General features: G+C 44.6%; 6 protein-coding genes across 7 annotated transcripts; 1 reads left to right on the top strand and 5 right to left on the bottom strand.

Annotated features, from left to right (window-relative positions):
• Nucleotides 1-8,795: 8,795 nt before the first annotated feature.
• Nucleotides 8,796-11,242, bottom strand: LOC133884561 (uncharacterized). Its single transcript, XM_062324015.1, has 2 exons — nucleotides 9,076-11,242; nucleotides 8,796-8,982 (listed from the first exon to the last, which is right to left on the bottom strand). Exon 1 carries the CDS (start codon nucleotides 10,787-10,789, stop codon nucleotides 9,131-9,133), a length of 1,659 nt encoding a protein of 552 aa, XP_062179999.1. The 5' UTR covers nucleotides 10,790-11,242; the 3' UTR covers nucleotides 8,796-8,982; nucleotides 9,076-9,130.
• Nucleotides 11,243-14,933: 3,691 nt separating this feature from the next.
• LOC133883860 (pyruvate decarboxylase 1) lies at nucleotides 14,934-17,567 on the bottom strand. Its single transcript, XM_062323243.1, has 6 exons — nucleotides 16,916-17,567; nucleotides 16,664-16,827; nucleotides 15,945-16,595; nucleotides 15,729-15,846; nucleotides 15,429-15,617; nucleotides 14,934-15,329 (listed from the first exon to the last, which is right to left on the bottom strand). The coding sequence occupies exons 1-6, from the start codon at nucleotides 17,447-17,449 to the stop codon at nucleotides 15,159-15,161; spliced, it is 1,827 nt and encodes a 608-aa protein (XP_062179227.1). The 5' UTR covers nucleotides 17,450-17,567; the 3' UTR covers nucleotides 14,934-15,158.
• A 17,313-nt stretch (nucleotides 17,568-34,880) lies between these two features.
• On the bottom strand, nucleotides 34,881-36,122 carry LOC133883971 (RING-H2 finger protein ATL66-like). Its single transcript, XM_062323383.1, has one exon. It carries the CDS (start codon nucleotides 35,843-35,845, stop codon nucleotides 35,306-35,308), a length of 540 nt encoding a protein of 179 aa, XP_062179367.1. The 5' UTR covers nucleotides 35,846-36,122; the 3' UTR covers nucleotides 34,881-35,305.
• Nucleotides 36,123-47,339: 11,217 nt separating this feature from the next.
• On the top strand, nucleotides 47,340-48,102 carry LOC133885543 (uncharacterized). The gene is made up of 2 exons (XM_062325272.1): nucleotides 47,340-47,845; nucleotides 47,919-48,102. Exons 1-2 carry the CDS (start codon nucleotides 47,423-47,425, stop codon nucleotides 47,991-47,993), a joined length of 498 nt encoding a protein of 165 aa, XP_062181256.1. The 5' UTR covers nucleotides 47,340-47,422; the 3' UTR covers nucleotides 47,994-48,102.
• Nucleotides 48,103-48,675: 573 nt separating this feature from the next.
• On the bottom strand, nucleotides 48,676-51,747 carry LOC133885023 (ammonium transporter 2 member 1-like). Its single transcript, XM_062324648.1, has 3 exons — nucleotides 50,982-51,747; nucleotides 49,926-50,211; nucleotides 48,676-49,391 (listed from the first exon to the last, which is right to left on the bottom strand). The coding sequence occupies exons 1-3, from the start codon at nucleotides 51,606-51,608 to the stop codon at nucleotides 48,841-48,843; spliced, it is 1,464 nt and encodes a 487-aa protein (XP_062180632.1). The 5' UTR covers nucleotides 51,609-51,747; the 3' UTR covers nucleotides 48,676-48,840.
• A 4,205-nt stretch (nucleotides 51,748-55,952) lies between these two features.
• LOC133884476 (UTP--glucose-1-phosphate uridylyltransferase 3, chloroplastic) lies at nucleotides 55,953-63,947 on the bottom strand. 2 transcript variants are annotated; one of them, XM_062323906.1, is made up of 17 exons: nucleotides 63,112-63,945; nucleotides 62,630-62,783; nucleotides 62,322-62,471; nucleotides 61,780-61,941; nucleotides 61,475-61,647; nucleotides 61,315-61,381; nucleotides 60,985-61,151; nucleotides 60,346-60,504; nucleotides 59,411-59,502; nucleotides 59,214-59,308; nucleotides 58,461-58,538; nucleotides 58,098-58,193; nucleotides 57,212-57,286; nucleotides 57,045-57,136; nucleotides 56,803-56,965; nucleotides 56,661-56,721; nucleotides 55,953-56,326 (listed from the first exon to the last, which is right to left on the bottom strand). In XM_062323906.1, the coding sequence occupies exons 1-17, from the start codon at nucleotides 63,807-63,809 to the stop codon at nucleotides 56,214-56,216; spliced, it is 2,595 nt and encodes an 864-aa protein (XP_062179890.1). In that variant the 5' UTR covers nucleotides 63,810-63,945; the 3' UTR covers nucleotides 55,953-56,213. The 2 variants fall into 2 exon arrangements, with proteins under 2 accessions (XP_062179890.1, XP_062179891.1); XM_062323907.1 differs by lacking the exon at nucleotides 61,780-61,941 and having other exon boundaries at nucleotides 63,112-63,947.
• Between the last annotated feature and the right edge of the window lie 6,459 nt (nucleotides 63,948-70,406).

Genomic DNA, 70,406 nt, shown 5'->3' with positions numbered 1-70,406 from the left:
AAAAAAAAGAGGCCTCTAAAAAAAACTACAAAAGATGCTTATTAGGCATGTTAAAAAAACCTCAAAAGATGCTAAGATCTGAAAACAACTCCAACCGAGCTCTTATTCAACCCCTACCTAATTTCTAGGAGGAAAAAAAAAATCATCTCCAACAGCCCTCTCATCCAGCCCATGTTCTTTGAGACACTCTCATTTATAGTTCATCAACCCCCCCCCATACACACACCCCCACATCTAGGAGGACACAGCAAGCCCCTATCTGAGGCACAGGCGCAACTATCAGGCCACCCGTGCTATCGCGGACTTCTCCTTCCCGTCAAGTACGCCCACCTACTTGTCCCCGCCACGCTACGCCTGTGCACGACCCCACACGGCCCGCTCCCTCACGCACGCACTCCCCTGCACCCATGTGGCCACACGCGCACGGCCCCACACCTGCCCGCTCGTGCCATCGACCCCCACCAAGCCCTCTTGCGTTGCCCCCCCCCCCCCCGCCTAGATCTAAGAGAGAATGGGGCAGCAGAGCAAGGAGGCGTGGAGAGAGAAAGCTCGGGGAGAGGGAGGTTGTCGTTCCCGAGTCCCGAGGCTAGGGCAGCGCAAGTGCCACATGGCGCCTTCCCTCGGGGCCCACCTCCCTGAGGACCCGAGGGAGGCATGGTCCGGGAGTGGGTGCTCGGGGTCAAGAACAAGTGGTCCTCGAGCACCCAGAGAGCCCTGAGGACCCGAGGGAAGTAAGGTCCGGGAGTGGGCGCTCGGGGTTAAGAGCAGTTGGTCCCCAAACAACTAGAGAGCCCCGAGGACCCGAGGGAAGCAAGGTCCGGGAGTGGACGCTCGGGGCCAAGATCAGTAGGTCCCCAAGCACCTAGAGAGCCCCGAGCACCCGGCAAGCCCCATGCCAGTGGACCCTGCAGGGACTCCACGATGAGGTATCGGTCGGTGGGAGGCCCGATGTTACATTTAATGGGGAGCATGGACGGTCACATCCAACCACTCCCCCCCCCCTCCACGCCTGCCGTACTAAATACACCAATCCCTACCGCCGCCTGGCAGGAAGGTGTGGGCGTAATTAATACGACGGGTCCCATCACATATCCCCTCGCGGGGCCCATAAAAAAGACGGCTTGAAGATATCTTTGATGGTCTTGAGGCTTATCGCTTATCGCCCTGTTATATCAGACCGTGTCAGACCTACTCTGACCAAACAGGCATGAGAGAGTACTCAGAAGCTGGTCGGTGGGCGCCCTTGCGCCTGCTAAAGCTGGAACGCGAAGACCGATGGAACCGTCTGAGGGATATATTTTCAACCCTCTGTAACATCAACTGTAGACCCATGATGGTCACTTTCCATTTATTGTTTACGGGAACTTGTGCTCTCGTTCTGGACATTTCCTGAAACCCCCCCCCCGGTAGATAAAAGGGGGGAGCACTTTGTAAGGGAGATCGAGACATCCGAAGAAGTGAGAGAGATACAGAGAAAGATAAGAAAGGAAAGGAGCATTGATAACATACTGGACACATAGGAGTAGGGTATTACGTCTCCGTACGGTCTGAACCTGTCTAAATTCTTAGTGCATTTATTACTACTAGTCGACGATGATCTATCCCACCTAAGTCCCACTCGCATTAATCTCACATACGAGGTAGTTCCAGGACTAGCCCCCCCCGGCCGAATCTCAAAGGGGGTCCCTCAGGATCCCTGCTCGCGGTGTTCATCCACCGACAGAGGTCAAGGAGAGAGAGAGGAACTCGGGTGGTAGGCTCTGGATGGGGTTGGGGTGGTTGTGCATTCTGGTTGGGGTCAGGTTGGTTAGCAGAGAGAAGGAAGAGAGGTGAAGTGCAGGGGAGAGAGAACTTGCATATGCTATTATTATTTTGAAATGCGGTCTTCATAGAGGGTGTGATTATCCAAATGGACAATTTGATTCATATATGTTGTGATCTTGCAATGCAGGTAGCTAAATGGATAGCTATATGAACTTGCTGAATGCAAATAATGCAGGTAACAGTGAGTTAGATTGGGATGACACTCAATTAGCAAGCCACCTAGGGAACAGGGTTTTGGAGAACAACCAATTGTCGAAGCTACTCCGCCCGTGAAAGGAAACAAGAGGAGATTAAAAAAATCTGTGTAAAGAAGGACAATTTGTTGGTGTCAACATGGCTAGAAATCAGCATGGATGCAATACAAGCCGATGAATAATCTCTTAGTACCTATTGACAGAGAATTTATGATTAGTACCACAAGCACAAGGACTTTGAATCTAATCGTAATTGCAATTCTCTCACTCACCATTGGGGTGTCATCCTAGAAAGTGTTAATAGATTTTGTGGATGGTATGCTCAAATTCAAAATATGAGGCAAAGTGGGGTGACAGAGCAAGATAAGGTATAAAGGCTTCTTCTTTGAATTTGTTGCAAATGTATAAATTGTGTGCATGGTTAATAACACATATTCACTTGTGTAGGTACTTCAATCCTATGAATTGTACGAGGAGAAAGATAAGAATGGGAAATCGTTTGCTTTCTTGCATTGTTGGAATATCTTGCAGCACGAGCAAAAGTGGAATGGTATGTGCTCTCAAAAAAAAATAGAAGACATCCTCCACTGCAAGTTTGGGGTCGTCTACTCCTGCAAACAATGAAAGTCATTATGGTGATGAAGGGGAGGATCTCACTCATACTTCAGAGCCAACCAATACAAGGCCAGATGATAAGAAGAAGGAGAAAGTATGATAACGTGGAGGTAAATATCTTGTCTCTTATGCAGAAAATCTTTACATGGAAGCATTGAAAAATATATGAGCTAAGAAGAAAGAGGCCAAAGAGTTGAAAGAGATTAAAAAAAGAGTGCAATGATGAGAGAATTGCACTAGAGAAGAAAATGCTCGAACTGAAGGAAAGAGATCTACAGTTAAATAAAGATGATTGAAGATGAAAAGTGATGAATATGGACCTTAGTGGTATGAGTGAGCGACAACAAATATTCTATAAGAATATGCAAGGTGAGATCATTGCTCGACGTTTTGATGCCGGCTCAGGTTTACATGAGAGCATTATGTGTGGAGCATCATGTTTATTTTGTGTTCTCTTTAGTATGTGTGGAGCTCAAGTTGTTTATTTTTTGGTCTACTTATTTTGGCAAGATCTTGTATGAACTATGTTGTTGAATGAACTATGGTTTATTAAGACAATACCGAGTACATGATTAAGAAAATATAGAGTACATGATTAAGAAAATACAGAGTACATAATTAATACATATCTCCATGAGGACCATGACGTTGCCAGAGGTGCTCGATTAGATCTTCTTAAAGTTGAGAGTGAATTTCTCTGCCTCTAATATTATGATGAACTTGAATGAAATCACGTAGTTCACGCGTATGAGCTTTCGAAGGTCTCATAAGTTGTTCAACACCCTCATCATAAAAGTCTTCATCCTCATTTCGCTATCTTCAATGATCATGTTATGCATGATAACACAAGTTATCGTGATTTCTATGATTGTGTCTTTATCCTAGAAACAGACTAGTCCATGAATAATGGCAAAACAAGATTGTAGAACTCTAAAGACTCGTTCCACATCCTTTCTAACTGCCTTATGTGCCTTGGCAAAATACTAACTGCCTTATGTGTCTTGGCAAAATATTTCCTCTTATTGCCTCGCGAAGATGATATGTTCTTCACAAATGCTGCCCATTGAGAATAGATGCTATTTGCAAGAAAATGCCCCATTGTATAATTATGTCCATTGACAGTATAATTAACTTCTAGAGCTTCCCCTTCGGCTAGCTTTGCAACAGATGCAAACAGTGAAGAACATTGATATCAATGTGAGATCCCGGTAAACCAAAGAAAGCATGCCAAATCTACAGATCTTTTGAAGCAACAACTTCTAGAGTGATTGTGGGCTCGTACACATGCCCGGTATACTGACCTTGCCATACAGCATGACAATTTTTTAGCTTTCAATGAATAAAATCTATGCTCCCAAGTATTCTAGAAAAACCTCTTCGCTCTCCAATTGCAAGTAATCTAGCCGTGTCATGCTCATTTAGATATCTGAGGTACTCATCTCCAAACACTTAGACAACAGCTCTAACAAATCTTCTACTCTTTATAACAATACTTTCACCAATACGAATATATTGATCAATAAAATCCGTTGGTACTCCATAACTTATCATCATGTATGTAGTAGTAATCTTCTGCAAACATGAAAACCCAATACATCCATTTCTATCTCTTTTGTGCACAAAATAATCATCATGTTGCTCTATAGCTTACACTATTCGAAGAAACAGAGAACGAGCCATTCTAAACCTGAGCGAAGAAACAAGAATAAGGAAACATGCGTGAAGAAAGAGGATGAGCAGAGAAGATGAACAAAAATAATGAATTAATTGCAAACCTACACCAAAAGAAAGTTGGTACGTAGGTTGGAGCATCTGACAAATAGTCGTTATAAAACCTCCGATGCCCGCCTTCTCTGTCGCGATGAATATATTGACGCCCAGTATAAAACTGCCCATCGTGGAGCATACTATCGGTGGATGAATACCGCAAGCGGGGATCCTGAGGGACCCCCTTTGAGATTCGGCCGAGGGGCTGGTCCTGGATCTACCTCGTACGTGGGGTTAATGCGTGTGTATGGGACTTAGGCGAGATGAATGATCATCGGCTAGTAGGAGTAAATGCACCAAGGATTTAGACAAGTTCAGGCCGCAGGAGGCGTAATACCTTACTCATGTGTGTCTAGTGTGTTATTAATGCTCTTGGAATGTCTTTCTCTAGATCTCTAGCACTCTCGTCTTTCTCTGTGTTACAAGGAGCTGTTGTTTCTATCGGCTGTGTTTTTCCCTTCTAGGTCAGGTCTGGTCTCTCTACGAAGTGCTCCACCCCCTCCCCCCCCCCTTTATCTACCGGGGGGAGGCCCTCCAGGGAGTGCCCAGAATAAGGCGCAAGTTTCCGTAAACAATAAATGGAAAACAACTATTATAGGTCTACAGTTGATGTTACAGAGGGTTGAAAATGCATCCCTTAGACGGTCCCATCGGTCTTCACGTCTTAGCTTTAGCAGGCGCAAGGGCGCCCACCGGCCAGCCTCTGAGTGCTCTCTCATGCCCGTCAGGTCAGAGTAGGTCTGACACAGTCTGATGCAACGAGGCGACAGACGACAAGCCTCAGGCCCATCGAAGATATCTTCAAGCCGTCTTCCTTTATGGGCCCCACGAAGTGACATACGATGGGACCCGCCGTATTAATTGTTCCTACGCCTTCCTGTCAGGCGGTGGCAGGGACTGACGTACTCAGTACGACAGGCGTGGGGGAGAGTGGTTGGATGTGACCGTCCATGCTCCCCCTTAAATACAGCATCGGGCCTCCCACCGATGACACCTCATCGTGGAGTCCCTACGGGGTCCACCGGCATGAGGCTTCTTGGGCCCTCGGGGAACTCTGGGTGCTCGGGGACCAACTGTTCTTTGCCCTGAGCACCCCCTCCCGAACCTAGCTCTTCTCGGATCCTCGGGGAACTCTGGGTACTCGGAGACCAACTGTTCTTGGCCTCGAGCACCCCCTCCCGGATCTGGCTCTTCTCAGGTCCTCACGAGGCCCGGGGGCAGGTCGCGCGGCGCGTGGAGCGGCGGGAGCAGAGCCATGGATTGGGAGACTGGAACGAAAGGGCGGCTTAGGGCAAGAACGAGAGCGAGCGAAGGTTTATGCGGCAGCAGGAGCAGAGGATAGCAGAGTCAATGGGGACTCGAATGGTGGACGTCCGCGCGCTTATATTGGCGTCGAACTGCTCGTCGGAGATGGGGACCGATCCGATAGGGCCGTCAGATCTCGATCTATGTGTGATTTGGATGGCTGAGATCCACCTCTGGCTCTAGGTAATTTCGGCGCCAAGTCTGATCAATAGCGATCGCTAAACGAAGAGCTCGTTTGTTACCAAGTGTAAAGAACAAGCGTGCACGGCAGTCGCTTCCGCGACGAAAGAGGGTGGCGTTGTGCGGTGCCTTCGGCAAGCGCAGAGGTCCCCAAGGACCGGGTTGTAATTTTTTCTTTTTCTAAGACCCTCTGTGTGAGTAGGGTTGGATAGTAATCTTTTAGTTTGTACCTATATTCGAACTCGTCCATATATGTTTTCCTTACAGAGTAATACAGATACGCATTAAAAAAAGGTGTAAAGAACAAGCGTACACGGCGCTGTAGGAACTAGGAACTTGATTGCGACGGTCATTTTTGGAATTGTTTCCATGTAGACGACGGGTCACCATTGCCAACTTCGCGCGGAGTTCTCAGGAGGGATCAGACTCAGACGTCTTTCCGGCGAAGCATCCGCGCAGGCAGCGGCCACGTACCGACGTACTGTCTAACAGCCTATAGCGGCGGTGACGGACCGCCAGTTCTTTGAAGTGCATGTGTGCCACCAACGCCACAGCAGCCGCGTGGAGTGTCGTACGGCGGCGTGGTGTAGCGCTCCATCCAGGCTCCACGTGTGGCGAAGATGACGCCCGCCGCCTCGATCTCCACGCGAGATGATGAGTCCAGGGGAAGGCGTCAAAGGCGACGTTGGTAAGGCCGCCGCCGAGCGGGACGCCGAAGCGGTCGTACGTGTCGAGCCTCGTCGAGGCCGCCGCCCAGCTTGAGCCACGCCTTGGGTGTGCCGTCTTGCAGAGGAACCGGAGGTCGAGGTTCCTGGTGCGCGTTGCAAGTTTGACAAAACCGGTTTGTTCAGCACCATTTTCGCGAAGTTTGGCTGGTTTGAATTCATGCCATAGACTTGGCACACTAGTCCTCAAAGCCACAATTGCATACCAGTCGTCAGTCGTCACATCCCACAAGTATACCTTGTCACACCTAAATCACAGGCACTCATGCCCCTGGCACAGCGATCATCTCATCTCCTCCAGTAAATTCAACGGATCAATAAAAAATATCTGTTTGGGAAAACTCTTTTTTATACAAAATCTCTCAAGAAAATAATTCTCTATAAAAAAATGATTATGCGATTGAAATAGAGTAAATTTTATAGAAAAAATAATTCTATAAAAAGCAAATAAAAGGAAGTTGTTTTTTAGTTCTAGATAGTATCCAGCCAATTTCATTTTTTTTTTTACAATCGTCTTCTTGCACGGTCTACTTTAAAGACCTTTTGATATGCGGAACGAAAGTCTAAACTCTTACTGGCTCCCTCCACACATAGAGTTTTGCCAGTGGGCTCCAAGCCACATAACTAATTTATTTTAAATAATTACTCATACGAAATCACTTTAAAAACTAAGAACTATAAAATACTATTTAACAAAACTCCTATTAATTTCATTTTGAAAGCTATCCAAGCTATCCAAGAAATCTGACAAATAAATCCAAAGTCACTTACCAAACCACCGAACGAGAAACCAACCCTGAGAAAAGGCAAAAACGACACGCCACATTGTCCACAGTAGGGACGACCGCTGCACAGCAGTCCCAGCCCCACCAGAGCAATCGTGTGCCGTGCCAAGTTCAGCAGTCGGTTTGGTGGCGCTGCCTGCCATGCCGCCGGTGGCCGCGTAGTCCATGAGGACCATGACCCATAGGCCATAGCGGAAGCAAGCAGGACCACCCAAGCGCAAGCAAAAGCACCGCAGCGCCAGCAGAAAGGCGAGCGACGGGTGACAGATCGAAGACGATCTGCCTGGGTAACAGGTGGGATGGTTGGCAACAACGTGACCCATGTCATGTCAGGTGTGCCGCAGAAAGCACCATAGGATGATGAGAAGGATCATAGGATTATGCGCGAAATAGCACTTTGCAATTACATCTGGACACCCACTTCGTGAAGATTACATAAACGCATTCTAGGAATAGCAGACTGCGATGGGATAGGAAAACCTTATGTACGTGTTCGTAGCGAAATAACAATCAAATTACCGAAAACAAACTAGGCATGGCCATAGGACAAGCACAAATGGGATCAGGCAAAAAAAAGTGCCATGGAAAATTGAAAAGCTGTCTATAGGCTAAATTTTTCAAGGAAAAAAATATGGAGGTGGTGCTGTGTCACCAAACACACTCAAAGGGTGCTTCGACGAGGGGATTAGCCTAAGGAATTCTCGGGGCTTTATTTCAAATCTCAGCTGAATCCTAAGAATTTGAATTTACATACTTCGTTCTCTTGTAGATATTAACCCCAGGTTCATCCTCTTCTCCAACACTTAATGAAATACCCCAAATCTTAATAAAAAAGCAGGGGATCTATTCCCTTCTGTGGTCTCTAAGTTTTTTTAAAGATATTTCTAGGACCATTCAACAAAACTGAATATAAAACTCCAGGCCATCAGCCTTGAATATATGTGCACAACAATAGCAAGTGACATATTTTGTCCAGTGGTATGTAGTATGTACAGTCATAAGCCTTAACTACTACTGCATAATTTTGAGCAATGACCTTCCAAAACAGAGAAAACCCAGCAATAAAATGCTGCACAGCGGGCAGCATGCCAAATTTAAACACCCCTATGCCAATGTTGTGTACATAGCTAGAACTTGATATATCAGAGTGTAACAAAGACAGTCAGACAGATGACATGAAGTAACAATTCAACATACCAAATGTTGATCACGGCTCCATGAGAAAGAAAAACAGAATTTAGCTTTCATACCCCAAGATAACATTAGCATGAAACAGAAGGGAGCCAGAAGCAGCTGCAAATAGCAACCTGGCAAAAGTCTGTTTATGATCCATTGGACTCATATCAGCTTGATTTCAAATATTTGGTAGAATCAGAAGCTATCCACAAATGAGCCCCAGGTGTCAATGTGTTATTTATGACCTCAAGGTCAATTTCATTGAATACAGACAGATCTGCACATACAATTTACTGTCAAGGAAAATACATCTGATGACAAACCTCAGGATTCCTCAGTATACATGCCTTGAGCGATAGTATAAATTAAACAGGTCGGGAGGAACTAAGCTGGTAACCAACTCTGCACTACCTAGTAAATAAGTAGAAGAGAAAGAACTTCATACCACACCGAGCAGATATTACGTACCCAAAGAGGTAAAATGCTTAATTGATAACAGCATACCAAGCAAATTAGAACAGTGCTGCAACCTGCAAGCTTCATTTCAACTGTCTTAGCTTTAGTTCAGCCGCCTTCTCTTGTTCCGATGTAGGTCCCCACCATCTACATCCAAAGAATCCATGGCGTAGCTTCTTCTACTCCTCCTCAGGGATCTTGAAGAGCCTGCGTTACTCGGGTCCCCTGCACTTTCAGCAAAAGCAGCATCTTCCTGAATCACAGCCATGGTGCTAGAATTAGAAGCTTGATCTGCAGCCAGTGCAGCAGCAACATGAGTTCCATCAACCGGCTCGGGATTTGGTGGGTTCGATGAAGTCGATGCTCCGTATTGGCTTGGCCTGGCTATTCGCATGAGGTCACTCACGGCAGTTGCCAAACCTTCCGTGTCAGCAAGGGCAAGGCGTCGCAATATATCTATCCCATCTGAGGAAAATGGACTTGAAGCACGCCTGGGCAGATTGGATGTGTTGTTTCCAGGCAGTCCACTGTCCGGAGTAGAAGAAGCAATGGATGTAGGGTTTTCTGCTTCTCTTTGCAACCTCGCCCTCATCCTAGTAGTAATTCGGCCCAAACGGCTTGCATGTTGAGCAATTTCCTGGACAGTTGATTCTGGACGCCCTTCAAACCTATTCACACTATTCATAAGGTGCTGCTGATCAAGAATGCGCCTCCACGTAGACAAAATACCATGTGCCTCACCAAGCCTTCTAGATATGGGTCGCAAATGGTGGAACTGCTGCCGGAAGCTCTCGAGTCGATTCCCATGCGGCCTAGGTGGAATCTTGGGGCCAGATGTGTTCCCATCCTCTGCAACCTTCTTCTCCGTATCTGAACCTGAATTCCCTCTCCCATAGATAGGAGTAAGGTTCCCTTCAGTCACCTCCCCTTTGCAGACAGGGCACTCCTTATGACTGGAGTGAACATGCAACCACTGGTACAAACAAGGCCAGCAGAAGAGATGCCCGCAAGAAGTGACGACCGGCTCGGCAGCCATTTCAAAGCAGATATTACACTCGAACATCGCAGCACTCTTGCCACGGTCTGTTCCCTCGTCATCCGAGACACCCACAATGGCACCATCGGCAACCACCTTGTTCTCCTCCACCGTATCATGGACAGGTTCTTCCAGTTCCGGTGGTTGTAGCGATGCATCATCAATCTCTAGGCTAGGGGCCTCGGAGCTGAGAGGTGGAAGGTCTGACCGGAAACGTCTTGGCCGGAAGTAGCGAGACTGGCGGCCAGTCAAGCACATCAAGCGGCGGTAGCGCTCAGCACGCTCCGGGCGGAAGGAAGAGGAGGCTGTCGACGACGAAGGCCGGTCTGTCCGCCCGAGCAGACCCAGGTGCGCGTCGGAGAAACCAAACTCAAGTTCATCAGCGAGCACAGGTATCGCCCCTGGAACCGGCAGGGGCGGGAGCACGTAGGGCGGAGGCGGGGGCACCTCGGGAGCGGACGGGTAGTAGGGCTCGTGCGCCGGGGTCGGCGGGCGCACGAGGTCTGCCAGGGACGGGGAGTAGGGCGGGTGGAGCGGGTCCGTCTCCGGCGGCGGCGCGTCCGCGGAGGCGGCCGAGGAGGAGGGAGACGACGAAGAAAGCATCGGGGTGCCGAGCGCGAGGTCTGAGCCGAGATCGGGGCGGCGAGCGCGCGGGGCGCGGGGGAGGCCAAGGTAGAGGTTCAGATCCATCCGTCTGCTGCTCCGCGCGGCATCATCAGCGGCCATCCGGTGGGCGAGGCGCTCCTAGCCACGCGCTCCCAGGCCTCCCAGGCAGCTCCCGTCCGCCTCAGAAAAGCTTGCGCTTTCCCAGCTCCACCTCACCATGGCACGCCGCGGCGCTGCGCAGACGCGGGCCGCCCAAGGAGCGCGCGCGGGGGGGCACGGCTCGTCGCTGTGGCCGCGGTCGGTGGCGACGGCTTCGGATACGGTAGAGTAGGTGGTTGCGGTGGGGCGGCGGCGGCAGCGGCAAGGGGTGGGGAATTGAGAAATGGGGTGGGAGAGAGAGAGGGGAACGGGAACGGGACGGGAAGCACGCGGTGCGCGAGGTTTTGTTGTTGCCGGAACAGCCGCCACGTCAGCGCGCACCCGCCTCCACCGGTGAAAAGAAGCCGGTTCCGACGAGTCCACCGGCCGGGTGGCTCAGGCCGACTCAGCAGGTGCCTCCAAACACTGTGCTGTCACTCCTGTAGCGCGTTTGCCGATGGGAGCAGCAGAGCCTGCTAGACCTTCGGTAGATATTTAAAATTTTATCTTATCTAATTTTGTTATAGTATCTTTTAATATTAATATAATGTTTTTTATTTTTATCTTCAGCAATTATCACGTTTCCAACTTTCTATTATTTTTTTTCTTTTTTAATCACATGTCAATCTTCATATACAGTGTTGAGAGGAGAAGAGAGTAAATGGAATTTGACGAATCTCTCTTCTCCCCCATTCCTGTAGCACAATGTTGCTGATTATTTTTGCTGGTTATGTTGGAGTCGTCCTAAGAACGGGAGAGCTAGCTCAAATTTTGTATCTTAAATTTGAAATACTCTCTTCTCCCTTATCACTATTTACAAAGACTGACAAGTATGTTTAGAGGAAGGAGAAAAGTAATAGAAGTTAGAAAATATGATAATTGTAGGAGATAAAATAGGATGTTATAATAGTATTATAGATGATGAATTTTTAAGTATCTACTAGAATAACTTTAGGTCAACTTCAGCAAAGACGATATTCGGCACCCACATCACTGTTCAAGCACGGATGCCGTCTGTACTGACCTATTCTAGCTCCAACAGCTACCGCAACAGTGTTTATGGACGGGGAGGGTGCCCCGAATTTAAGGTATCTCTCCGTCTATTAATAATGTTCATAGAGATTGACTATAGGATTAAAAGAGGAGAAAAATAATAAAAAATAGTAAATAAGATAGCTGCTATAGATAAAAAAAACTATAATAATATTATGAGATACTGGATACTATAATAATATTGGAAGATATTGTATTAGTATTATAATAGATAAATTTTTAAAATATATAATAAAAATAACCTTACGATCCACTTAAAGAAATACTGAGATAGTGGTAGACTTTAGTGGTACCATATACGGTGGGTAGAAAGCTACGTATATGCTTGGTCGAATCTCTATGGGCTTTTAGGGATCCGGCCCATTTAAGGATCCATCTCGCTCGGTATTCAGCCCAGAAAGCCCCAGTTTACTGACCGAGCCTTACATTTGGACCACGGGCCACCTTGAATTGGATCGAAGATGTTGTTCGCGATCCGCCCTGTCTACCTAGGAACTGGATCGCAAGTATAGTCCGCAAACATTCGGCCCACTTGGGGAACGAATCGCAGAAATTGGATCGCTGGTTCGGCCAGCGGATCCGAGCAGTCCGCGCAATCGTTCGTTTTCGGAGAGACAGATTATAGCATTATCTATAATATTTTTTCGATTTTTTAATGATTATTTCAATAATATTTTGAATTTTAAGAGCAACAAGCAAGTGTCTTACGTTAATAAGGTGACTAGTCTTATTGTAATTTTTTATCATGATAATATTTAATTAACAATTAGTCTCTTTAATTTTTTATCGAGGTTAGTATCATTTACTTACAAATGCATAAAATTAGAAAAATAAATAAACTTGTATATATTTTTAAATTTGTATCCGAATCATATACACATATTAATTTGATTTGTATATATTTTAATCAACTATTAAAATCGTACGTCTAGTGTATACAACCTAACTAAAATCAGAATAATATTTTCTTACCTGCGTTGTGTCTTGCAAATTAGTATATGGTACTTCCTGATCAATTACCATGTATCTTGGTAAGAATTTTGATTTTATTATTATTATTATTATTATTATTATTATTATTATTATTATTATTATTATTATTATTATTATTATTATTATTATATATTGATTATTATTATTTTACATTAACTTTTTATTTAGTTATTTAATTTTTAAAGACAATATTGGATATGGATCCTTATTTTTTTCTATTCTAACCCCAAATTTAAATTTATTTTATTTTATTTTATTTGGACTCTTTATTTAGATATTTTGCTTCTCAAATCGTATGGAAATCGAAGTATTTTAACTTTTAATTTTGAATTTATGTATTTATTAATCATATTTGATAAGAACTCTTTAGTTTCCGAATTTTGTTATTTATTAATCGTATTTGATATGAGATCTTTGATTTAATCTAGACTGTTAGATGTTCGTAATAATGAGTGGTCTAGATTTTTTTTTTTATTAATGTGGTAATTTGTGACCATGAGTGCGAATGTGATGAGTCTTTTTCTTCTTAAATAATAATATAATAGATAGAACGTAGTTTTTTTATTTTTTAATATGTTGTCGTTTGGAAAGGTGACATCTTTATTTTTTAAAGAGTGAACTACATAAAACTACAAGTATTATGCTATTTGTAGCACAAAACTATAAATATTGTGACTAGTAACACAAAACCATAAGTATTGTGCGCCAATTTCACACCAAACTCGATTTTAATTGGATTCACCAAAAAATAGTCTTATATTTCTCCATAAATCCTAGAAATTGTACGAATACCATAATACATGTGCAACCTATTTAATTGAATTCACCCAAAGAAATCACGTGTAAAACTTAAACTAAAATTTTCAAAAAATGCTACTTTTGTAACTCGGGCTCAAATAAAATCCTAAAAATTTAAAAAAAAAATCACTAATATTCTTATTATATGATTAATTAATTTCTAAATTATTTTTATCCCTATGTTATATGGTGAAAAGATGATTTCTATTGCAACTCCCCGTTTATATGCTCCATTTATATACTTATAAAGAACTTACCTTTACACCTTATAATTTAGGGCTAGAAATAATTTATAAAGTAGTCCATCATATAAAAAAATATTAGTGAATTTTATCAGATTTTGGGGATTTTATTTGAGACGCTAACAATTGTTAGGAGTTATAAAAGTAACTTTTTGGAGAATTTTAGTTTAAATTTTGCGTATACGTTTTGGGTGAATCCTATTAAAATAGGTTGCATATGGATTTTTAGAACACGTAAAAAAGTTCTAATATTTTTAGAGAAATTTAAGACCATTTTTAAATTAATTCAATTAAAATCGAATTTTATATAAAATTAGTGTATAATACTTATAGTTTTATGTTACTAGGCGTAATAATTATAATTTTGTATTACAAATAGTATAATACTTATAGTTTTGTTCAATTCACTCTTTTTAAAACTATCGCATGTTAGAATGACACGACAATAGTCTATTTTTACAATTTTTTCAAATTAGACATCTAGTTTTGCATTTTTTTTATTTTTCAAATAAATAAAAAATTCGAATATCTAGCGGTGGCTGCCGAGCGGCTGCACCTTGCCCACAATCCACCATGTTACACGCGAAGCTGTTCATGGAGCGGCTCCATGGTGGAATTTGTTGTTCGTAGTTTTTCTCAAAAACAATTTTTATAAATAGATATTTCGAAAAATATTGTATAGAAATGGACCTTTTATATTGCGCCACAATATTTTACTTTGTTGGTCTGTTGGACTATCTCACCTGTGCACGAGGCAAGTGCACGTTGCCAAATTATGTGGCACCGTATGATGAACCAACAAAGTCAAATGTGGTTATACCGTACGAAAGGTTCATTTTTACCCAACGTTTTTTGAAGAATCCATTTATAAGAATTATTTTTTAAAAAAAACTAAAAAGTAAAAATTACACGCTCCATGCGAGACCGTGCGGCCGGGCCTGTCGCCGGGGGCAGCAGTACGCAACGTGGGGTACCAGCGAATTTTGGCATGCATGTTCTCAACATTCTGAACAAGTACAGTAGTACATACAGGTAGCTCAGGTGGAAAATTTTCCGTCCATGTTTATTTATTCAGCAGTGCACATTGCAAGTTCACAACCCAACCCAACCCCAAGCAACTGAATAGCAAACATCATCATAAGATATGTATCCCTGTCGACTTGGACAAACTCACGTATGGCCTGAAAAACGCTAATGGATGCATACGGATACAATAAACAGAAAAAACAAGAAATTTCAGACTTTGCAGAGCTGCCCAAGGCAGATCACTGGGGATTCGGTGGCCTGCTGTTCGCGGCCGAGACCCTGGAGCCCCACTCGAGAAGCTCCTTGCTCGTGTCATCCTTGTGCACGATCACCTCGATGAAGCAGAGGCAGTCTTTCTTGGCACCCGTCGCCGTCGCGATCGCTTCCTTGAGTTCCTCCTCTGTCCGAACCTGCAGAAAGACAACGGCGAAGGTTTGAGCGTCACAGTCGTCCAACAATCCAACGGTTCATCAGCACGTAGATGTATTTAGCATTCGTCGGGGCTCGACCTTCTTGGTCCAGCAGCTGCCGTCAGAGTTGTGGATGGCGTCGACCAGGGCCGTGTAGTCCCAGTTCTTGATGACGTTGTAGGGGCCGTCGTGGATCTCCACCTCGATCGTGTACCCTCCGTTGTTGATGAGGAAGATGACGCTGTTCTGCCCGCACCGCAGCATCGTCGACACGTCTTGCGCCGTCATCTGTCACACGCCGTGCAAACCATATATGAGCACAGGCGCGCCGTTGACAACTGACAAGAAACAGAGCAACCGCGCATGCAGGTAGCTACGGCTGTGCTGGCATGGAGGTACCTGAAAGCTTCCATCGCCGATGCACGCGATCACACGCTTGTCCTTGGCCGCCTGCGCGTACCCGAGCGTCGCGCCGACCGACCACCCGATTGAACCGTATTGCATCTGGAACTCATACCTGTTCAAAGTCATCACACTTGATTACTGATCTTCGATTAAGAACCCAAACATGTATGTTTCTTGGATATGAGAAGATGATCAGAGGATGAAACATACCCACAGCCCTCTGGGAGCTTGAGTTTCTGGCAGTTGAACCATGAGTCTCCAGTCTCGGCGATGACCGCGGTCTCACCGGACAGCATTTCCTTGATGTGCTTGAAGAGGATGTTCACCCTCAGGGGTTCGTTGGGTTTGCCGTTGAGCGGCTCGCGGTCGGGGATGAATATCCGGCGGTAGTTGTCGTACGCCGTCGTGTTGCACTTGAGCCGCTTGGCGAGCGCGGGGAGGAACTCGGACATGAGGATGCACCCAAACGCCGGACCGTTGCCGACGACCACGCGGTCGGGTTGCACGATGACGGCCTTCTCCTTCTTGAGCAGGAGTGAGTAGCCGACGGAGCTGTAGTCGTTGAAGATTGGTCCGGCGAAGAGGTACACGTCCGCGGACTCGACGATCTCGGCGCAGAACGTTGTGCTCACGGCGCCCCAGTACGTGCCGATGAACCGGGGGTGGTGCTCCGGCGCCAAGCCCTTGGCGGACGGCATCACGGCGAAAGGGTACCCGCTGGCGTCCGCGATGCTGGCGAACGCCTTCTTGGCCTTGGCCACCCGGATCTTCGGCCCGCCGACCATGACCGGCTTCACGGCCTTGTTCAAGAACTCGGCCGCGGCCTCAACGGCGTGCTCTAAGTTTGCCTTGTTGCTCAATCTGATGGAACACGAAATTAGAAATTAAATTCATCCTTTCACGATTAGTAATCAGTAGTTCAGTACTACCTTGGCGAGATGAACAGGGGCACTGGCTCGCGGCTAAACGTCGGATGAGAGAGGCCGGCGAGGTTGCAGCTCACGCTGATGTACACCGGCTTGCTCTCCCTTAGCGCCGTCGCGATGGCCGTGTCGATCTGCTCGTGCGCGTCGTCCAGGTTGTTCACGACGGCCTGTACATGCATACGCCGTTAACAATGCAGAATAGAGGTGTTCGACGAAATGAACACAGCGCAGAAAAGAAGCGTTCGGCGCGCGCACCTGGTAGCAAGTGATGGCCTGAAAGCACCGGAGCTCCTGGGAGAAGTCCGGGAGGCCGATGGTGTGGTGCAGGATGCGGTTGGTGCCGTAGTCGTTGGAGTTTGGCCCGCCGACGATGCAGATCACGGGGAGATTCTCGCTGTACGCTCCAGCGATGGCGTTGAGCACACTTAGTCCGCCGACGGTGAACGTGACGGCGCAGGCGCCGACGCCCCGCGCGCGCGCGTATCCGTCGGCCGCGTACCCGGCGTTGAGCTCGTTGCAGCAGCCGACCAGGGTGAGCCCCGGCTCGGCAATGAGGTAGTCGAGCAGTGTGAGGTTGAAGTCCCCGGGGACGGCGAAGACGTCGGTGGCGCCGATCTGCACGAGCCGGCGCGCCAGGTGCCGGCCGAGCGTGGCGCCCGCCGGGGCCACCGACATGGGCGCCGGCGTGGTGATGACGGCGTGTGAGATGGACACGGGTAGCGCGCCGACGCCGTTGCACGTCGGCTTCGCCATGCCATTCGCCGGGTTGCCGACCAGGGCCGTCTCCATCGCTTGCAGGTGAGCACGTATAAAGCGAGGAAGCAGTGAGGAACCGATGTCACTTGAGCACTTGTGTTGGACTCTTGTGATTTCGAGATGGTACAAGGTTGTAGTGATGACTTTCGAGTAGTGAGCATTGGAGGGGTTTATATAGCGCGGGAAAAAGCATAGTCCCGTTGGAGCAATGCTGGGCGGCCCAGGTGCATGTTGAAGGCAACTGGTATCCGTACGCGGTGCTTACCGTGCCGCCGTGGATTGGGATGACCAGTTGACTGCTAAAACCTTGGGCCTCGTGTAGCTTCCGGTGCTGTGGTTGAGCTGGTGGGGAGGGGGAAATTGCATTAGGCCATGCCGACGTATGTTTTATCAAGATCTTGTGTTAGAGTAGTATAAAAAAATTATAAAATAAGTAAGAGACTCAGTTGATGAATCGGTATCAGATGTTAGAAATGAATGATTGAGATAGAATATACGTACGTAAAGATATACGTTGTTGTATTTCTCAGCTGGTGTGTTGTGTTAATACTTCTCTAACATAGTGGATGGTCTAGAATTCTCCACTTACATATGTTCAAATCGTAAGGACTTTTGGTGACATTGAAACAACTGAGGTCCTGTTTAGAATTTAGAGTCCATGGTATTTTTTTGGAAGCTAGACTCTTTCCAGTAAAATTCATATGTTTCAAACTGAATCTGAAGAGGTGAAGTGAGAAAACGGAGAGGTCACCTAGACCAAGGCTAAAGGCACCATATAAAAGAGTTGGGTGGATGGTAAATAGCCGAAGGAATTGGCGAAAGTGAGGGAATGTAACGGTAAAAGAAAAGAGATAAAAAAAAACCGTAACACCTTTGGAAAGATCAATAACCAGTAATCTTCCTAAAATTTTATTAATTTACTCACATTTACTATCCATCTTGTCACCAAGTTTTCCCAGTTCATTACCCGCTACAGATATAACCAGCTTTAATAATAAAAATAAATAAAAAATTATGAGCGAAATTATCAGATAATCTTCATCTTATTTTTTAATCATCTAAAATTAAACTACAATATCACCCTCGATGTATTTATTTTATGATGTTCCCATGTTATATGCATATATCTATTTTTATACGAGGGCATTTAGCGGGTTATATTAAATATAGGTCATGTACTGTACATTCGTTTTGTGAACAGTGAACACTGAGAACCCGTTCCGACGGTACATGAGCCGCACCGGCCCGTGCGCCCCCGGACTCGCGCTACCATCCTCGGGTTTGAGTTTCCACCTCGGGCGCCGCTGCGCGTACACGGACCTGCGCCTGCGTCAGCGGCTACACTGCTCAGCGATTCGTTCCGCCCTGCCGAGCAGTTGCCTAGCGGCTGCCGACGGCAGGGACAGGCGACCCCTCACGTCAACTAGTCACTTCTGTCGCAGAACGCATGACGTAGATGCTGCATGCTGGACACCTTTTTCACCCGTTAATTAACTATTCGCTCCTGTTCCAAACACAAGTTCAATAGGACATCAGTATGATTCGACAATATCCTTAAAAAAAAGTACGATTCGACAATATGGAATTTTAGATAATAATATCTATAAAATTATATTGTTTTAAATAAAAAAGTGTTATATATTATAAATGTGTTTTTTCATGATTAATCTAGAAATCTCATGTTATCAATTAATGTGGGTTTTTAGATATTGGTGATCAAAGATAAAAAAAAATATCTAACTTAGAATAAACCTAAATAAACTTATATTTAAAATCAGATGGAGCAGTTGATTGCTGCCGCCTGCGAATTATCACAGCAAGGCAAGTGGGTTCTAAACTTTCAACGTTAACCCATTCAATGTACTGGTATCATTGTATGCGCAGGGTGAGGGGCCGAGGGGTGTCACTGTCGGTCGCCGCCACTCCATGCAAACTAAGCGTCTCGTAGCTTTCGGAAGTCCATAAACGTGCCTTGATTCTTGACGACTGAATACTTAATTTTTGCTTTCACGATTTCGTGTGCAAACTAACGTTGGATATCCTCAAGGATACACACAAGATTCTTCCAGTGAGTAACTTGGCTTCCACATCGTAAACACTCTTACCAAAAGGGCAAAGGGCCAAAACGGCGAGCTGCCGAGCTGGACAAGTCGAGTGTGTTGTGAACTAGGGATCCGGTTGCAGTTGGTTTCAGTTGCCCACGCTGCCCAGCCCAAGCCTGCCTTACAACTTGCAACGCAGGAAGGTACCCAAGCAGCGCAGCCTGTGCTCCGCTGATTACACAGACGATCAAACGCGGCAATCTATGCCAAATATATATATTAGATATACCGTGTACATATTTAATAATTCTGGTATTACAGAATTAAATATGTGGTATCTGGTACTTTCGAAATCTAGAATTTGTATACTAAGAAAGTCTCAATTGCTTACATAACTCGAGAACACTAGTATACTTAACAAATTTACAAATGGATAGGATGCTGCACATTACCCCAATGTAAGACGGGATCGGATCCACCAGGAGAGACTATTTTTTTCGACTACTCGAGATAAGTATCAGGGCCTTGACGCAGGAGTAACTCAACAACTTTAGCCCTATGTTAGATTAGATCCGATCTACTCTTATAATAAGTTGGTCACATTGTCTGTATTCAGGTGAATACATATATATAATAATCCACACAAGACATAAGATATTACTCTAACCAGAGGCCTGAACCTGTATACATCGCGTGTGCATGGCTTCTTGTTCAATCTCTGATCCACAAAGATAACCCCATTATTTTTCGGACACATTATTAGAGACAAATTCTCGATAGTTGGCGCGCCAGGTAGGTGTCTTCTTCCTTTTAGGATCGACTATATCTCGAGTGCACATTGGCACCAGATTCTCCGGCATCGGCTTCTACGACCAATTCGGGTCAACAACAATCACCCTCGAATCACCCCTAGCCGGGTCGGAGATCACGTTCGGAACTACGATCTTCCGCTAGGACCATTAAGTTGAACTGATCAACACCGGTATTATCGAGTCTGGACTATTGGACGCATACTGCGAGGTGGGACATCTCGAGTGGGATCCCAAGGAGTCCAATGTTCTCCAATGTATAGACACTGACAGCGATGAGGGTGGCAACGACTCCACTGCCAGCCAGAGCAGCCGAACAGATCGATTCGTGTTCATGGCTAGAGGAGCCGATACCCCACCTGCTGACCCAATAGTGGTGGATCCAAACGTTGTGGTAAACAATGGCATAAAAATCTCCGAGGATCTAGCTGTGGTAGCCGCCCCTCATGGTACCAGCGTTGCTGGCGATATGCTCTCGAAAACAACAATAGCTAGGGCCTTACGTGTCCTTGACACAACTCTCCATCGACGGACCACGGGAGGTCAGATACCTCCTGATCTTCAACGACAACTTTCAGTAAGAACACATCCACCGCCAGCATCAAGGGGCGAGCTCCCCCAAAATAGCAACTGCAGAGCAGCATCGTCTCGACCCCAGCCAAGTCTGGGCAACGATGTTTTCAGCACTCCGGATGTTAATGTCCAGGGAGCCCATCTGATTCTAAGATCTCTTCTGAAGTTGGATCCGACAAATCATTTAACCCCTATGGTTAACAAGTCAGGACCTTACTCGATGCAGCCCGAATCCAAGCTGCTCGTGCAAACAATCCCAGCAACTATAGGCGCCACTGCCGACAAGGCATCGACTCAATGAGCCACAGACGCGAGTAACCCAGAGTCGAGGGATCCCAGGTGGGAAGCTTAGCTGATCGAGCCCGAGCACCACTTTGCGGGACAAACTATAACTATCATATCCATATGCACAGGAACCAAGAAGACATGAGGAATCATATTCCTCACAATCATCATGATCTATGTATAGTGATAGACAGTCGTCATGAGGAACGCCGTGAGGACGACCGCCGTCATTACGATCACAGATCTCCATGACGAGATGATCGACGTGACTTCCCTGCTCGAAGGAACATGGGTTATAGTCCTCTCGCACCTCCTCCTGAATAATTTGATGGAGGCTGCGAAGCTTTCATACATGAGCTTTGGTCGATACGGTGGCCCGAGTAGTTCAAGGTGGGTATAATCCAGAAATATGATGAGAAGATCAACCCCAACGAGTGGTTACAGATCTATATCACGATTATTCGAGCTGTGGGTGGCGACAACAAGGTAATGACCAATTATCTGTTGGTCATGCTCGATGGACCTGACAGATCCTGATTGTTGAACCTACCTCCTAACTCAATCTGATCATGGGTCGAGTTCAAGGCTCAGTTTATAGCCAACTTCCAAAGCACATTCAAGCGTCTAGGAACGGAGAATGATCTTCATCAGCTAAACCAGAGTGAGGATGAGTCACTTCGAGATTTCATCCACTGGTTCAGCGACAAGCATAACACAAACCCATACATCTCTGGCGAGTTAGTCATCATCGCTTTCAAGCGAAGCATCCGAGACACGGATCTGCTTGGGAAGATGGCTACTTGAAAGATCCACACAGTCAAAGAGATTTTCGAGTTGGCCAACAAGTGTGCAAAGCGAGCGGAAGCCCATGTACGCACCAAAATCCTCAATCTGGGAAGGGCAAGTCCGAGTCCTCAAAAAATGAGGGAAAGAAGAACAAACTTAGTTACAAGCGCAAGGGTCCAGATACGATCATAGCTGCAGTTGACAGGAGCAAGTCACACAACTCGTGGGACAACAAAGGCCTGAGCCAAGGTTATATGAATACCATGTCATCAAAAAGAATATAGATGAAAATCTCAAGGGCGTTGTTACTGAGCATAACAAACAGACTAAGCCAAACATTAATAGTGGCAAGCCCAAATTTCACGACGCTGACCAAAGTCTAGCACAAATCTTCGGAGGATCTATTGCGTATGAATCTAAAATTTAGTATAAGATGGTCGAATGAGAGGTAAAGTTGGCTCTGACTGGGCCTACTTGATACCTCGAGTGGTCGCAGGTTTTGACCACATTCAATCAAGTGGATCATCCAACTGTAGTTCCACACCCTAGATGATACCCAGTTGTGATCCAACCAACTATCCTCAACATCAAAGTCGCTCGAACTTTGGTCGACGGGGGTAGTTCTCTTAACTTCATCTTCACTAAGACCTTAGACATTATGGGAGTTCAGAGCTCAGAGCTTAAGGCGGGAGTCGAGCCTTTCCATAGCATAATCCTCAACTTACTGACCATGCCCCAGGGCCAGATCAAGCTAACAATCACGTTTGGCACGCCTAACAACTTTCGTACAAAGAAGCTTACATTCGATGTTACGGACTTCAAGATAGCGTACAACGTGATTTTGGCCCGCCCAATGCTGCGCAAGTTTATGGTAGTGGTGCAATATGCATAATAATCGCTGAAGATCCTAGGTCCCAAAGGGGCCATAACTGTCAGGGGAGATCAACGCGCATTGGTCAAATACAACAAGCAGAGCCTCAATATGGCGAAACACCTCAGTCGAGCGACAACTACTTCTAAATGCGCGGTTTCCAAGCATCAAGTCATTATTGAGATCAAGGAATCTAAGTCTTGCTTACACCTCCAAGTCCAACGATGACGCCAAGGGTGAGACCAACGATGGAGCTGGCAACAAAAAGACTGATGCCCCTCGACCTGTCTGCACCAGCCAAGACAATTAAGGTTGGGGCTAATCTCGACCCAGAATAGGAATTTGACCTCATCACTTTCCTCTGGGCCAACTAAGACGTGTTCGCGTGGCAACCGTCCGACATGCCTGGAGTCCCTAGGGAGGTGATTGAGCATTGACTAGCTGTTAAGTCTGACTCCAAGCATGTGATGCAAAATTAGCAAAGATTTGCAAGGGATAGGAAGCAAGCCATCCAGGAGGAGGTCAACAAATTCCTTATGGTGGGCTTTATTCGAGAAGTTCGTCACCCCACATGGCTCGCAAATCACATCCTCATCAAGAAAGCTAATGGTAGATGGAGAATGTGCATCAACATCACTGACCTCAATAAAGCATGCACAAAAGATCCTTTTCCTGTTCCACGCATCGACCATATTGTTGACTCTACGACGGGTTGTATATTGCTGTATTTTCTAGATGCCTATTCGATATCACCAAGTTAGCATGGGAATAGAGGATGAGAAGAAAACTGCTTTTACTATTCCTTTTGGTGTATTTTGCTATGTAAAGGTGCCCTTCGGTTTAAGGAATGCTAGTGCTACTTATCAATGGTGTATTCAAAACTGTCTACAACCCCAAATTGGGCACAATGTGGAAGCTTATGTCGACGATATTGTAGTCAAGTCAAGAACCGAGGATGGTTTGAATGACGATCTTAAGGAAACGTTCGACAACCTCAAGAATTATCGTATGATGCTCAATTCGGAGAAGTGCACGTTCGGTATTTCGTCCGGCAAGCTTCTCGGCTTCCTGGTGTTGAGTCGAGGTATTGAGGCCAATCCACACAAAATCAAGGCTCTTGACCAGATGTGGTCACCTCGAACACTGAAGGAGGTTCAAAAATTAACATGATGTATTGCAGGTCTTAGTCGATTTATTTTTTTCAAGTTGCTGAAGAAGCATGACCGGTTTGAGTGGACAGAAGAAGCGGAGTGCGTCTTCTAGGACTTAAAAAGGTATTTATCGTCTCCGCTAATTCTTACACCGCCTAACGAAAAAGATGAGCTCTTTTTGTACATTGTAGCTACTCCATAAGTTGTAAGCACAGTTCTGGTGGTTAAATGGGAATATCCCGAGAAGAAGGCCAAATCCAGAGATCTGTTTACTATGTGAGTGAAGTCCTACATGACGCTAAGCTACGATACCCGCAAGTGCAGAAGTTGCTATATATAGTCTTGATATCTTCACAGAATCTATGACACTATTTCTAAGTGCACAGGATCACCGTCATGACAACGTACCCACAGAAGGATGTCATACACAATAGAGAGGCCATTGGACGAGTCATGCAATGGGCAGTCAAGCTCAATGAATTCAATGTCAGATATATACCACGCATAAGCGTGAAGTCAAGGATACCAGCAGAATTCATCGCTAAATGGATAAGTGTTGAAGAAACAAGGCCAAGTGTCGTTGAGGACCACTGGATGCTTTTCTTCGGTGGATCGCTCACACTTCAGAGCTTGGGGGTTGGCATTGTTTTCAAATCTCCAACGAGCGATGAACTCAGGTACGTTGTTTAATTAGATTTTAAAACTTTCAATGTTGCAAAATATGAAAGACTGGTAAACGAGCTCCATATAGCTGCATCACTTGGAATCAACGACTTCTCGTGAATGAGGACTCACAGCTAGTCGTAAATGAAGTTCAAAAACAGTACCAGTGCTCGAATGACAACATAGCGGCTTACCTGAGCGAGGTGCAAAAACTCGAGGTAAAGTTTGAAGGGCTATAAGTAATGCACATTACGATGAGTGACAACTCCAGTGCGGTTGAACTTGCTAGATTCGCTTCTTCCCGAGCTCCGGTACCCGTAGGAGTCTTCGTTGGGAAACTCATTAAACCATCTGTCCTGACAGTTCGGTGAACGGGTGCTGTCCAACTCGACTAGCAGTCTGGTCTAGCCAGCGAGGCAGGACCTGCAGACACGGATGCTACACTACTCGAACGCGAACTGACTTGGATGACTCCGTACCAAGCCTATCTCGAAGGTCGAGAAATCCCTAATGATGACACGTCTGCAGAGAAAATTACTCGTAAGTTCATGCTCTACACTTTGGTAAACGGCAAGCTCTACCGAAAGAGAAGTAACAAAATCATGATGAAGTGCATCACGCAGGAAGAGAGCAATAAAATATTGCTCGATATCCATGGATGCATGTGTCGTAATCATGCGTCTTACCACACGTTGGTCGAAAAAACATTTTCACCAATGATTTTATTGGCCGACTGCCCTCCAGGATGCTTCCGAGCTAGTCAAAAAATGCGAGAGCTACCAATTTTTCAGAAGGCAGATCATTCAACCAGCCCAAACTCTGTAAACAATTTCTCTTTCTTGATCTTTCTCCATCTAGAGCTTGGATATTCTGGGACCATTCCCGAGGGCATAAGGTGGTTATAAATTCCTATTCATGGCTATCAACATGTTCACTAAGTGGATCGAGGTTGAACCTGTGAGAAAGATAACCATAGAAGCGGCTAAGAAATTCACGAGGAGCATACTTACTCTATTCGGTATTCCATATCAGATAATTACATATAATGATTGCTAGTTAATAAGCGGGACCTTCACTGGATTCTGCGAAGAATTTAGCATTAAAACCCGTTTTGCCTCAGTAGCTCACCCTCAAAGTAATAGTCAGGTTGAGCAAGCCAATGGAATAATCTTGCAGGGTATCAAAACTCGGGTCTTCAACATGCTAAAGGATTACTCGAAATGTTGGGTAAAAAAGTTCCCTTGTTACTATGGGCCATTCGTACTTCGACTAATAGGGCCACTGGTGAAACTTCATTCTTCTTAATTTATGGAGAAGAGAAAGTGCTCCCGACTGAGTTCCAGTTCAGATCATCGCGAGTGGAAAGTTACTCGGAGGAGGGGTAAGAGCAGTTACGAACGAACGACATTAATTTACTCAAGGAGTATCACGATCGAGCGTCTATTCGAGCAGCTAAGTATCAGCAATCATTACGTAGACACCATAGTCAGAAAATTCAGCCTAGGTAACTCGTTGCTGGGGATCTTGTCCTACTAAAGGTGCAGAAATAGGCCTGACGCTATTAGTTATCATCTAAGTGGGAAGTACCCTATATAGTAATTGAAGTTACTTGACCAGAATCAGTACAATTATCTAGTTCAAACAGTGAGATACTTGAGCACTCGTGGAACATCGACTAACTCCGATAGTTTCATTAATAGAAAAGGTAAAATACAGGTAGCTCAATTACATTTGATTCAACTACACACTTTTTCTTTTTCTTCTAACCTGCGTAACTAGTGCAAAGTTAACGGAAAGGATTCACCTAGCTCTTGCAAACAGTGCAAGTTCTACTTCCCCTTAAACGAGTCGAGGGATCTTCTATACTCATCCCTCAGATGGCAGCTGATTGCACCGGGGACCGAGCACCGGCCAGCGTAAGGGCCAGTGAGAGTGGTCGAGGTGAAGACCCTGCTGGAGCTACTGACTGATGCGGATGATGCTGAATAGTCCTTCGCAGGATGCAAAGACGGTCTGGCAGTTGTCGACGGAGAAAGCGATTGCGTTCTCTCTACCACCAGAGGTTCGGAGACTTCATCACCGAAGACCTTGTTGATGATCTGGTCGATGATCTCATCAAGATCACCACCATCTTCATCTCCCTTCTGCATGACTCACGTTGACGGATCTTGTGTTGATCATTCAGTAGCATCGACATCAAGGAGGCGCCGGAGTTGGTGGGTAAAGGGTCAGTGACCTCCAATAGACATTATGCTCTTTCTCCTCTTAGGCCTCTCGATCGGTTCCTTCTTGTCGGAAGAAACAATGATGACTCCCGGATGAACCATGGCGAGGGGCCTTGGGTGAGAGATCCTATCTCTTCACTTTCTCTGGTTATCACACCATTCCGAGAGCCAAAAGTCACGTTGTGTGAATACTTATGCCCCATTTTATACTCGAATTCAGTCATTGAGTGAAGAGACAGGGGCCATGTTGAGTATATTTTGATGCTACGGCTTCACTCTCTGCTTTGATTATCACATCAAGCAGAGAGTCAGAGGCTACATCACATACTTTCGATGCTACAGCTTTACTCTTCACTCAATTCTATCATCAAGTAGATAGTCGAGAGCTATAACATCATATATCTTCAGTGATATATGTATATTATTTTTCTACTCTTAGATCGAGTAATCTTCTCCTCAATCATAAAGTCAGGAGCTACATAATAATACAATACTTTTCATAAATTTTTATATATATTTTTATAAAAGATTATCTGGCTTTGCATCGGCTGCTTTGGATAAGAGCCAGTAGAAGCATATGTCGGGTTGATGACAGACAACTACACCTAATAAAGCATAATAGCACAAGAGATTGTTAGACATATCACGCCTAACGGCTAAAAAAAGAGTCCGAAGTTCTAGTTAAGCACATGTGTGTCCTCTATCGAGTTCATGTCCAAACGCTGGTTAAACACGCAAGTTATTGAAAGTTTGTAGAAGACCGTCATGTTTTTCTGTTTCTAGTTTTACACTAGTCTTTTCATTATTATTACTGTCTCTTCGAGTAGTAACTAGAGAGCCATACATCTAACAATTTGTCTAATTGAGTTTTCAGATATCAATGGATATTCGATTAATAAGTTTTAAAGGTAATCTACACGCCTACGAATCAAGTTTGCATCTACTCATGCTAACTTTATTTCATCGATAAGGAAATAGTGATAATAGCATGTTAGATAGGCAAAATATTACCAATGTTTCATGGCAATCATCAGACAAAGGCGTACCAAAAAGCTTATTGCTCGACCAAGGAGAAAGTTTCCGTAATATCTATTTACAAGAACACCATTTGAAATTCCCCTTAAGGGTTTTTATGGTCCTAGAAACATTGCCATGATAAGAAACTTCGAGCACGTCATAATCGTCCCGATCGTAAAGTGAGTTCATTTGGCAAAAGCTGAGAATTCGATCAGAGTCGTATACTAAGAAGGCCTTGATTTCCTACCTAACTCGAGAAGACTAGTATCCATAGCAGATTTATCTAGTTAGGCGATAAGAAGGACTCCCTATCGATTACAGATGGATAGGAGGCGGTATATCACCGCTATATAAGGCGGGGACCCAGATCCCCTAGGAGAGGCTCTCTTTTTCGGCTACTCGAGACAAGCGTCAGGACCTTGACGTAGGAGAAACTCGATGACTTTAGCCCTATGTTATATTAGATGCGATATACTCTTTGTAATAGGTTAGCCACATTGTCTGTATTCAGGTGAATATATATACACAATCATCCACATAGGATGTAGTGTATTACTCATACCGGAGACCCGAGCATGTATACATCGCGCTGATCCACAAAGATAACCTCATTATTTTCCAGACACATTGTTAGGAATAAATTATCGACAATCCTGTACGTATTTTGAACAGGCTACCGTAAGTAGGCCATGAATCAGGACCGCTACAACCCATATGCAAGCTAAGTGGATGCAAGTTGAGCGGAGTCATATTTATTGAAAAGAAAAGTGTTTGATTGGGTGTATATGTCTGAATAGACTGAGCTAGGTTTCTATTTGGTTGAACGAATCTAATGCTGTATAAACGGATGTAAGAGTTAAAACTGCGATTAGTTCCTCGTATGAAGATTATTTTGTGACGCCGATAAATGAGCTTGCCTAGATCAGCGAAAGCAGAGCCTGCATCCATCGGGCAAGACTGTGGGCGTACATTTGCATCCACCGAGTTAGACTACAACAGTACATGCGAATAACTAGACACGTTTATATTTGAGATTATACATATCCGCCAAACCAGATTGCTCTCATGCAGGCAACCAATTACACTCTAGATTCTTGATCGGGCGGAAGGGCTGCATACGCTACTGCGGCTGTTTTTTCAGTTTGTTTTGGATCCCACAGGTGGCTAGAAGCTCCACGTTAGATTTTAAATTTATAAGTTGAAGTAAAGTGATCTAACTCTTTATATTTAATGTAAAATAAAAATAAAATTGCTCATTTAAATACTCTTAGTGCACTTATAATTTTAACTCTATAAAATTTTAAAATTAGAAATATTCAATATATAAATTATTAAATCTGAATCTCTGCCAAACCCTAGTTACATAGGATAGCCTCCGAATCCCATGTGTGCCAACAGTAACCATGCCATGGCTCGTCGCTCCTGCGTAGTCTGCGGGCGCCGGAACGAGCAAACCGGCAAACCGCGAGCGAGGCTGCGATATTGTGGATTCCGTGTCCGTAGTTTGAGGACACGGAATCGGCCCGAGAATCATCGAGGCTCCAAGCCGAAACATGACGGAGCAGCAGTCTTCGAGTCAAATTGATGGTGGCTTGCCTTTTGTGGAAGTCAGAACGTCAAAACTCGCGTGTGCCTGCCACCGGCATTGCCGACGACAAAAGTGGCGGCGTGGAGTCGGCTGGTTCTCATGACGAATCCACGACGAAGTGCGTCCTGAGCTAAAGTGAAAGGCGATAGGTGCCCAGATTACAATCAAGCATGCGGTAATTCTAGGTTTTAATTTTTAGACCAACCGAAGTATAATAGTTTGAACTTCCTTCAGGGAGTCGGTAGCGCAAAAAAGAGCGAGAAAGGAATCAGGAGCCGGAGACGGTGGTAAATGGGTGTTTGTGCAAGCTTTTCAATCTACCTATTATATTATTATTTAAAAGAATAAAGAGTTGTCTTGTTTGTTTCAATATTACGGAATTATCATATTATTCTTAAAAAAATTAAACCACTCATTATTATAAACATCTAACGATTGAGATTAAATTAAATATATCAAATACGATTAATAAATAGTTAAAATCGAAAACAAAAAATCATATCAAATACGATTAATAAATACATAAATTCGGAATTAAAAATTATAAAAAGTTAGCAGTTCGATTTACATATGGTGTGTGAAATAAAATATCTAAATAAATATTCAAAATAAAATAAAATAAAGAATAGTTAAAAGTAGGGTTAGAATAGAAAAAATAAGGATCAATATCAAATATAGACTTTAAAAAAATCAAATTATTATAAAAGTTAAATACCTAAATAAAAAGTCTATATAAAATATAATTAATAAACAGCTAAAATTCATAAAAAAAAATAAAAAAAATTCAAAATTTTACTAAGATAATAGATTAAGATGTACTATGTAGTTCAAGTTCGTCACATCAAGTAGGTAACATGTAAGACACAGTCTGCAGGTAAGATAAAACTATTCTAATTTTGGTTGGGCTGCCTACACGTGACGCACGATTTTGACCGTGGATCAAAATATATACGAATCATACTAATGCGTGTATACAATTCGAGTACAAGCTTAAAGTATAAATAATTTTCTTTTTTACTAACATAATTTTTAACTTCTTTTAATTTTATACGTTTTGTAACTAAATGATACTAATCTCATAAAAAGCTAAATGAACTAATTTTGAATTAAAAAATATCATGATAAAATATTATCGTGAGGCTAGCCACGCTATTAGTGCGAGCTAAGTTGCTAGTTTACTAAAACAAATCACTCTATTTGAACATACGAACTGAACTCTAATTCCTATACGAATACCAGAGTTGGAGCTCTCCCAGACAACCCCTTCCACGATTTAGAACAATTGGTTTTATTGCTCGGAACAATTGATTTCAATTGTGGAACCATTTGTTTTGAGGGATGAACCTCGCCGGAGTGCCTCACCACTCGCCAGCGTCGTCACGGACGCTGACGAGTGGCGTGGAGGCGGCGGGGCGCTGCAGCTGCGGTCTCAGGCCGTGGCGGGCCGATCCACGTGCATGGGCCAGGCTGCTCATTGCAGATTCCGTCTGCACATCACATGCTTCATCCTTACGGCCCGGCACGGAAGGCCTAATCAACAAATGGGACAGACTCGGGCTTCAGGAATCCAAGCCCAATGGGTCTGAGTCATCGCTAGGAAATTTCCCTGCTACGCAGGAGGAAGCCTAGCCGCCACGGGACTGGAGATTGGAGTTTTTTTTTAATATTTTCTAACTTAAAAAAATTAAATAAATAGCTCTCGAATGAAAAAAATTACAGAAATAGATGCCTAACATCCTCTCAAAGGGTTACAACCCTTTCAAAGAGCGGTAAGTATGTACCACGGTGGCAAGCGCAGGCCTTACTGCCCTCTTAAAGGGCGGTTTAGCCCTTGCAGCCAACTGAGAGCGCGGTTAGCTAATGTTCCCGCGGAGAACAGTACTCAGTGCTCAATTTTTCTCTTCATATCTCCTCTGTTCAAAATAGTGGTCTTCTATTTCTCTAAAAATCTTAAAATATTTTGTACATGTACATAATCTATGTGCAACTTATTTTAATTGTATTCACTTAAAAATCATGTGTATAATTTAAACTAAAATTCTCTAAAAAAGATATTTTTATAACTTCTAGAAATTTTTAGGGCATCAAATAAATTCTTAAAAATCTAGAAAAATTCACTAATATTCTTCTTATATGATGGAATAATTTCTAAAATTATTTTCAGTGCTAAGTTATATAGTGAAAAAGTGAGTTCCTTTGTAATGCTTCATTTATATGTATTTTTATAATTTCATGTGATATTCTTTTTTTAACTCCATTTGAATTCAAACATATAAAAACCTAGGGCTGAAAATAATTTTTGAAATTAGTCCATCATATAAGAAGAATATTAGTGGATTTTTATAGATTTTTGGGAATTTATTTGATGCCCAACAATTTCTAGAAGTTATAAAAGTACCTTTTTTTAAGATAATTTTAGTTTAAATTATACATATGATTTTTAAGTGAATCTAATTAAAATGGGTTGCACATGGATTATGAAACATGTCAAAAAAAAAGATTTTTGGAGCAACAAAAGATCACTATTTTGAATAGAGGAGATAGAAAGAGAAAATTGGGCGCTAAGTACTGTTCATTATGGGAACAATAACTAACCTCTCAGTTGGCTGTAAAGGTTAACCGTTCTTTGATAGTGTGTAAGGTCTGTATTTGTCATCGTGGTATCTCTATCATTTTCTGAAAGGGCTACAAACCTTTGAGAGGTAGGTAGCCGTCTATTTCTGTAAAAAAAATTCATCCGGAAGCTATTTATTTAATTTTTTAAGTTAGAAAATATAAAAATAAACAAATTCGGAGAAATTGTGCGTCAGCCTCGGGCCGCGCTCCCCACATAAGTTATACGCACGCGATAGCCCCCACATAAGTTACACGCACGCGATAGCCCCCACATAAGTTACACGCACGCGATAGCCACAGCAGGCCGATACGGGCTACAGAAGAATCAAACTGCCGCGTCTGCGTGGTGGCCAGTGCGCGTGCTATCCGGTTCTCCGCAGGCCGCGGGCACCTCGGCAACTTGCATCGTGCGCAATGGCATTCCGCATTTCGCTCCTCGGTCGATCTGAGCCAGCTAAAACGGCTGCTCCACCGTGCAACGAGTGGGGAGCGCATAGGCATGCAGAAGCGCGTGCAGGAACATGGCGATCGGGCGGCTCCGTCTTCCGGCCCCATGTCTCGAATAGTCCAAGTGCAATCACTCCTCACTTCCGAACCTAAGCTTCTTCTTGCTTGCGGAAAAGACAGGCATCGACTTCCACTATTATAATCACGGTTAAAAAACCGACAGTAATCGTTCAAAACTCATGATAACTGACTTTCTCAGTTCGATTCGGTTTCAGAAACCAAATGGTAACCGAATTTGAATTCAAAAAATTAGAAAAAAATAAAAAATAAAAAAATTCAAAAAAAAAATTCTTAAAAAAAACTAGACACAATTCTAAGACCTTCTGTGATTTTTTTTTTCAAAAATAATATTATTTGCATCATATTCTATAGGGAGGAAGTTTGAAAAAAATGAAAAAATTTGAAGCGAGCGGCTCAGTTATTAACTCATGTTAAGGAAAGTTTAACATGCAAACACATATTTTTCTTGTGTAAAACGTATTTTAAGAGAATCTTTAAAATTGATTTCACTTTATTTAGAGTTTTATTAATTTCTCTACGATTTTTACAAAGTTCACAAGCATAAAGTGAATATGTTAAGAAACAGCACTGTAATTAATTTTTTCATGTCTACTATTATTTTTCCTACGTAAATCATAGTATAAATAAGCTAATGAAAGTGGTTTCACTAATTTTGAGGTGTGATGAGTCAATTATGAATTAATATAGGCGCAACACGTTTACACAATCATGCATGTTACAATAACTAATTCATGAGTTCATGTATTTTTAAAAAATATAGGATCATGTAAGAAGACTAACAAAATTAGTTTCATAATTTTTGGATTAGCAAAGAGTAAACTATGCATTTAACTTGGTTTAACAAATACAATTTCTCGTAGAAAATTTTGAACTTTTTATTAGTATAAATACTTTTATCATGTAGATCATGTTACAAGGAAACCAACAATATTTGTTTCACTTGATTTGAAACTCAGATGAATTAGTTATTGATTTTACAAGATTGAGATAATTTTTGGATTTTTTGTTAAACTTCACTAAAAATCGAGAAAACCGCTCGATAAATCGAGAAAATCGAGCGGTTACCAAGAAAACTGAGCGGTTACCGACAATGAAAAAATTCGAGAAAACCGCTCGATAAATTGTAAAAACCGCTCGGTAACCGATCCGAACCAACCGGTTACCAACGGCTAAAATCACAAAAATTTTTCTCCAAATTTTAAATTTTACCAAATAAATTTTGTCTGAATTTTTTTAAATTTTCGACCGGTTACCACGATAACCACGAATTTTTAGTTACCATCGGAGTTAGGTAGCCGAGCCCGATCAGTAAGGTGAACCCTGATTACAATACCCCGGTTCTTCAAAGCAAGTAGTAGTGCACCTGCACCTGCACTGGAACCACTGGCTGATGATATGTTTAGCGATAACCCCATCCTGTCTGCTTGTCACCTTTTCAAATCTACTTGCCGAAGCTGGATTTAAATACTGCAAGTGCAGGGTGGGACAGACATGGAGCACACTGAACACCAGTTTTGTTACCTTTCATCTTTTGGTTAGCGAATATCGTCGGCCGATCGACTTGCTACTTCCTAGTTTGCTGCTGCTCTTCAATGTTCTGGATCATAACGAATGTCCCACTTGGGGTAAAGCGGGAAAAGACATCAGGAGTGCATGCGTGAAGACTAATCAAGCCTCTACCTTAAAATATTACACTCAGAGACGGATCTAGTCTAAAAATTAAACAGTGCATATCAGTTAATGAGCATTTAGAACTAAAAAAATCTAAGTCCAGTTACATCCATCCATTGGAAAACGATAATTTACAGGGGCTACAGTACACTACCCTAATACAAATTCAAGGCAGTCTGCGAGTCAACCAACTATATATTATAATTTAAAAAGAGAAGAATCAGTCAGATGTCACAATCATTGATCAACATCTCCTTCCCTCCTCCCCTTCGTATCCTTTTTACTCAAACCCACAACACACTGTGGCACACTACTAGGGAGCTCATACCTTGGAGACTCCGCGAGCCTCGAAACTAATCATAATCGCAAGCGAATCTTGATCTAGAGGAGGACTAATCATAACCGCAAGCCAACCTCGCCCTAAGGAGGACGACGCAACCATCAGGCACAAAACCCAATGCACATGAATTGCTAGAAATATGCCCCTTTTGCCCACAAATTTATACAGCCAGTATTTTTTAAGCTTGTACGATTGTGATCTTAGGGGAAAAAAAACATATTTACAAGATTGCACATTTATATATGGGCAGTGGAATCAATCAAGACAAAATTAAAGGGTCCAAACAGAGAGAACTAATCAAAGGCAACTTTGCACGTGGCAGTGCTGCAGTTAAGGTTTTTTTTTAAAGCCAATGCTACAGTTAACTAACATAGATTCCACTTGAACCACCACCGCATACATTACATTCTCTAGGGTTATAAATACTCAAAAGGTATGTACGGCCTACACCACCTTTCCCTTGGATTGGAGCCTTGAACAGAGAAGCCCGGCGAGGTGAGCCCACCCCGACCTCCAAAGAACGCCTGGGAGGGCACTTGGGGCAGCACAGGCACTGCATTTCCGACACACTTCGCCGAGCCATTGGCGATTATAGGCCCTAAAAAACCCCACTCACTACGAGAAAACCTGACGCGGCCAAGGCGGCCATGATTAAGTGGCGCGCTGATTTAAAAGGCCGGATCCGGCGGTGCCACAGGTGGGGCCTGCTTGACATGAGCGTCGTTCACACGGCGGAGTCGTTGCCGTTGACGTCGGGTTTGGCGGCGGCGGCGGCGAGGAGGAGGCACCGGCAGAGCGGGCAGCTGGCCTGCGACCGGAGCCACGCGTCGACGCAGTCCGGGTGGAAGCAGTGGCCGCACGGCGGGAGCGCCTTCACCTTCTCGCCGGCCACCAGCGCGCTGATGCATATCGAGCACAGCGCCGCCTGGTCGTCGACCTCGCCGGTGCCTTTCACGGCGAGGGGCGGCAGCGACGCTGGCGGCCGGTACAGCGTCACGGGCAGGCTGCGGATGGCGTCGGCGTCGAGGCCGGTCAACGACGTCGCCGTCGCCGACGACGAGGCCTCCGCTTCCCGGTGGGGCACGTAGCGGTGGCACCTCCAGCGGAAGTAGAGGCAGATCGCGACGAATATTATGACGGCGAGGAGCAGTCCCACGAGCAGCGGCACGTCGCGACCGTGCACCGCGAAGTTGCTGTCGCCCACGTCCCCGTAACGCCACCGCATCACATGGATTCCCCCCGCGGCGCTCTCCTGCGCTGCCATCTCTCGCCGTCGGCAACTCGCAGCAACGCGCACACTCACTATATGCGGATGTGGTGGAGGCGCATGGGAGACCGGGCGGCTTGTGGTCAAGCCCTCAAGGTAGGCGGGCGAGCCCTCAAAGTAGGCGGGCGGCGGCGCGGGCGATCAAGCCAGCGACGAAGCTTCGGCACGTTTGCGCGCAAGTGGCGCGGTGGCGTGTGGTGTGGCTTGGCCCGATCCGAGGAGGTGAGCTTGGCGACGAGCGCGGCGAGAGCGATCGGGAGTGTGAAATGCGATGGGTGTGGTTATAAATTTTTGAAAGAGGCCGACCGTCCCTTTTAAGGTTGGCAAAAGGGTACCGCGCCAGTAGTGGGCGTCAGCCGTCAGCCAGTGGAGCAACAAGGAATTTTTTTAGCCTTTTTTAATTAATATTTTATTAATAGCCCTTCGAAACTAGGTTTTCAGAAAGTAACAACTTTGATCACGCCAAGTTGTAAGGTGGCAGTAGCGAATAATAGGATTGCATTAGGAATCTTTAGAATTTGATTTAAATTTGAACTAAACCATGAATACTTGGATCAAAATCAAATCCGCTTTTGTTGAAACAAGCTCTTATATTGTACTGGAGTAATAGAGATCGATCTGCCGGTGAGTAAGATTCCGGGTCCGGGGCTATGTCGGCTCGAGATGTTCCGGTCGTTTTAGGGCTCATCTGACTCGTTCCCGCGCTTACTTGGAAAGATCCGGTCGCTCACTAGCGTCTGAACCTCATCAGTCGTGGTAGACTTGTAGGAGCTGTACTGTTGGGTCATGGACGACGGTCAATGCCGAGTTGTAACGTGCGACATGTATTCAGGCGAACAAAGTTGACTTGCATGTACAATGACTATTCAGCTATGAGTCGGGCAATTATTCGGTACACATATCATGCATGTGTAATTGTATATACTTGTGGACGGCCATTAGATCGAGGTCGCTGTCCATTCTGCCTACAAAATGGGAGCTGTCTAAGATGACGGGTTAAACACAGTCTAATACGACACGCAATACGCTGGATCGATCGGTGTGCACATGTGTCGTCGTCTGGCATGGTTCTGTCTTCCCGGAAAATATAATTCCACATACTTTATATACATACTATCTATCTCAGTTGTTTATCTATCTCATCTAATATTCATCTATATATTAATTTTTTTTATTATATGATTTTTTTACCTAAGAGCACGGGGATCCTGAAAAGACGTGCGTACCAACTGCTAGTGAAATTTTGTGTTCCGTTTTCTGTGGCGCGCACACACTAACACTTAGCAAAGCTCTGCAAGAGCCCTGCTGATACAAACTGTGTACATGTTGACGCATACGCATTTTCGGCAGAATCTACATGGACTGCTCGAAGAAAGCCTCAAACCAAAGCTGTACGCCTGTCATCCGTACGGCTATTAATCATGCATCTATCGATCTTGCTCCGTACTCAGCTTGGCAAATAATTCACCACAGATCGGTTGTTCAAAACAAAAAAGTGCATCTCACAAGTTGACACACATGGTGCGACGTTACGTGCAATCCACGGTCTCGCGGGCGATCCAGGTGAACGCTAGCTTAGCCCACTGCTCCCTTTGAGCTCGAGATAAGGCTGAGAGCCAGAAAAGGGCACCCGTGCATGGACCCCGGGCGAGACCTAAGAGCTCGATCATCATTCCATATCACCAGCTTGCTTCACTACACAAATCACCATCCTTTTCACAATCCTATCTCGTCGATTATTTATTGACACTAACAGCGACAGGGGCACGCGGCAAGCGGCTGAAAAGGGCAGGATTAAAAGCCGGGAACCGTGTGTCTAATCGCCCAAGGCACAGGCATCATGGTTTGTGAAAAATATCCTCGGCCGACAAGGCACGATAAGACGCCGCTTTCCGTGCTTCATCTCAATCTGTTGGCGTGAATGGTTCAATATATACCTTGACGCAAGTATTCCTCTGGGAGCCTACTCCTCCTCAACGCTCTTCGTCAGCCTTGGTGCCCGATTCCTCTGGGCTTATCCTTGCGTCGGTAGACTAGGCCAGAGAGTCTTTAGACGTCAGATCTGATTCTGTTAACGTGTTGATAGCTACGATGGTTAGCTCCTGTAAACCTGGTGTAAACTTCTATATAAGCAACTCACCTGCACAAGATCCAGCAGGGTTTGCATTCTATTGTCTCACAATCTGCTGCCTTTCCTGGGCATGTAGCTCAGTGCAGTCTTGATGAGTAGTGTAGCTTTTACTTGTGTAGGTCGGGTCGGGCGGTCGTTCGTGCGAGAGGAAAGGCGCATACGGGCCTGCCTAGGCTGCATCCGGCATGCATGAAATGATGAAATGTGCGACCTAGCTGTGGGAGAAGAGGAAGCCGGCGTTTCCAGCCGGGCAAAGTGCCATCTCTCGGCCAACACCGCGCACTACCCGGCCGGCCCTGGCGGCACGACCCTTCGTCCTTTTCGTGCAGTTTCCATCATGGCTACGATCTACTTGCTGTACGTGCGAGTGCAAGTAGGCAAAGGATCTCCTTCTGCAACAACAGAGATGCACATCGGCGTTGACGTGCGCGCACCGTATGAGATAGAACGTTGTGCGATTGGATGGATCGGTCCTTTGTTGAGTTGGCTTGTATCTGCTGACCATGACGAGATCCAGTTGATGTGGCAGATGTGCCCACTGGAAGGTGCGCGAAAGCGGTCCAGGTGGGAATGTGAGATGAATGGATCTTGATCGGGTAAATATCAAAAGATGCAACGGTGAGTGCATGTCTGATGCTAAAAGTTCGTGTGACCACTGTAGCACGATGATGGGATCGTTGAAGCTGGTCTGACGGATTGAATCAGTGCGGCGAGAGGATGGCAGGTGATGAGATGAGATGGACCAACGGAACTGTCGATCTATCGCCGCTACAGGATAAAACTTGTTCATGCACAACAAGCATAAGGCCCAAAGTGGTGAGGGCCTGTTGCATCTTTTAGCCGTGTTCTTCTGGTATGAAGTGACATGCATTATCGCTGTCATTCTGTCAAGTGATCGGGGAGGGATGTGTTGTGCTAGCGGCCCACCGCTACAGATGCAGATAAGCTGCCAATGCTGTGTCAATACAGCGTCATAATTGAGAACGAGCGGTAGCTTGTTTGGCAAGTCGTGAGGTGAGGTGGCATGTTGCCCACCAACATTTAATTCTAAGATCAGCGCGGATGTCTTATAGGAACTCGTCTCTAAATAGGTATGTATATATACACGTATTAAGTAGGGTGTGCGTGTATACACACCGAGAATATAGAGCTCTCTAATATGTCTCTAACGTGTATATGAACACACACGTGTGTGTATGGAGCATAGGTGTGTGGTGTGTGTGGGAGTCATATTTGTCCTAGTATGTACCTTTTAAAAATAAAGCGTCATAATTTGATTTTATAACGTGCTGGTAGTAGTCTAATAATATTTGTTTCCTTGCAAATTTTCCCTTTTTTAAGTAACTAGTATAAAAAAATTTAATTGTGTATGTACCAGCTTTATCATTAATTAATATTTTATCTTGCTATCACTCTTCTTTTCTGTCACTACCATGCCTGCTTCTTGATAGATATAATTTAAACTTGAGTCTATCATAACAATATTTTCATATATTCGGGTACTATATTATCATTTATTTGCTCTATTTTATGCATATTCTGCTATGTGGATATTTATTATTGTTCTTACTATTTCAATCGAATAACTTTTGTTTGATTGGAAGGTCACACTACATCGTATGCGTGGTCTACGAACGGTGCTTTTTCCTATCGCTTTCCCGTATCCTTTTATATCGTTTCACTCATGCGTCCTACTCTGCAGATCAATAGTTTTGTTCATGCCCATTGTTGCTGCTAGAAGTTATGGTTCCACCATTAATAATCAGCAGGCTACGTCTTGCTTTACCACTGGCTAATGCTACAACTTCAAGCTACATGGTCCATGTCCAGTGCAACAGCGCCTATATCCTACCCTATTGATCCTTGTCTTTATCCATGCCATTGGTCGTTCGGATCGCTTGGCTAATTTTTTTTTTCATTGCATCCATCTCATTCGTCCATCATAGATACATGGTTTGTGCTTGTCTCTTGGTTTAACACCACTACTGCACCTATCCCCTTTCAGTAATGTAAAGCGGGGAGTAACATCGGCCAGTCAAATTGCCAATCTATCTGTATCGTTTGGAGGGAGAGAGAATATGTTATATTGTTTTTTCTCTTTGCGTGGAAACTTGTTTTGAATAGACTGGTATTTCTTTTTACACCTCTCGTATTGAGCTATGCTTTTATTTTTTTCTATTATACTTTACATTGAAATATCATTTGAATTTGCAACTTTGAACTCTTAAATGCATGTAGTGTGCAATAAACTTATGCATTAATTAAATTACATCATCTTTTTTTCCTGACATTTGGCTTTATTTGTTTAGTAATGTCCGATGTGGGTAATAGAGAAGCAAATATAAGGGTATTTTGGGTTTACCTTTACGTAATGGCAGATAGATAATTTTTAAATATGTATATGGACACTTTACTTTCATTTTTTCTCTTATTAGCGTAGTAATATCTAGGCCTTCAGTGAGAAAGCGGATGCTTCGTTTGTTAGGCCCTGTTTATTTCGGATCGTAAAAGCTGGATTGTGATCAAAATCTAAAAACTGAAATAAATAGCTGGATTGTAAAAGTTGGATTGTGATCATAATCCAAAATCAATTCGTCTTCCACCAGATTGTAATAATTCATAATTCCAGATTTTACAATCCAGCTTTTTATAATCTACAATCTACAAGCTGCTTATCACAATCTTCAGGTAAATTACTAATATATAATATAATAGATAATACAACCGATATATTAATCAAATACCCCGCTGGCAAGCTTTGCGCTAATTCGATGTTCATCCTTCACATGAACCAAGAAACTACAGACTTGCCTCCCAAAAACACCGATGTGTTCTCTATAGTCTACCCCAACTCTGTTTGGTTCACGTCCCTCGTAATCCATGCCAAATTTTGGCATTACCAATTCGCAGGCAAGAAAATGGCATTTGGATTGCGGGCTTTAAAATTAGAGGGTAACACCATTATACCAGGACATTGGCCAACAAAAACTCTTTGGATTACCAAACCAATACCGTGCGTATGATATATGGAGCCCACATGTTACTGCTTTTTTATATCAAAACATATCCAACGTAAATCTTGATTTGTTGAAAATTGTAAGGAACCAATGGTACAAACGGATTGCAAATTAGGAAATATAATGAATAGAACATCTTGTATATCCACTCGGGAGTTGCCACATGGCCCATGGGAGGGGGACGGAGAGGGTGGGCAGCAGGAGCGTCAAATTTTGGCGAGTGTTTTTTTCGCCCGCGCTGTGCGAACGTTTTGACACGCAACTGTGTTGGATGTCACCAAATTTTGTTGGCAATGCTAAATCTTGGTGGAGAATCGAACGTTTGCCTAAGTCCGTGGGCATTTCTAAATTTTTGTAAGATTTGTGTGGGTAGTAAACCAAATAGCGTTGTTTTTCGTGGGAGAAATATTTAAATTTCTTTGTGTTTGACAAAATTAGTTACGAATGTGCCTGTCAGTGACATGGGAACCAAGGGTCTCTGAGTTCTGAGGTCAGGACAGCAAAAAACCATGTGGCGCCATCCCTCGTCTCCCCGAGGTCCGAGAAGACCGAGTTTCGGGAGGGGTGCTCGGGGTCATGAACAGTGGTCCTCGAGTACCCGAGTTCCCCGAGGACCCGAGAAGACACAGTTCTGGGAGAGGGCGTTCGGGGCCATGAACAGTGGTCCTCGAGTACCCGAGTTCCCCGAGGACCCGAGAAGACACAGTTCCGGGAGAGGGCGCTCGGGGCCATGAACAGTGGTCCCCGAGTACCCGAGTTCCCCGAGGACCCAAGAAGACACAGTTTCGGAAGAGGGCACTCGGGGCCATGAACAGTGGTCCTCGAGTACCCGAGTTCCCTGAGGACCCGAGAAGACACAGTTCCGGGAGAGGGCGCTCGGGGCCATAAACAGTGGTCCCCGAGTACCCGAGTTCCCCGAGGACCCGAGAAGACACAGTTCCGGGAGAGGGCACTCGGGGCCATGAATAGTGGTCCCCGAGTTCCCGAGTTCCCCGAGGACCGAGAAATGGCATATCCGGGAGAGGGTGCTCGGGGCAATGAACAGTAGTCCTCGAGCACCCGGAGTTCTCCGAGGACTTGAGAAGCTCCTTACCGGTGGACCCCACAAGGGCTCAGCGTTGAGGTGTCAGTTGTGAGAGGTCCGATATTGCATTTAAGAGGGAGCGTGGCCTGTCACTTCCAACCACTCCCCCCACGCATGCTGTCAGTCCCTGCCACTGCCTGGCGGGGAGGCGTGGGGACATTTAATGTAGCGGGTCCCATCACGCGTCATCCGGCGCGCTTTGGGATATCGTCGCTGGGCTCGAGGCTTATCGCCTGCCCCCCTGCTGTGTCAGGCCCGCTCTGACCAAGTGGGCGTGCGAGGTGGTTCGACGGCTGCCCGGTGGGCCCCCCTCCTGCAACGGCTAAAGCCGCACGTAATGGGTGACAAGACCGGCCGGGGATGCACTTTTCAAGCTCCCGTAACATCAAGCTGAAGCCCATGATGATTGCTTTCTATTTATAGCCCCTGAGGACTCGTGCCCTCCTTTCTGGGCACGCCAAGCCTCCCCGGTAGTATAAAGGGGGGGGGAGCACCCCGATGACAATGAGAAGCAAAAAACAGGCTTTACAAGACCCAGCCAAAGATAAGCTCATGAAGTTCAACAGACGCAGGCAAGCTAACGAAGGCAGGACACACGAAGCTCTAGACTTAGACAGAAATCCTTGTAACACAAGAGATCCACAAAGAGGTATTTCCAAAGCATTAAATAGCATACACACAGGAGTAGGGTGTTACACTCTATGCGGTCCGAACCTGTCTAAAATCCCCTGAGCATTTATTTCCTCTAGCATCCGATCATCCGTCCCACCTGTATCTCATTTACTCTCATTAATTCATGTACGAGGTAGATTCAGAATCATTCCATCGGCTGAATCTCAAGGGGGTCCCTCCGGATCCCCGCTTGAGGAGTTCATCCCCCGACAGTGCCAGTATACTATTGTATATAAATAATCAAATATAAAGATGCAGAGACAATGAAGTAGGTCAAGAACATAAGCGGCACTGATTTTACGTGGAAAATACTCATAGGAAAAAAACCACGGTTGCCCGAAGGCAATACTCACTATTCACTATATGAAGAGAGTTATCAGTGCAAAAAGGTTATCAGTGCCGGTTGAAAAACGGTTCCACCGTCGGTTTTTCAACTGGCACTCTTCACTCGGTACTGATAGTTAGCTACTATTAGTGCTGGTTGCCCACCCGACACTATTGATATTTTCAGACAATAAAGAAAGAGAAAATTCGTGTTTCGCGGATCTGAAACTCGCTGTTTTATGGATTCGAACTGCTGTATTGTATAATTGTATATGTATCGCGGAAGTACCAGTATACCAACGTATACGAAAGAACAGGAGACAAAATGTAATTGAAACATGTAACTTTATTCATTCATTATTGAAATCATCAAGTACAGTTTTATAGATACAATGTCTCACACATACACACATACGCACACGCCACCGACTATTTTTCTTCTGGCGGTTGCTGATTCTGGTTCCCGTGGTCTCGCAAGACCTCGGTTAATTACGTCCGGCTTTTTGGACAACCTCCGATTAAGCTGCTGCTGATCGTCATTTGGTCATCTCCGAGTCTGCAAGGCTGTAGATACACGCATCAAAGACAAAGCAGAGTGAGAGTTTTTATGGATTGATTATATATATCCCGAGTCATCATCGACCAAAGAGCCTCAGAATCTATGATCCCTCATCATCGGCCTTGACCTCAGGTACTACAAGGAAATAGAGAGAGAGAGAGTCTAGCTACACGGTAATTCACCAGCTATAACCTCGTGGGAGCCTAGCAAACTGCACAGCGTCACTACACTCCTATCTACCACCTCCTGACCTTAGCGGCATCCCATAGGCAACAACATCATCGTCATCGGCCATGTCCGCATGCAGCCAGCCACAAAGGCGACTCAACACATAGGCAAAAGGGTAAATAAAAGTGAGCCACAAAGACCATGAGCACAGTAACAATTGATAGCAAAGAGCCACCAAGCATCAACAACAGGTGATACAAGACCAACAATAACAGTTGATGATAATAACCTGTCAATAGCAGGAGCAAACAAGAACATGCCTCCCCAACTGATCATCAAAGCCAAAAGGGGATGATAACAGCAAGTCACAAAAGAGAACAATACCATCAGCCAGCACACTGCACACCAGTTAAATTATAAACTCACATAAGAGGACATGAACATGACCAACCATGCCACTAGCTCACAGATTAGTAAGATGCTCAGATAACCACAAGGTCGGCCATAATAAGCAGATGACCAACAACACAGGATCACAAAACATAGGACCCAAGCTTCTGCTATCAGCCCAGCAAGGAGAACATAATAACAGCTACCATCACCAAGCCACTGGGACAACAAAACTACCAATGCGGTAATAGGTAAAAGAAACCAACAACCTTCTCAGTCTAAGGGTCTCCTCAATATTAAGGCCACAACGAGATTGAACTAAAGGGAACAACATGATCAGTGATCCACCATAATAATCAGCCAATCATCAATGGCAACGACATTGTGAGCATAAACCAATTTATCCACAGCACTCATCAGCTATATCTACCTTGCGGTAAAGCTAACAGCTGGCCAATAGCTCAAAGCGATGACAGACCAAACGACGACCAATACATATATATACATACATATATGTATGTATATATGTATATGTATGTATATATGTATATATGTATATGTATGTATATATGTATATGTATGTATGTATGTATATGTATATATGTATGTATATATGTATATGTATGTATATATGTATATGTATGTATGTATGTATATGTATGTATAAACAGTATAGTTGCGATCTACCAGATAGATCAGTTACTATAAATATAAATGGTCGTAACTTGATACCTCTGTGCCCACCCTCAGTTACAATATAAAAGCAGTATAATTACGATACACAAGATACATCAGTTACTATAAATATATATGGTCGTAACTATAATATTTTCGGAGTCGCAACTAGACTGTTTTTGGGATCGTAACTGGTCGGGATCACAACTATACTGCTTTTGAGATCGTAACTGACCCAGTTACGATCCCAAAAGCCGTCTAGTTGCGATCCGCAATATAGTTACTATCTACAAAAATAATATTATGCTGTAACTATATAACGATTCTAAAACTTCATTAAAATATAGATTTTATGGATCTTATTTTGTTAAGCGTATTTTTTTTTCAAAATATACTTCAAACGGATCCAAAATCGAATATATGATTTTAGAGATCATGCATTTTAATGATTTGAATCAACAGAAAAATCTCCGTTGCATGCACTGGTGAGTAGAGTTCATGTGTGCGTGGCATCAACGAATTTACTCTCTTTATTTGTTGAGTCATGTAAGACTCAGCTGACTCGATCGACCGTATCACCATGAGAAATCTTGAGCTATCAGTATACCGCTATTGAGGTAACTTCTCTCACTTCCAACTTAATTATATCAGGCCCAAAAAAAATATCAGGGCAAATATTGTATAATAGATGAATAAACCTAACTTTTTATGAGGACGTGGCAAAATCCCATCTTACAAGTGTCATAGTCTAGACCGGACTTTTGGAGGAAATGCTAATCGTTTAACATTAACCAGATCAAGATCCGGTTAGCACTTGCCAAAAAGATCTTAGTTAGACGCAACTGGCAGGGTAAAGAATAATGCTATTTTTAGTAATAAAGAAACTATCGAATATTTGTTTTTTTGCTAATTTACCAAATTCGTATAGAGAACGGTTCAGATTGTCTGATATACAACCACCTACTTGTGTAGCTATTTTGTTTGGAAGTTGGCTGCATAATGTAGACTCAATATTAAGACCCTAAAGTTATGGTCGGAACAAGCACTTTATGTTGGATTATATAGTTGAGTAGAAATGATATTATTTTTATAAGGTAAGAACTTACATGCAGGTTATCTTCAGGAACTCACCGGATCCGATTTTGGTCATTGCTTAAAAAGGATATAGCATGAGAGAGGATGAATGGGCATGCCATATCCTAAAGACAACGATAATAGAGATATTCATCAAGCATGGGTGGCTGTTTATTAATAGGTTTTGTGCTTGATTTGGTTTTATTTCTATCATGATTGGTCATGTGACTTATTGCTATTTGTTGGCATTTCCTTTGCAGCCTGTGGCTAAAACTTATAATAATAGATGGTTTAGTGTATATCTTATGCAGAGACTGAAATAAAAATATTCATTTATCTAAAAAAGATTTGAAAGGGGCTACGTTAGAGGGTTGGGTTAGGGATGTGGGTTCACCATTACCGGTGACCTTCGAGGGAGCCTTGGGCGGTTTGTTGGCCCGGCGGTGGGAGGCATATGCGGCGGGGGGTGAGGGGTTATAGAAGTTAGCGGTGGTAGGATTGAGGTGACGGTTGTGACATCGCAGGCGGCGCGACGATGCAACGATTTTATCGTCGGCCATGGGGGTGGATGTTAGAGGCAGACGGCGACGGTGGGGGAGACGGCGTGGGTGCAGACGGAGCTCGCCGGAGTTGATGGAGGTCATCGAAAGCTCTGGAAGATGGTCACGTGGGGAGGAGAGGTCGTCAGGCGGGGCTATGGTAGGCAGTGGTTTGTGCAAAGCTCGTCGAAGCTAGGGGTTGCATGCAGCTGCTGCTGCAGGGGATGGACGGTCGTTGAGAACAAAGAGGAATGGAGTGAGTGGGGAAGAAGCGGGAGCAGTGGACAAGGTGCTAACCAAATCTCGTTCTGGTTCACATTAACCAGCTAGAGCCCCACTTTTGAACCTTAAACGGTGCTAGAAGGGCCGTGCCAAACCTAGCCCACGTATGTTGGCACCGGGCCAGCCCACTCGGACCGGTGCCGACGCTCATAAGCCAAGCCCAATTAGGTTCGAACCGGTTCATCAGGAGAAACACGGATACGGCCCAGCTAAAAGATTGGCGCTGGGAACAGAAAGTCAGAAATCCAAATCCGTCACCACTTTTCCAGAATTTCCTCCGCCCGGAAGGGCAATGGCGCGAGCGTCGAAGCTCGAAACATCTCGACGAAGCCGGACACATGAGCCCCATAAACCAATTCACTAGTGCTAATCGCTAATAGATGCTGGAACCTGTTTTTGCGCGAATCTTCTCATGGCCGGTCCCGCCTACTCCCGTCCGGAAAACACGACACGACTCCTGCCGCCGACACCACGTACTCCTGCCGCCGCCGCGCCACGCGTCCGCCGAACGCCACCCGCCAACGCCGCTGCCGTCCTCTATTAAACCCCACGTACGCGGCCCTCGTGGTCGTCGAGCTCGCAAGAACCAGCTTAGCTAGCTACTCTAGAACACTCGGCAAAAAGGACGCACACGCGGTGCGAAGGCAGAGCAGATCGCGATGGCGCAGGAGAGCTTGAGGCTGGTGTCGCACCCGATCGCGGCGCACGACGGGCGGCTGCCGCGGCAGTACACGATGGAGGGGCAGGGCGCGAAGAAGGACATGTCGCCGCCGCTGGAGTGGTACGGCGTCCCCGAGGGGACGCGGTCGCTGGCGCTGGTGGTGCAGGACATCGACGCGCCCGACCCGGAGGGCCCCATCGTGCCGTGGACGCACTGGGTCGTGGCCAACATCCCGCCCACGACAAAGGGCCTCCCCGAGGGGTTCTCCGGCGGCGGCTCCGGCCGCGAGTACGGCGGCTTGCAGGAGGGCATCAACGACTGGAAGCAGCCCGGGTGGCGCGGGCCCGTCCCGCCCTCCCGCGGCCACCGCATCCAGTTCAAGCTCTACGCGCTCGACGACGAGGTGCACCTTGGGAACAAGGTATGCGTACGTGTGAAAATGTTCCAATGGCTGCTCTGAAACAGAGGCGTCATTAATCTGCGATTAATTGCAGGTGACGAAGGATAAGCTCGTGGAGGCCATCGAGGGGCACGTGCTGGGAGAGGCCGAGCTGGTCGCCGTGTTCTAAGGAGTCGTTGCCACGTACTACCATGGTCTCTGACATCGTTGTTGGTGTACCCTGTATACATCTTCCAACCTTGTAATTTCGATCTAATAAAAGGGAACCTACCTATGCTTGTAGAGCGATATCTTTGCGGATTTGCAATTCAAACGCGATCATTTGCTGCCAATGCAAATTGGTTATCACTAATGTAAGTTGACGGGGGCTACTTGTGCCCAACTGCTAAATGCTACGTACGTACGATGAACTCGCGGTCCAGGCGTCCAGCTCGAACGTTGCGACATGGGCGCGCGTGCTCCGGTGCACGGCCGACGCGACGCGGACAGCACCTCGGCGAAGGCCACGGGCGGACAGCCGGGGCGACGCAGGATTTCAACAGCGACCAGTTTTCGGACCAAAAAGTGGCACGCCGATATTTAGCACGGTCCGTTCTCGGCCTGGCCCAAAATTGCGTTATAATGCGACTCGTTGTAGGCCCAAAACTAGTACGCGAGCTTGAAAAACGATCCGTCTTGGGCCTAAAGTTGGTACACGAATAACCTCGACCCGTTTTCCTTTCCAGAACTAGTTTGTGGACATGAACCAACCCATACCGGGCCAAATATGATACACGTAGAGATGCAAATAGGTAATAATGAGTATTTCTATGTCACTATTAAATTCATTTTTTAATTTTATTAGATGTGAATGAATCTTTAATTTATTTTTTGAGTTTTAAGTCGATCTAATGACTCAAAAATGCCGAACTTACATCCTAGATACACGGATCTGAAAAACAGTGAAGCACCAATCTGTTCTCACAAGAAATGCTAAAAATTCTCTTGTCCTTCCGACCTTCCGTGCGGTCGCGTGCCTACAGCTGGATGGTGACGCCCCTGGCTCCCATGCCGGCCAGCCGTTGTTCCACGGAGCCATCCCTCTCCATGCCGCCGCCGACCCTCGCCGTGTCGTGCCGCGTGGCGTCGAACTTCTCCCCGTCGCCCCACAGCGCGTAGGCCTCCTCCCCGTGCGCGGCGTCGTCGCCGATCATGAGCTGGTCGTCGGGCATCCGCAGCGGTATGACCAGGCCGATGGCGAGCAGGATAAGCGACGTGACCACGACGTTCCAGGCCACCACGAACGCCGCGCCAGCCAGCTGCTTGCCCAGCTGCCCGATCCCGCCGCCGTAGAACGCGCCGCGGAGGCCCGGCACGGGGGACTCGATCTCCAGGAGCTCCGGCGTGGCCAGCAGCCCCGTGAGGACGCCGCCGAGGAGGCCCGCGACAGCGTGGGTGTGGAAGACGGCGAGCGTGTCGTCCACCTTCATGAGCAGCGCTGACTTCTTGTGCAGGATCATCATGGTGAACCACGGCACGCTGCCCGCGAACACGCCCATGATCACGGCGGCCCATGTCTGCACCAGCCCTGCGCGTGCACACGAAAACCTGTTAATCGCGAACATAATTACACATTACAAAAACGAGGAAGTTAAAACGCGAAAACGTTTGCTACTGGATAATAATGCCACTGTCATGTTTTGTCAGCTATTTTTTCCAGCCTGCAAGGCGCCTTATCACGCCGAACTAAAGTATGGTGACTACTGACAAGTGAGGTGCGGCGCCAAGAATGTGGCTCTTGGAAAGCCACAGGTAGCACTATCGCTTGAAAAAACTTTGCTACGTCGTGAGGCGGATACGTTCTCGTCGAGCCTTGCCGCGGTTGGTTACCTGTTGCTTGTTTTCCAGCGTCCTCCTCTGACTATCTACTAGTTTTTGTCATCCATTCTGATTTTGTGACGACGTCGTTGAAGCCCGATATAGCCAAACGTCGAATGCTCTAACAACCCACACGGTCGAGCACAATCAGCAGCTACCATCTTAGCGTCGTACGCGACGCATGGAAGTCTCTGAAATGTACGGAGAAATTGACTGTTGAAAGTAGATAGGAGCGGTTAATTACCTGCGCCGGGGGTGATGCAGACGAGCCCCGTCATCATGCCCTGCACGGCGCCGATGACGGACGGCTTGCTGAAGAAGATGACGTCGAGGCAGGTCCAGGTGAGGAGGCTCGTGGCGGCGGAGACGTTGGTGTTGAGCACGGCCATCGACGCGGCGATGTTGGCGGTGTACGGTGCGCCGCCGTTGAACCCGGCCCAGCCCATCCACAGCAGCCCGCCGCCGACGATCATCAGCAGGATGTTGTTCGGGGAGAACCGCTCCCGGTCGCTCTTCAGCCTCGGGCCCACCTGTCAGACGCACGTGATGACAAGTCATGAGCACCCACCTAGTAGGGCAGTACACTGGCACCACATCTAGTAGGAGCACTCAATTTTGGAGCCTCACTCCGTTACCGATGCAAGTTTTGTTTTTTTATCATCGAGTCCACTTAAAACTCAAAAATTGAATTTAATATCCACTCTAACATAAATAAGTTAAAAAATAAACTAAGTAGTGGTCTAAAACTACTTATTAGGTACATACTTGTATCTCTATTTGCTATGAAATTGACTCTTTCTTGCTGTTGCCATTGCAAAATGACACAACGATTGATACCCAAAACATGAGCAAGTAGATTCGACCATGCAAAGTGACCATCCGTTGGCGGCTGCGGACCGTCACTAGCAAACGTTCACATGTTCCTTGGGTTGGGGTAAAGCTCCTAGCCTTTTCAGGGTGCAGCTATCAGCAACATACTCGTATCATGTGATTGTCAAAAACAGAAAGAAAAAAAACTGCAAGGGGACGCATTCATTTCCTCCAATATGACTTTGAATCTGTGATGCAGTGCGCACTGCGCACCCGTGGATTCCCACAGTAGCGTCCCCGCGAGGAATCCACACTGGCTGCAGGGTCAAACTAATACTGTAGTCTACACCTACCTAACACGTTAGCCAAACCCGAGCCGCCGGAACCGTGAACTCGCCGGCGGCTCGCAACAGAGTGACGTCACCATTCCGGCGACGACGTGGGATCATAAAGAAATGGGAGCTAGCGGCGCGGAGAGGAAGGTACGAACCCAGTAGGCGGCGGTGAAACCGGCGACGCCGGAGGAGAGGTGGATGACGTATCCGCCGGAGTAGTCGATGACGCCCCAGTGGTAGAGGAAGCCGCCGCCCCAGAGGCTGAAGGCGCCGACGGTGTAGGAGAAGAGCAGCCACAGCGGCGTGAAGGCCATCCACGCCTTGATGTTCATGCGGCCCAGCACGGAGCCGGCGAGGAGCACGAGCGTGATGGCGGCGAACTCGAACTGGAACAGCACCAGCGTCGCCTCCGGGTAGAAGGGCTCCGTGCGCGGCTTGTCGTCGTGCGCCGTGGCAGGGAGCGACGCGCGGCGGATAAGGTACCCCTGGGAGAGCGCCACGCCGGCCTTGCCCCAGAACGGCAGCAGCCGCTCGCCGAACGCCATGCGGAACGCCACCAGCACCCACACCAGCAGCGACGACGCGTACGCGTAGAGCGCCATGAAGGCCGAGTTCACGGCCCACTTCTTCTTCACGATGCTGCCGTACAGCACCACCAGCCCCGGCATGGACTGGATGCCCACGAACGTCGCCGCCGTCAGCTGCCACGCGTTGTCGCCCTTGTTCAGCCACTCCGGCACCGCCGGGAGGCTCGCCTCGTACGCGCCGGGCGCGGCCGCCATCTCGCGCTTGCGCACGGCACGAACGAATTGCTCACGTCGCTGGCAGTGCGTCTGCGCGCGCCGGTGCAGGATGGCAGCCGGGAGGAGGCGCGAACCACGAGCCGACGAAGGAGACGCCCGCGCGTTTTGTACGATGCGATGCAAGTGGGACTTTTATACGGGTGATTAACTTGTTCGTGGCTTCATGTACTGGTGCTTGGGTTGAGATTAAATGATTAATTATGCAGATTAACCAAGTGGATCATAATTATACGAGCTCGGAGGGGAGTTCGTGAGGGGCATGAAGCGACCAATAGATGACGAGAGGAACAGAGACCAGCTAGCAAGGTCAACCCGGCAGCCACGAATGGTACGCGGCGTGTTGCGTAGAGCACTTTTCCATCCTTAAATTTATGGGATCTCTTTGCCTGCTCCCTCTAGAATCTAGATGTGACGTCTCTAGTTTGTTTGCAGGAGAGAAAAACCGAGTAGCGCATGTTTGTTTCGGATTTTGAAAAATAACTCGTAGATTGTGGATCGTAAAAAGTTATATTGTAAAAAGTTGAACTTTGAAAAGCTTTTAATTATAGATTTAAATGTTTTTTTAGTAAAAAGAACTTTCACAATCTATGAAAAATTGAAAAAAAAACAGTTTATCAGATTCCTACAATTCAACAAGCGGATTATAAAAAACTATAACAAAAAGTTATCTGTTTGTTACAGCTTGAGATTGTAAAAGCTGAAAATCACAATCCGAAGCTGAAACAAACACGCCTTAGTATATGCCCGCTTTTGTCATTTTCATTGGTGTTAGTTGGAGAAATTCCTAAGTCAAACCTCAATTGGTTTGTCCGGAAGAAAATAGTAGAATCATATGTATTTATATCCAATGTCGCTATACGTCCTATGGAGAAAAGTTGGACGTATTGAGACATGAAGGAGAAAGAATTTGACGGTTCTTCCCACTCCCTTCTTCTCCACACGAAAACAGAATAACTCTACCCCGCTCCGTCTGCCTCATGCCGTCTTCGGTGGCTCTCTCACCGCCGAATCCACACCCACAATTGCACTAACCGCTCCGTTTTGAAGCTCCCCGCCCTGGCACCGGCCCATCCAGTGGTCCTCCGTCGCCTACAGCCGACAATATCCCCTCCACCTCACCGCTCTGCCCCTCCGCCCGCCTCCTCCGTCGGGCCATCTGGCCACTGACCTCCCTCTAAGTCTAGAGATGAAGAATCCTGCTGGAGAAAGCCTCCCCATTCCCTAGCCCCCGTCGGCACGCCATTCTTCATCGCTCTTCATCGCCTGAGCATTCGTCTTTTTCAGGCACCTAAGATTTAGAAAACGTGAAAGAATTTAGCTTTGTGATAAAGGCAATGCTTATCAAGATTTAAGAAACACATGAAATGCACTTAGGGTGTGTTTGGTTACCCGCATGTCCTCAGCTTGATTCGTATGAGTCATGCAGTCTGAGTTGAGACAGGCTGGAGAGATGCAGTAGAGTCTGTTTGGTTGGCTGCATGTGCTCAGCCTGACTGAGAAGAGATTGTGTTTGGTTACCCGTATGAGTATACGTTGCAATACAAAGGAACTCACTTTTTTACCAAATAAACTAGGGTTGAAAATATTTTTATAAATTATTACATCATATAATAAGAATATTAGTGATTTTTTTTATGATTTTTGAAGAATTTTAATTAAATATTAACTTAGGCTTTTTGGATCAAACTAATTAAAATGGGTTGCTAGTGAGCTCTAGTTCGCTCATGAAAATATTTAGAATTTTTAGACCACTCTTGCACCCTTAAATAAAATCGAGAGTTAAATAAAAAAATTCATATGTACAGTAAATTTGCACCGTTCCAAACAGGCCCCGTGGATACGGCCGAATTCCGCGTACGCACCGAGCCAGGCTGGAGCGATGCGCCTGCGCGGGCGGATGCAAGCGCGAGCCAGCGGTTCAGGTAACCAAACGTACATCTCACGCCAGTGACTGCATGCCTCGATGCTTGCACGAGCGGAACAGAGGAACCAAACACGCTCTTTACAGACGGATGATGAGCATCGCACCGATCTTCTCGGAATTTGCTGGTTCCCTATCTCGAGTCGCCATGGCCGGATTGCGTTGATCTACAAAACTGGAGAATGAACAAGTGCACGGTGTGGCAATGGCGGTTTCTTGGAAAGAGCCTATGCATGGCCGGGGTTGTGTCAGGTGGCTAAGAAGACCGTCAAAGTACTCGTACCAACTCATTTAAAAATAACGACTCCCGCCAATTTTCTACTATCTATTGGAACGGATAGCATCCAGGTGGGCAAACCCTACCGTTTTATTTCCTCAAGAAAAAAAGGGAAAAAGAACGGATAGCATCAGCAGCTCTAATGCGGTCGAATCGACTTCAAGGTCTGCCTCCTCCTTGAACCAGCTTAAATATATAAACCAAGATGCCCTCAGTGTGTGATCATCATATATAAATCATGTTCCCCAATCAGAATCAAAGCAATAGCACTAGTACAGTACCCCAGATCAGATGGGATGACACCATTCGAATTCTCGGGGTTTTTGGGCAAGGGACTGCACTGCAAGTTTACTGTTGTTACATAGTCCCAGCCCAGACCTCGGTCAACGAAGTGGAGTATTCGTTTTTTAAAATAAAAAAAATAGCATATCGTGTAAGGGGGTGACCGTGCGAACAACTTAGGTCGTCATTAATCCCAACTACTATGCTTAGCTACTAGTTTTCTAGTTTATAACCCCAGACAGTTTTCTAGCCCAACTTGAATTATCCAACGCCAAGTCGCTATAACTGCCTAACTGGTGAATCACATGAATGCATGTTGTGGCAAACAGCCACAGTGCAGAGCAACCAGTTTCAGAATAATGATATGAATTATCGTGGTACTAACATACGTGCAGCTTTTTTGTTTTGTTTTTGCGAACCTAATGTACGTGCAGCTATGTAAATGAAGATCCCACAAAGCGACCAGGTGCAGCGGAATGCCCACCGAGGCTCAAATGCTGGGAGACATGTCCAGCATCATGTAACATTGTTGAATAAATAATGAAGACACCAAGTTGAGATAAACTTCCTTCTGATACCACAATAAAGTAATCAATTTCAAGCTTGCCTCCTGGATCTGGTAAGGTGAATCTAGCGGACCTCATCTGTGCTTTACCCTTAGCGGACTATCTGGGGAACACGTACTAGATTAATCTATGGCAGCGATCCCATGGAATTAAATTATGCATCAAATCACCCTTTGGAGGATAACGAAAACTGGGCCCCTAACACTAGTTGCATTACTGATCATCATCAATGCCAATGGCCAACATTTGAAAAGGTGATTCACAGGTATCTCCTTAAAACATCTTTTAAACTAAATAAACTACAGAAAAAAAAAGCAAACTTTCAATTATTGTGATGGAGCTAAATGAACACTCAAATGGTAACTCGGCTGCGGTGCTGATAAGGCTTTGTGTGGCGCTCCAAACGCTGCAGCAAGAGGAAACACTCTACAGACATACACCAGCTTTTCTAAACACCGCAAAACATGTCGCAGTCAGTGTACTTTACTAATACTATGAAAATATGGATCTTGCAGCATACAATCGGTAGCTCAGATCATCAGGTAACAGTTTTTTTTTTTTCACTAGTACGAAGGTTAGAATATGCTCAATTGCAAATGAATATCTCAGCCATTGGAACAGAGGATCCGATCAATCAAGTGAATATCTAATTTATTTTTGTAGATGGTGCAAACAATTAAGTAAATCCAGAGTAGAATACTATTTCATGTCGACAATAAGTCAGCAACACTCCTTAAGTAAAAAGAATTTGTAATATAACTGCAGTTCAGTCAAGAATACAATTTGGCAAATCATTTTTTATTATCAAACTTAAGTCAGCAGCTTTGCACAATGATCCAAGGGGAATAGGCAAATTGATTTTGATTAACTACAACCACTATGGAACAATGACATTTGGGCAGAACACAAACCTGTGCCCACGAAATCTCAACTGTCAACAAGATAACATGTTGAGTTTTCTAAATTTTGTTTAACATCTATTTAAATTACCTCAGATCCAACTATTTGGTACCGTATTTGGTTTCCCATACCAAATGCTGGTTCCAGGTTTGATCACCAATGCTGGCCAGTTCCAGGTTTGATCACCAATGCTGGCCGCAAAAATGGAAGATATCTTGGAAAATGCCAATAAGAAGAGTGAAATATATTTCCAAAAGGCAATGTAATTTACACAATGGCATTTTACTAAAAGAGGTGATCCTGACATACCTGAAATCTACTAGAAGAAGCTATAACTGAGTGACATCCACAAACTAAGTACTAGTACAACAATGATGGAAGCCAAATAGAAACAACGTTCTTTGAGAATTTTTGGAGAATGAGTATTCTCCTCATATTTGAATAATATCTATTCTTGTACATCACCTCTTCAATAATGTAGAGAATAGTTCAAGTGTACTGTACAAAACAAGGCCCTCTTATCTTTACCAACAACACCTACAAACTGGACTAAAGTCAACCAGATTAATTAGTCAAATGTGCCCTCAATAAAATGAGCTAGATGGAAATCAATGAATCAAGAATCTATAGTTATGTCCTTATAGTTCTACCATATTCAACTTCACATGGATGCCATCAACTGTATACTTCCAGTACCAGGTTCCACTGTCCATCATTTCCTCGCTAATAGGATCTAATTTAACAACAAAACCTGAAGGACAAGGAGAAAATCATTCAGGAACATCGGATGCATGACATAAGTTATGATGGGAAAATAATATAAAGACAAAAGTGAACTTCTAGGTTTTCAGAATAACTAATGCATTGCACTACAAATCCTATAGAAACTTTTTTTATGCATATGTACATGACTCCTTTCTTAAATCTAAATACAAAAACTCTTAGTGAGAATAAAATTAGACCTTTACACAATAGCAGGAATACAATGATTTGAACTTCAAAGACCTTTACACTCACTCATCAACTAGTAAACAATCGAAAAACAGCACAGAAAGCATCATAGGATACAGCTAACTAAAAAAAACCTGCTCTGTCCTGAACGATGGACATTCTATGACCATCAGGGACTTCAAATATATGGTTACCCTGATAGAAAAAGGAAATCAGAAAATAAGATAAAGGGCAATGAGTTGGGGAAAAAATTGCACTGTTTATTAATAATTGCACCTTCAAGACTACATCTTTTGCCTCAAATTCTGCATTTCCATGAAGAATAATCTTTACAGATTCTGATCTTTCAACATCATGCTTCCAATAGACGTTACTAGGAGAAATCCAGTTGATCCCTTCATTCACAATTTTAACACTTTGCAGTCTGCATCTCCCACACCTTTCAACAAATGTGGCATTAGAGTTCCATAACTAAAGGATAGATGTTTATCAACCATGTGATTAAAGTGGGATGCTACCTGGCACCATAGTGAAGTATTTCTTCACCATTTTCGTTCCTCTTGGTTGAACCCATGATATTATCAGCTAGAATAATAAGGCTTCCATCCAGCTATGAATTCAACAAATAAACTTAGTTCGGTGCATAGGGGCAAAGTACATGCAAAAACATCTTTTTGATGCTTACCTCAACATCTTTCCATAGAAATTCAGCCACCTCTACTTGCAACTCTGAACCTTTAGAAACAGAGCCACCTATGAACTGCATGGGTGAAAATTTAGGCGACCACCAAAAGTAACAAAGATAGCTAGAGAAACAAAACGATACATTATAGAACAATGATTCAGAATGTTAGAAACCAAGAACTAGCAACTAAACATAACAGTCAGATAGAAGGGTGATCCACATTCCACAGGGCACAAGGACCAACTCGCCCATCTCATGCAATGTTTGCAAAGGTAATTCTACCACAATTCCGTTTTTCATTTCTTTATTCCACAAGACACATGCAGCTACTCTTTCTTTCAATTTCTAGTTTCTTCTTGTGCGGCAATTGACTCCCTCTTCTATGAAGTATGAACCATTCAAATCAATCCATCTCCTTCATGCTCAGTGTTTGAGTTTTATGCATATCAGATAAAACGAACATGTCACAGCACCCAACAGTAAAATGATGTTTATCCCATAAGCATTGAGGTACTTTGGTATGATGTGTTATGTCCTAAACAAAAGATTGACCATTTTTGACAGAAGTTTAGGGACATGTGAGCTAATGCAGATCAAAGAGTATATCATGAGATGTAATGTGACAGGTAACTGTTCTGCCCAATTTAAATGAAAGAGATGGTAAGCTGCCTTGTCAATCTTGTTGCTCAAAACTATACAGGCAAAGCAGGGCATAAAGGAAAATAACTCTGCTCGATGGTGCTTGGCTGGTTGCAGCTCTAAGACATCTCTGGTAGAATAATTTATTTACTACATCTCATGTAGAATAATCTATCTACTAGTGGAGAGAAGAAAGCTACAGATCTCATGTTTACCCATTTACAGTTAGTCTGTTACAGTAACATACCTTTTGCCGTATGATATCCCAAAATGGACCTAAAGCAGGATGAAGAAATACGAGAAATGGTGGTCCAGAACACAAATACTCACTGTTGTCTTTAACCTGATGATTGAAAAGAATTTAAATAAAATATAAGAAAGCTAATCCAGAAAAAAAAAAGGCTCATGATTTAAAAATAATTAAATAAATTATGAGGAAAGATAGTCCAGCGAAACACATAGGCAATACCACATGGAAGGCTCATGATTTAAAAATAATTAAATAAATTATGAGGAAAGATAGTCCAGCAAAACACATACAGCCAACTCATATTACATGTGAAAACAAGTTCACGGAAACTAGGCAGACAATGCACAGAAGTACATTTACCATGGGAACCTCTATCCTGCAGCTAGAAAGGAGGTCATGAGCATTACGCATAATGTCAAGGAGTGAACCTTCTGGAGTCTGCAGATCAAACAAAGTAAATATATTGAAACATGAGTCAGAAAAACTCTTCGGCTGCTAAGTAACTATTGCAAGCTTCTACAACCTACTACATACGAATATAGTGGTGCCAGAAGGATCTTGCATTAATATCCTCATGGTATTAACAACACAATTTGTCTCCAGAAGAAATTAGTTGAGTCAGCAGTTTTATATATTTAAGAAAAGGCAAACAAAGTACAGGTGCAGAACGAATATCGTTCTAATAAGCAAATAAAGCCAGTTGAGGCCAGGCAACTCATTCAAGTTGACATCAGCATATCACACTGCATGCTTGGCGCTGCACATTGCTGAGTGCTGACCTACCAAACACAGAACTCAGGAGCACTTAGTCACTACTTTGACAGTTCTTATAAAAAGCAAGTTTGTGTGATTCACTGGTTTGCACTTTATTCCTTTGGGAGAGTTGTTCCAGATTTCCAGACAAATTATGAATGTAACCAACACAGGGATGTCCGCAAAAAGTTCATTATAAATCATATGTATCAAAAAAATGGTGGAAGCATTTCGCCCCTAGAATAAACCATCTTCATTTTGGAAGTCATAACAAGTCAGATAGAAGGCCAGAATCTCTAATCTACACGCGATAGCATGAGAATCCATGCATTGGAACATGGGGTAAGACATTATATTAACCTGGTGCAATGATCTGTCTTCTGATTTCAGCTTCCTTTTGGCTGATGAAGTAACTCTTTTCCTTTCATTGTATACAATGAACGTGTCAAGCTCACCTGTTAAATATGAAATAGCTAAAGCCCAACATAACAAAGGAAAAAACTAGTTGCACAGAGACATTAATACATTGGGAAGCAAATATGTAACTACCTACATACTTTCTATGCCTTTGCTGCACCTGTAGTTATATGTGTTCATAAAATTATCTGCTATATTTTGCATCGTGCACTCTATCCTGCCGCCAGTAGCACTGTCACAATGAAAAATTAATTAAAAGGAATAAGCAGTAGAATCATAATAAATGACTCAAATTCAACATGAGTTGCATATATCTGCCAATTCGTCCCTGATCACAAGTATCTACCAATACTCAGCACGATGCAACAACAAATAAATGTCTACACCACTGCATCGTCAATTGGAAGTATGTTTGGAATAGCTCATTCTGTCAGATCTACAGTATTATAATCAAAGCAAAACATCATGGATTCCTTAATTATCTGAGGCAGGTAGGGAATGATCTTCAAAATTGTGGAACCAAGACCCACAAGCCATTGATGTCTGTTAAATAAGGTTTTTGAATCTGTCTAGGCTAAAAGTAGTTCTGCATGCCAAGACAGAAAGATTCAGACATGTTCAGGAAAATGCTAATAGGCTCTAGTAAAGTGAATATATTATAAAGCAAAAGAGTTAAGCAGTTGATCTGCACCACATAATTAATAACCAAGGGTGACTTAGGATGATACAATCTGTGCAATTTTCTTATAGCATAGAAGAACAGGGTCCAATTCAAGTGTTTTGCATACTTAGGGGCCTTTCTATAATTTGTCAGAAAGCAGCCATAGCTACCTTAGCTGCAGTTATTTAATTATTGCAGGTTTTCTTGCCATTTTATATCAACCATAAAGCAATATGCAATGATTTTAGGCCAAAATAATCAGATAAGCCAAAATGTTAATGAGTAGCCAAGCTGGCCTATGAAATCATCGTGTGATAAGCATAAGCATAAGCCTGCAGCACCGAGAACTCAACTGTTGCCAGTGGGCATATAGATAGATCGGAAGTTTAAGGTGAATTACTGGAAAGCAAGTACCTACACTCAAAGCCCAGATGATCCACATAAGATATTGCCTTTTTCAAATTCAGTACCATCCCTGGTAAGCAACTAGCGTTATTGCGGGATCCAACTTCCTCTATCGCTTGCAGATCAACATAGAGGATGTTTGTATTTGCTGGATAGCTAACCTGCGAACTACATTTAGAGAAAGATATATGATAATATAACTGTAAGATATTGCCAATATCGAACTATTGATATCTATACAATGAAAAATATCAATGTTAAACACATCTCTGGGTCTCTGCATCCAACCAAACTGACTGACCTGAACCAGATATTCTTCAAAGAGGGAAAAAAAGAAGCACAGAAAGCAAATGTCTTAAAACTACAACTCTTATCATATAATGCCAACAAATGACCATCGTCCAGTTTTTAGCTCAGTTCAACATAACTAATAGTAGGAAAAATTGGTGTTGTAGCACTCAAGTATACCCACTTTAGCGTAACACCACTCAACTTTTCTGATGTACTTTGAGTGGTATTTCGCTAAAGCCACAGAACCAATTTTCCATAACAGTAAGCACATACTTGCATTCCCACTTTCACAAGGCCAAGATCACATGACCTATTTTTTCAATTCTGCATGCAGGCAATGATCCAAAGAAGTATTACCTGCCATTAATTACTGTAGGTTCTGGGATGCCGTATTTTTCAAACTCAGTGTACTCAATGCAAGTGATACCATATGACCATAGTCCATCCAGGTTTTGTTTCTCAATAAGGACATTCACCCCTTCAGTAGCACCTGGTCTTCGCTCACAAGATGCAAAACCTAATTTCTGAAGTATGATATGTCACTATGTCAGAACTCAAAAGTTTTGAAAAAAATACACGATACAAGAATTTGAAGGTGCAAAATAGATTTTATATTTATGGTTTATGTCAGCAATTGATGGAAGCCACCTCTCAATAGGATATACAGTTGTCCACTGCTTTTTTTACCTTGTTGCAACGAAGGCCTACTCCTGCCAATGCCATCAGGGTCAAATCAGTTGCAGCAACAACATTGCTGAAAATAACAAACAAGATCCACAGTTATCTCCCTTTACAATGATTCGTCGATTTTGACACCAGAAAAAAACTAGTTCATCCTTGAGACAACCTGACTTGCCGTACAGTTGCACCTTTTCTGCCACAACCATGTAACCATTGAAATATACCTCTATCATATGCAAGTTTCCAAATAGCACCATGACCGCCAGGTTTACCAACAGGGAAAAGTGATTTGCTGATTAGCCATTTACCATCCTGGGCATTTACTACAGGTACCAAAGGCTAGAAAAGCCATTGAAAAAACTTAGTTAGAAACTCTACAAAAGTTCTGGCAGAATGAGTAAATTCTGATTCTACAGGCTAGAAAGGAATGCTCTAATGAATGGATATTACCAAAGGTCCCCAATTATTTACCTGTTCAAACAAGCGGAAATTCTCACGGCCTCTACCAAACCAATCAAGTCTTTCACATATCGCAATTATATGCTCATGGTTATTCTTCACAGAACTTGTCATGATTGCAACAGGGGTTATACATTGATTTGTAAAGATCTTGAAATGAAGAAACTCTCTAGCCTGTCAAACGAAGGAGAGCTTCACATAATTATATAATTGCCTATAGAGCTTTGTACCTTTTTTAGTCCTTATGAGCGTAACTGGATATATTGTAGGCTGCAAAAGGAGCAAGCATGTGGTTCTACATATCTTCAGTTAATTATCTGAGCCTATTCCAAATAGCAGTGATTTGCATGTTATCTTGGTCAAATAGAAATTGAATGACACACTAACTTTGTACAAAATAAACATGGTACTTACACGAACTGAAAAGCAATTGAAAAACTATTTGTTACAGTTATAGTAGAAGAGACATTCACTTACTCTTGTATGTTGTGTTAGTACCATGAATCGGTAAAAAGCTATATGCAAAGAAAAGTTTCATATAGAAACAAATGTACCTGCAGATCTCGTATCAGCCCTTCCAATAAAGATCTCCCACAGTATGGAAGCAATGCAGCAGGAAGGGATTCACCAGTATCTGAGTCCACTAAACCAAGACGATCACCCGCACCACCAATCGGATAAATTTCACCCAGTTCTGGCAAACCCTAGAAAAGGACATATTTCAGTTTGTACCTTATAAGACAACATAGATGTCTATGTAATTGCAAAGTAATCTGCACTAAAAAAAAGCACACCACAGATCATACAAGCAATTATTGTTCTCCTTATCATCAATTTTAGTTAATGTGGCATACGAAATAACCTCGATTCCCCACAGAGCTGCTTGAGATGCATATTCTGTATCCTCCAATAGATTAAGTCCACCAGGAACATGGAAATCAACAAACTTGTCCTTGCTAGGTCGGTGCATGTGGTCCTTCGAGGCTGAAAGGAGCTCCAATGCCATAATTTGATAGCTGAAGCGAATAAAAGATCAATATATTCATACTAGCTCGAACAAAAGTTTTGAATAGCATTACCCCACAGTAAGTGTAATATAAAAAAGTTACGGCCACAAGCTTACTGCAATTCAAATGCGGTAGTGTCTTGTTATATCAAACCATGATGCAATTCACTTTACCGTATGACTGTACTTCAAGTATGATGCCATGGTTCATAAAGGTTGTTGCTAGTCTGTAGTTGCTAACTTCCAATTTCAGTAAGGACCACATTTGGCAACCTGGGCTACTTCCTAGTTTACTAAGTCCCAAGCTCTAGCAATGCGTCCAAACAAGCAATGCTCACCCGATGATGCCCCCAATGCAGTCATAGAACTCTTCGATGTCGTCGAGGAACTTGAGCAACCTCCGTAGCAGCTCCATCTCCCCGCTCCCCGTCTCGCCACCCGCCACTCCTTCCGAGCTCCACTTACCAACCAAGCAGGACAGGCTATACAGCGCCTCCCGCAGGGCGCTCCCACCGCCGGCCCCGTTACGGTGGTGATCATGATGGCCGCCAGCGGACCAGTCGAGCTCCTCGCCTAGCACGTGCTCCTGCCCTGCCGCGACGAGGCATTTCAGCAGGAGCACCTCGCGGGCCTCGAGTCCACCCAGAACCCCACTGGTGGGTCCATCGCCAAAGAACGCCGCGACCCGGGGCTCGGCGTCGAGCGCGCGGAGCTTGTCGTCGAGCGTGCGCGCAGCGCGGAGCCGCGCGCGGGCGGCGGAGAGGCGGGCGATCTCCGCGGCGAGCACCGGGTCCCGCGGCGGCGGCTGCTGCTCGGGGGAGGGCCCAGGTTCGCGATCGAGCGGCGGCACGGTGGAGACGCGCTGCGAGCGCGAGGGCGGGGAGGGAGACGGGGACGGGGACGGGAGCGCGGAAAGGAGGCGGCTCCGGCCGCTGCGGCATCGCGGGTGCGGGAGCGGGAGGCGCGGGGAGAAGAGGGACGCGGCGTGGAGGCGGAGGTGAGGAGGAGGAGGAGGAGTGGGCGCGCGAGAGGCCATGGGGTGGGGAGGGAGCGGGCGGGCGGGGAGAGGTGAGAGCGGGAGCGGGAGGGGATAAGAGGAGCACGCCGTGAAAGCAAAAGGCCGAGGGCCGGAGGGGCATATGCTCTCAGGCGATACGGTACCGTCTGGATTCGCGGAGCCAAGACGGGGACAAGGGAGATGATGGCTCGGCGCGTCGGCTGTCCGGTGACTTTTGCTGTTTTGATTGGGCCCTGGGCTGCTTCTGGAAGTTTTTGGGCTTGGGATCTGTTCCTTTTCGAAATGTTTGAGTTGGAATAAAGAAGGCCCAATCGTTGCCAAAATATCGAACCAAACATTCAAGTCCCGCTACGTTCTTCCTGAATTCTAGAGTCTCCGTTGGGCTGGTCGTACCGGTGCATAATTGGACAATCACGAAATTAGAGATATTTTGTCTGAAACAAACCTAATAACTCGAATACGATATAATCTCTATCTCTATTATTTAAAAAGTAAGTTCTAAGTCTACCCTGAATCAAGGTTTCATTTACCGACCGGAGCTCGGTTACCGAGCTCCGGCGGTAACCGAAAATGCGCGATAACCGCGGTTACCGGTCAAAAATTCAAAAAAATTCAGAGAAAATTCATTTGGTAAAATTTGAATTTTAGAAAAAAAATTGCGATTTTAGCTGTTCGGTAACCGCTCGGTTTTGGTCGGTTACCGAGCGGTTTGGGTCAGTTACCGAGCGATTTTCTCGCATTTTTGAATTGGTCGGTTACCGAGCGGTTTGGGTCGGTAACCGCTCGATTTTCTCGATTTATCGAGCGGTTTTATCGAATTTCAGCGTAGTTCAACAAAAAACCTAAAAAAGGGTTTAATCTTGTAAAATCAATAACTAATTCATCCGAGCTTCAAATCAAATGAAACAAATTTTGTTGGCTTCCTTGTAACATGATCTACATGATAAAAGTATTTATACTCATAAAAAAGTTCAAAATTTTCTGTGAGAAATTTTATTTGTTAAACCAAGGTAAATGCATAGTTTACTCTTTGCTAATCCAAAAATCATGAAACTAATTTTGTTAGTCTTCTTACATGATCCTATGTCTTTTAAAAATATATGAACTCATGAATTAGTTATTGTAACATGCATGATTGTGTAAATGTGTTGCGACTAGATTAATTCATAACTGACCCATCACACCTTAAAAATTAGTGAAACCACTTTCATTAGCTTATTTATATTATGATTTACGTAGAAAAAATAATAGTAGACATGAAAAAATTAATTACAGTGATGTTTCTTAACATATTCACTTTATGCTTGTGAACTTTGTAAAAATCATAGAGAATTTAATAAAACTCTAAATAAAGTGAAATTAATTTTAAAGATTCTCTTAAAATATGTTTTATACAAGAAAAATATGTGTTTGCATGTTACACTTTTCCTTAACGTGAGTTAATAATTGAGCCGCACGCTTCAATTTTTTTTCATTTTTTTCAAACTTTCTCCCTATAGAATATGATGCAAACGACATTATTTTTGAAAAAAAATTTCACAGAAGTTCTTAGAATTATGTCTAGTTTTTTTTTAAGATTTTTTTTGAATTTTTTATTTTTTCGAATTTTTTAATTCAAATTTCGGTTACCGAGCGGTTTTTGAAACCGGACCGGACCGAGAAGGTCGGTAACCGCGATTTTTGAGCGGTTACCGACGATTTTTTGAACCCTGCCCTGAATCCCGCGCCCATCCATAAATCTTGCACCATCCAACGGCTCATATCTATTCTACGGTGCGACATCTCTTCCATCCGAAGCTGCGTCTCCTACCTCCACGACCTGCCATCCGCGTTCTGCCCTCTCACGCCGCCTCCCCTCTCCCCCTTGCCCTCTGCGTTCTGCCCTCCGACGCCACCCCCCCCCCCCCCCCCAAATCACGGCCGTACAGACCACGGTGCCGCCGCCACATTCGTCTCCTCTCGCCACTGAGCCGTCGTGCTCGCCGCCAAAACGGGTCGACCGCGGCCTCGTCTCCGGACGCCGGTGCAAGCTCTACGGCGCAGGTGGGAGCCGATCTCTCTCGCATCGCTCATCTTGCAGAACTCTCTCTCTCTCTCTCCCTCCTCGCAGATACGTGGGTTGCTTGGTTGCAGCAAGCCGGACGGCAGCGTCCAATAACTGCTCCGCTGAAGGCTCCGAGACGTCGCCGACGTCGCCGCTGACGGAGATGGGGCAGTTGGACTTCAGCGAGGCGGTATGGGGCGAGTCCGGGAGCTGGACTTTAGCTTTATGTTTTCTATCCTTTCCTTTCATAGTTCCATTTGTCTTGCCATGTTATCTCTCTGTGAATATAGGTATAGCTTTAACTGAATTCTGCAAAACCACATTCGGTGAATATGAACTTGTTTTTGTGTTCTCTGAATCTAAGATAAAGTTGAAATTTTCAATTTACCCTGGCATGCGTGCTGAATTCAGTCACCCTGATGTGTTGCGATGGTTTTCTCTGCTGGTTCAGATGAGCAAGGGGCATCAAGAAGCTCCAGAACCAGGTCTTTGAGCTGCAGTGCCAGCTCGCTGACTGGCCAGGCGAGGCCTGGGAGAAGCAGGGCAGCGCGTCGTGTTGTGAATCCTTCGCTGCCACTGAAAACATGCAGTACCAGGTAGTAGCTGCTGCTCTGAATTAATTCTACCAGAATGGTTCAATTGGATGAAGGGGAATGTTTAGAGTTAGGACAATATTAGACTCTAGAATCGATTGTTGTGCAACTCTAGAACTTAAAATTTAGACCAACCAGAGGTTAAGCTCTGGAGCTTCTTACAAATAATTTGAAACATCGATTACCTTTTCATCACCAATTTTAACCCAAAAGTTCAGCTGTAATATGCCGGTGATTCCTTATAGACTCACTAATGTAAAAGACTCGCTATGTTTTACATTTTCCATAGGGTCAGGTGGAGTTGGTTCATGATAACTGTGTGAAGTTTTAGAGTTTATATAGATTTGTTCTCTTTTGCCAGTGCAGCAGCCATGCACTTGAAGACCTACTCTGTGAACTTCGTCACGGCAAACAAACTTTGTGAATTTGTTACATGCGGCAAGTTTTTGCAGACCTACTAACCAACTGGGATAATAAGTTAGGATTGGATACTTATCCTAACCGACCTACTAAACAAACGGGTAACAACTTTGGATTGGATCAGGCCAGCTTGTTGTGCTAAAAACGTGGTGCAGCACTCTACCAAGAAGTGCTTTCCACCACAAAACGTAGCTCGCCTGATAAGTGCATTACTTCTGATATGTCCTTTTATCCCCACTTATCACCAAATTGGTGACCAGCATCACCAGTATAACATAAACTACAGCCATGACCAGATCAGACAGTGAAATTATAGGATAAAAGATATATACAAATAGCAAAGAGCCTTAAATAGACATTGGCACAAGAAAGTACATAACATATAAGCATTGCACGCTGATATAGGATAAAAACCGGCCTCCAGTTACGCGCCTACGCCGCAGTGGCTAGCTGTCGCAGCCTTCCCTCACATATGAGATTGAGAGAGGGAGGACTGAGGAGGGGTAGCTAGGTTGAGCGGGGGACTGCGAGTTCTTGTGACTGCAAGCCAGCCGAGGTGGAGGGGACACTGGGTTTTGGGCTAGGATTCGGGAGAACAGGTGGGCTGGGAGGAAATAGAGGGAATACGAGGCGGGCTGAGAAAAATGTGAAGATCGCAATTTGAGAATTTTTTGAAAGGGGTACAATTCAAGACACATACAATCTACTCACACCACACTCACACTCTACGCACGCACACGCATACGCGTTCTAAGCACGTGCTAAAGACTGATTCTTACGAAGCGCACACACGTGTGCATACCCCTAACTACTGGGGAAATCCCGATGAGGCACGGAGTCGAGCTCAGCGCTCGAACTCGCGTGGGCATCGAGCGAACCCAACGATCTTGCCATCGCGCTACACACGCGTCAAAATTTTGAAGTTTATCTTTGCACAATAGAATTCGAATTTATAACATATGGAAAGTGAGAAATTTATTCATTTATAGCATGTGACAAAATATTCTTTGTTTCTTATAAACACGTAATAATTGATGGTAGTATGTATTACCTCCTATAGGTAATAGAAATATTAACCATTAGTCAAGTCACAATGGGCGGTTCATATTAACTTGGAACTTAAACGTTTTCCTCACTTGATGAGAGTACTTCGTGCTGATTCTTTTGACAACATGTCATGGTTTTTTTTATTGGCTTTTCCCTTTGATTAGTTCAGGACACGTTGATCACTAGTTGAAGTGCTTATTATAACCGGCCTTCGGTCCGCTTGAGTGGGAGGCGTTGTAGCCCCCAGTCACCTGTGGAACGTGATAGGTAGTCTTTTTGCAACCCTGAGTTCGTAATGCATCAGTTCTTCTCTTCTTGTTGGAATACGCTTTTAGAGGGTACACAATATGTTATTTTCGGTTTACAATGCCTAGTACTTATTAAGCCCTGGACTGTCTACTCGGAAATAGATATTCTGGGTAGGCAATCCAAATAGTAAAAACATCTTTGTAACAAAAGGAACTCATATTGCCCTTGGGTCGAAACAAGCTTTTTGCCGCCTACGGTGCGCGTTTGGGATGAAGGACCGGAGAAGTGACTTTCCCCGTTTGTCGAGCATGAAGATACGCGGAAAGACAAGTAAGGTAGAAAAAGGAAATGATCGGCTTCCTAGGCAATATGGTCTTTATTATTATGAGAACATACTCTTAGAACTTACACTTAGAACTTACAGAAAATTCCTGACGATCCACGAGCTATGTAGACCTATTATCTTAAACCTAAATGACACAGACTATATTAAGCCGATAAGTAGTTACCCTTATTACTTCGGGTGCAGCATAGGCGCTGTTTTATGGGCTTCAGACTAGTTGTGAAGTCGAGCCCCCAGGTTTCTAGGTTTGCATCTTGAGGCACTGCGATCGCAGTCATGATTGAGGTTTCTTATCCACCTTGATCCTTGAGTTATTTGGTTTCTCTCTTGGTTGGTGTTGAACTGCCATATCGAGATTCTGCTCGTTGCAACTGAGACCTGATTTGGGACAACCCCTGACGATGATGACCCCCCAGGTTCTGAGATCTTCACGCACTGATAAGCATAATGTGTGGCTGCCATGAATTAGAGAGTAGGTCTTCCTAAGATGTCATTGTATGTCGTCTTGAAGTCAACCACGTTGAACATAATTTTTTCTATCCAGAAGTTATCATGCTTCCCGAAGGTAATGGGTAGTGATATCTGGCCGATGGGAGTGGTCGAAGATCCGGGTATTATACCATGGAAGGCTTAAGTAACTAGCTTAATAGCAGATCAGGAGATCTACATCCCTTCGAGTGCGTTAGCGAAGAGGATGTTTATGGAACTCCCTCCATCAATAAGGAATCTGGTAACCATGCAATTATTTATCATAAGCTTAAGCGGCCTGGCCATATGAAGTTATCAGGGTAGTCTTCTTGGCCGAAGGAGATTTTTGTATTCGACCACTTAACGGCTTATCGACCCTTGGGGATGGCTACTAGGACTTCTCAGACCACCGTCTTGTACTATCATTTGGACTCATAGGATGTAAAACCACCGAACATGTGGTCGATCGTCCTCTTATCTGGCTGGAATGACATGTCTGTATCATCTTCACTGCCATCTAAGTCGAAGTCTCTGCTTTGGGCCGTGACCTGGATCTTTTTTCCCTTGGCACTTACTCGACCTCCGTTTTGACCATCTTCTTCCAGAGGCAACACTCATGGATGATGTGGTTGTCAGTCTGGTGGAAGTCACACCAGGGCTTACCATCATGTTTGCCGAAACCTAGTGTAGAGCTCTTGCCCTGAGAGGAACTGAGACGCTTGTCAGGACGGGTGTCAAGTAGATCTACAAAAACTTCATAAGAATTATTTTTCTTGCCCTTACCTCCCTTAGCGTTTTTCTTGCGCTTGGCCTTCGCCTTGTCGCACTCGAGCCTGGGCCAAGGGAGCTTGATGCCCTAAGTCTTCTCATTGATGAAGAGAAGCACGTCTTCAATCTTAGCAGACTCATCGACGATCTTCATGAGCTCCTTAACCGTCTCGGGCACTTGGATGGCAATATCTTTCATGACCCCCCGGGTGAATGCTTGTATGACGTCGTAGTCGACCTTAGGGATGTTGTTCTGGATATTGCTGAAACGACGTACGAACTCACACTAGGTTTCACTCCCCATCTACTCGCAATGGTAGAGATCGTTTTCATGCCAGGGCGAACGTACATACCTTAGAAGTTAGCTCGAAATACATTGCAATGCTGCTCCCATGAGTAGATTGTTCCCAGTGGTAAATTGTCAACCATGTCCTATCTAACACTTCAAGAGTGGCAGGGAGGTAATTAGCCATTACCTTCTTATCCCCACCAACTGGATGACCGTGGTATAGATCTAGAGAAACTCAACAGGATTTGTACTTCCATTGTATTTTTCAATCGTCCCGGGGCGGAACCTTGCTGGCCAGCTTACATTCCATAGTTTGGGAGAGAAGGTCAGACATCCACTGATGGCATCTTGCCTGGTTCCAGCATCCCTGAGAGTCTTCTCCACGGAGATCGAA

Source organism: Phragmites australis, chromosome 11 (genome assembly GCF_958298935.1).
Source record: "Phragmites australis chromosome 11, lpPhrAust1.1, whole genome shotgun sequence".
NCBI classification, from domain to species: domain Eukaryota; kingdom Viridiplantae; phylum Streptophyta; class Magnoliopsida; order Poales; family Poaceae; genus Phragmites; species Phragmites australis.
The sequence above is the reverse complement of the archived record's forward strand: the minus strand, read 5'-3'. Positions and strand labels throughout refer to the sequence as shown.

Excerpts from the sequence above, each read along its gene's own strand:
- LOC133884561 (XM_062324015.1), bottom strand. The coding sequence starts at position 10,789 with ATGGCCGCTGATGATGCCGCGCGGAGCAGCAGACGGATGGATCTGAAC.
- LOC133883860 (XM_062323243.1), bottom strand. The coding sequence starts at position 17,449 with ATGGAGACGGCCCTGGTCGGCAACCCGGCGAATGGCATGGCGAAGCCG. Across the intron at positions 16,596-16,663 it reads CCCCTGTTCATCTCGCCAAG|ATTGAGCAACAAGGCAAACT; the intron begins GTAGTACTGAAC and ends GTGTTCCATCAG. Across the intron at positions 15,618-15,728 it reads TCGGCGATGGAAGCTTTCAG|ATGACGGCGCAAGACGTGTC; the intron begins GTACCTCCATGC and ends GGCGTGTGACAG.
- LOC133883971 (XM_062323383.1), bottom strand. The coding sequence starts at position 35,845 with ATGGCAGCGCAGGAGAGCGCCGCGGGGGGAATCCATGTGATGCGGTGG.
- LOC133885543 (XM_062325272.1), top strand. The coding sequence starts at position 47,423 with ATGGCGCAGGAGAGCTTGAGGCTGGTGTCGCACCCGATCGCGGCGCAC. Across the intron at positions 47,846-47,918 it reads AGGTGCACCTTGGGAACAAG|GTGACGAAGGATAAGCTCGT; the intron begins GTATGCGTACGT and ends GATTAATTGCAG.
- LOC133885023 (XM_062324648.1), bottom strand. The coding sequence starts at position 51,608 with ATGGCGGCCGCGCCCGGCGCGTACGAGGCGAGCCTCCCGGCGGTGCCG. Across the intron at positions 50,212-50,981 it reads GTTTCACCGCCGCCTACTGG|GTGGGCCCGAGGCTGAAGAG; the intron begins GTTCGTACCTTC and ends TGCGTCTGACAG. Across the intron at positions 49,392-49,925 it reads CTGCATCACCCCCGGCGCAG|GGCTGGTGCAGACATGGGCC; the intron begins GTAATTAACCGC and ends GTGCACGCGCAG.
- LOC133884476 (XM_062323906.1), bottom strand. The coding sequence starts at position 63,809 with ATGGCCTCTCGCGCGCCCACTCCTCCTCCTCCTCCTCACCTCCGCCTC. Across the intron at positions 61,648-61,779 it reads ATTTCCGCTTGTTTGAACAG|CCTTTGGTACCTGTAGTAAA; the intron begins GTAAATAATTGG and ends TGGCTTTTCTAG. Across the intron at positions 58,539-59,213 it reads AAGACAGATCATTGCACCAG|ACTCCAGAAGGTTCACTCCT; the intron begins GTTAATATAATG and ends TTTGATCTGCAG.